Source organism: Momordica charantia (assembly GCF_013281855.1).
Source record: "Momordica charantia cultivar OHB3-1 chromosome 7 unlocalized genomic scaffold, Mcharantia_2.0 BLBB01000007.1, whole genome shotgun sequence".
Taxonomy (NCBI): domain Eukaryota; kingdom Viridiplantae; phylum Streptophyta; class Magnoliopsida; order Cucurbitales; family Cucurbitaceae; genus Momordica; species Momordica charantia.
In genome coordinates this window covers 13,286,488-13,358,576 of record NW_028275165.1, presented here as the reverse complement: position 1 = coordinate 13,358,576, position 72,089 = coordinate 13,286,488, and the positions used below count along the sequence as shown (strand labels likewise).

Sequence of the window (72,089 nt, the reverse complement as noted above, 5' to 3'; positions counted from 1 at the left end):
AAAAATAACAACAAAATAATTATAAAATATATATTATTAATCATAGTTAGGAGGGGAAGACAATTTTTTTTTTATAGAAAAAGAGTTGAAGGGAGAGGTGTTTATGCTATTGTAAAAGTTGTTGAATGTTGCATTAATTATTAAACTTCCAAAACTTTTTAGATTATATTATTAATTATAATCAAAGATAATTATTAATTAATTTGATATAATTTAACAATAAAAATTAATTTACGTATTTCTAGTTTGAAATAAAATATCAACATTTTATCCAACTTTAATAAATGGTGAAAACATTTATAACATAATTTAACTAAAAATAAAATTTTAAATTTTAAAAGCATGCATAAAAATTTTAAGTAATAACATAAATTTAAGATTAATTATAAAATCATATTAAGAATAATAGTCCGTAAGGAAGAAGAAAATCGATGTTCACATAATCAAATAGAAAAATTACCTGTCACGAATGTTTGAGATTGCTAAACAATAGTCACTATGGTGTTCAACTACATTCAATTTAGAAACATACAAATATATAAAATAAAATAAATTTAGAGAGAAAGAAGAGTCCTTCTATAGCTATAGAAAATAAAATAGTAACAAAGTACAAAAAAAAAAAAATTAAAAAACCAAAGAGTGAAAAAAAAAATTTTAAAGATCCCAAAACTTTTAATATTCAAAATTTAAATATAATTCAATATTATAATTATGTAACTGGTTTATGTAAGTTGAAAAGTCAAAAACTTTTCATATTATATTTTATGATTTAAATTAAATATGAAATCTTAAAAATATCTTATAATATTTAAAATTAAATAATCAATCATACCAATGGTCTTATTTTTATCTAAAGAATCAGCACATTTATAATATAAATGAAATTGTGGGTAAATGAGTTGGTTGAATTGATATAGATAACTACTCAATATCTTGGTTTAAACAAGAAATCTATAATCAATTCCACTTTTCTTAGGGTACGCTCCACAATATCTTGAAAATTTGCGTTATACGTCACATAAAATAAAAATATAATAATAATACTAATATAGAATAGCAAAACAGTCAAAGTGAGCATAGCTCAGCCATAATTGACAATTTTCTAAAAACATGATGATATAACAATTGAAAATAGAAAAAAAAAAAGATGAAATTTGATTATAGAATTGAAGAAAAGAATGATGAACGATATTTGACTCAAATCTAAAAAATGACATTAGCAAACGTAGAATTATCTATATATAGTAAAATGTGAGAAAACCAAAAGTCCATAATATGAAAGGTCACATAATTCATATTTAAATTATAAGTTAAAAAATAATGTGCATAAGATGTACATTACAACTATAGGTTATATGCGAGAAATGCTTTAGAATATGATTCTATTTTGATAATAAATAATTAAATGTTAATTATTTATTTAGTGAATATATATATTTAATTAATTATTAATTATATTAATAATTAATTAATTAATATTAATTAATAAGATTAATTAATTAAATATATATTAATTATTATTAATTAATAATAGTATTTTATTTAATAATATTATTTTATTAATAATAAAACACTTCCCTGCATTTTTGCAAGGGGTGAGAAGTTGCTTTAAGGAACTCCGAGCATTCCTCTTGTGATATCTCAAACTCTCTCTTTTCTCCAATCCCCGTTGTTCCAAACCGATCGCTCCCACAAGCGTATTCTCATACCCAGAAGGATAGTAAGGAAGTTCTATTGGTGGTGTTCGGGTTAATCCATTGAAGAATCATTTTTCAAAGGTAAGGGAAACGTTATTTTCCCCTCTATATCATCATTTTCAATTATGTGGTTTTGTTCTTCAAAATTCAAGAACTCGATCCGTTTTCCGCTGCGGGATTTACATCCCATCAATTGGTATCATTATCCGTTTCATAAAACTATTGAAGGTTCACAAAGATTTATTTCATTTTATTTTTAAATGTCCCATATTTATTAATCCACATTTTAGAAATAAAATATGAATTAATTACTATGAATGACATAAATCTTATTAAAAATATTGAAATTTGTTTTTAGGAGAAATTTCATGTATTTAAGAAATTTAATAAATTCCAAAAAGAGAACGCTACTCAATCTCCCTTTTATTTTTTAGTAAAATTGTGAGTAGTTTTTGAAACTCATTTTAATTGTTTTGAAAACCAGTTTAAATTTATTAAAATTCATTTTAAAAGGAAAATTTCATGTATTTATGGAATTTATTAAAAAAAAATCATAAAGAGAACACTACTTTATTCCAAAAAAACTTTCATGATTTCTGAGTGTTTTAGAAAAATTCCCAAAGTGAACACTATTAGTTCTCAAATCTAGGTTTTTATTTGTGAAAACAAAAAAGGATTTTTTTTTTAATTTTATAAAACCAACTTGGTGAAGAAATTCGCGTATTTATGACATTTGAAAAGAGGGAAAAAAAAAAGAACATTGCGACAATCTCAAAATTTAGAAACATTTAAAATTGTCTTTTGTTTTTGCGTAAGCAAAATGACTTTTTGGAGTTTTTACAAACTAATTTAGTTATGAATTAAATGTTCCAAATTTTGAAAGCATTTTGAAAATGCATGAGATTTCATTGGGTTTAAAACAAGCTGCAGCACAATATGAAAAATATAAGCATGGCCCAAAATTAGATAATCACAAGGTTTAAAATCCATAAAAAGTCTTGATGTTGATTCAAATTATCTACAGATTATTCAAATTACAAAAATTAATGCATATCTCTACACTCAAATTTCAAATAGAACAGTCATGAAAAAAGAATAAGCAAATCAATTAAACAAATTTCACCTTTATTCCAATATCAAATTTATGGAATCGATTTAGCAATCACAATAAATCTGGAACCAAAATTAACAAAATAAAGCTAAACAGAATAGACATGGAAGGAGAAAAAAAACTACTAAGGAGACATTAGAACATCCATGAAATTCATTACCATAAAATAAATGAAAGTCTCCTGCTAAAATCATGACACACATTTTGTAAATTGAAGGATCAAGAAAACTTCAATCCTTTCGTGAAAATTCCACCGAGATTTTCGAGGAGAAATAACGTTGCAATTTCACTCAATGAATTTGCAGAGATATAGCTAAACAAACTTAAAAGGAAGAATTAGATTAACAAAATTTCGTAAGATTTCAATCCCTCTTCTCTATCCTTTTATTTTTCAAGAAAATCCAACCTTTATATAGGCGATATAGAACTTAAAATTTAGGGAAAAAGGAAATGGAGATAACGTGCAAGGAAGGGAAAGAGGAAAAAGAGGAGTAGAGCAAACGTGGGAGAGACAAATAAAAAAATAAAAAATAAAAAACATCCTTACCTTCCGTGAAGCGAAGAAGATTAGGGATGAGAAAATGGGGATGTTGAGTAATCATGAGAAAATGGTGGGAGAGTGGCTGAAGAAAAGGGTTGAGGTTGGAGAGATATGGAGAGAGAAACGAAGAGAGATAAAAGAACTTAGAGGAGTAGTTGGGAGAAAAAAAATAAAAAATAAAAAAATGGATTTTGTTAAAAAAAGGAAACAAAAATTGGATTTTGTTAAACAAGAACTTCGAATGGAACAAAAAACAAACAAACAAGCAAATCGGTTACTTTATTAATTTTGCTATTTGGATTTTGTTATTAAATAGAATAATCAAAAAGAAACATCGGAAAAAAAAGAAATAAAATAAACAAACATGAAATGAAAAATAAGCCGGACAAAATATGGTATCTAGATCAATTTATACATATAAAAAAATGTGATGAAATAAAAATCACTTTAACTTATCGAATTGATAATAAAAAATATGATGAAATAAAAATCACTTTAACTTATAGAATTGATAATAAAAAAAGGACATTGTTTTTAAAGTATTTAATTCTTTTTTTCTTTTATATAAAAAAAGTTCTTATTTCTACTTTCTAAAACATAGATGTTTTAAAAACAAAAATTTTATCAAGTAGTATAAAACTGAACTTCTTTATCTACGTTCCAAGTTTGATCTCATAAATTATATAAATGTAATTTCAGGTTTACTTATATTTTCCAGTTTTAATTCTACGTCTAAGTTATATAATATTACAATTTGACTTTTCAATTATATTTTTAATTTCACAGTGACATTCTTAAAATAATTATTTAGTAGAATTCTACTTATATCTCCAGTTCTTTCATTCCATTACTCTTCAAAATTATATTTTGCGTAATTCTATCACTCACAATAATTACAAAATTATATTTCGCTTAATTCTATCCCTCCTTACAATAATTACAAAATTATATTTTGCTTAACTCTATCCATCCTCAAAATAATTACAAAAATATGACGTATTTTTATAACTTATTCATGATTTTCACTTTCAAAGTAAGAAAAAAAATACTTTATATACTTTTGCTTATTTGTAAACTGATTTTAACTTACATTATAGTTCAAATTTCTTTATAATTTATATAATTTTAATTTCCAAGTTATATAATTTCATGTTTGATATCTATCTTTCAATTTTATCAATTAATTACACCAAAATGATATATTATATTTTATAGAATTGAATTTCTTTACTTAAATTCTAATCTATAATTTTACTTTTAAGTTTATAAAATAATTATTAACATATATCTATATATCAAATTTAATTATAAGATTTACCTTCCAAATTTAAATTATCTATTTTATATAATTAAATGTGTTTAGTTACATTCTAATTAATAATTTTGAGGAGTGACACTGTTTCGTGGTTAATTGGTGGTGATTTAAATTAGATTCTTATTCCATCTGAAAAATTTGGTGGTCGGTGAAATTTTACAGTGCTCTTTGGGAATTTCGGGCGGCCATGGATGAGTGCAGTCTGATGGACTTAGGATTTTGGGGATCGATTTACTTGGGTGAACTGAAGAGATGAAGGCGAGACCATTTTTGAGCGGTTAGACCGATGCTTCTGTAATACTGCATGGCATGCACTTCTCAGTTTAATTCAGTTCTGCATCTTGATTATCATTTTTCTGATCATCGACCGGTGGAAATTATGTTCGGGCAGTCACCGATCTTGGGCCAGCATCGTGTCGCTAGAATCCCATGGTTTGAGGATCTGTGGTTGACTCATGCGGATTGTGCTTCTGTAGTAACTAATGGCTGTTCTTATTCTATGAATAATTATCATCCACGAACTATTGCCCAAAAAGCCCATAGATGTTTGGAGGCTCTCTTCAATTGGCGTAAAACGAAGGTGGGCGGGTACCAACGACGGATTCACGAGGCTTCTTCAAAGGTGCAAGTCGCTATTCAGAACCTCTCTGGGGGTGGGGGTGTGGTTACTGCAGAAACGTCCCTCGAGGCTAAGAGAAAATTTACTGGAAACAACGATCTCGTGAATGTCGGCTTAAATGGGGTGACAAAAAAACAAAATGGTTCCACAGTCGAGCTTCTTATTGAAGGTGACTTAATGCCATGGAGGGACTAGAGGATGAGTTCGGTAATTGGGTGCAACACTCGGAGGGCATCGTCGACATTATCTCAAGGTACTTCTTTGATATATACTCAACTTCGCGTCCATATGTACAAGATATTACTAATGTTATAAATGAGAAATTGACATAAATGGCCCACTGAAAAAAACTATTTGCTCAAATGGCCCACAATTGAAAAATTGTTTTCAATGGACCACCATATTAAAATAATGAATCTAAAAAATGTTGGAATTACGTTTATACCCTCAATTAAAAAACAATCGTTGAACTCTCGTTTCCCTCTCTTCATCTTTCTCGTGCGTTTCAACTTCTTCCCCTTCTTCCTCTCTTGATCTTTCTCGCTCGAACCACTGAAGTTATTCAAGTCACTTCTTCTTCCTTCTTCCTCTCTTAATCTTTCTGGTGTATTTCTTCCTATTCATTTCGCCCGTTTTTCTGTTATCGTGCGTGCTTTTCAACGCCTCACGGATTGTTCCCGTTGAACGCCTTCGCCTGCGCCTCGCCCGCGAAACCAAAGTTAGGATCTCATCTCACTAAACTTACACTTAATAGCCATGGGTCATGTTTAATTTCGGTGTGGAGTTCTTCTTTGACGTTGTGGGTTTAGGGTTTTAGTTTGAACAATTATGTGAAATATTTATGTCTTTCGGCCGAATTAGATAGAAATTGTCGTGTGTTTTGAGAACCTCTTGAATTGGGTATATGGCTTTCTGCGGTTTCGGGCGAGATTGATAAGTTTTTAGAAAGTATTTAGAATTCGTTGGAAAGTACAGGCAAATTGGGGATCTGGGGTTAATTTCTTGGTGTAATTTCTCGGGGTATCCTGGGCGAGATTCAACGAGAAAAAGAGCATCGAAGAATCTCGTTCGAGGTACCACGAGAAATGAAGGTTGGGGTGCTTTGCGTCTGTTAAATTTCTCGGGGTTCTCGAGATATTATACAGCTTCACATTTCTGTCGGCTGTTTTCACGTTTTATCTCGCGCGCCAAGTGTGATATGTTATTTCTCGGTGGTATCTCGCCCTAGATTGGCACGAGAAATTGAACATAAATTACGCTCGAGGTACAACGAGAAAGCACCCGAGAGAATTGTGAAGCTATATAATTTCTCGGGGCGAGATCTCGACCTAGAATTCTTCCAGAATTTTAACAGAACATTGCCTGACCTTTTTTTTTTCCTTTGTCATTTTAAATTTGCATATGTTTTGTATGGCTATGATATTGAATTGTTTTTTTACTTATATTCAGGTTTAAAGTATGGAATTGAGACAGAAAATTGACCCTGCAATCTATGCATCTGCAAACGTGTCCTGTTTATCGCATCTAGCGAAAACAGTGACTGCTATTAAGGGAAAATTGGCCCCTAGACAGCTAGCCATGTTTAGAAAAACCATATTCGGTCATTTGCTAGACGTCGACCTCGTTTTTAACGGGCCATTGGTACACAATATATTACTTAGGGAGGTTGAAGATAGTACAGTGGACAGTATTAGTTTCAACCTGTTTGGGAGGAAGGTGTCGTTTGGACGGAGGGAGTTTGACCTTATTAGTGGCCTTAAGTATGACAGGAGCCTAGTTAGGAAAGATACTCATGTTCATAGACTTAGGCCCTGTACTTTAACGATAGGTCTGACCTTGTCTTGAGTGATTTAGAAGACCTATATGAAGCCGCCCAGTTTCAGGATGACTTCGATGCGGTTAAGGTATCCATTGTTTACATGGTCGAAATGGTCTTGCTAGGGAGGGAGAGAACTGTGAAGTTCGACCAGACGCTGTTAGGAATAGTGGATGATTGGGAGGTCTGCTGCAACTACGACTGAGAAGACGATAGGTAGTCTTCGTCGTGGCCCAACCAAGATGGCAAAGGATGGAGGGTTGAGGAAATCATATAGCCTGTATGGTTTCCCCTGGGTGTTCAAGGTATGAACATAAATACATTTCCAATATTTATGGATCGTTTTCATCGGTTATGGTTTATAATGTGACTATCTTTTTTAAATAGGTGTGGGCGTACGAGGTGATATCTTCCCTATCTAGCGGGGTCGCAAATAAAGTTTTCGAGGATGCAGTGCCACGTATCCTCCGGTGGAGGTGTGGCCATTCGACTGCATGGCATGTGCTCGACTGGGAGATTTTTCGGTCTAGTACGGATCCCTCCTGAGCAGGTCACCAAGTTCCACAATTGGATGAGTAGCCCTACCACGAAGCATGCGAAGAGGAAATCGTGCTATGTTAAGAAGGACAAGACGTGGTTTTGTGACCTTTTAACGTTGGACAAGTGGCTGACCAGCGAGGTACGGAATCAAAACTATACTACTAATTTATAGCGTTGTTTTCATGTGTGTAACAATATTGGTACGCACAGGTAATCGATTCGTTGGTCATGTTCACACGAAACAAGCTGGAGTAGCGTCCCGACTTGTGCTCTAGGAGGTTCACGACTGGTGACATATTGCTTGCAGTATGCTTTTATGTAGTATTATAAGTTTTGCGTAGTATTATAGGTTTTGACCATGATCTAATCATGTTCTATTATCAACTGTAGAACTTCTTCCGCCGGACCGATGGTATATACCAGAGATTGATCGCCCCCAATGCCGTTCCAGCAATAGTGTCGGCCGAATATGACTGGGAGAGTCGATACAAAACGATCATGAGCTATGTCGACGGCACTCACACAGACTATGGGACACGGTGGCTGGACCTCGACGCTGTATACTTGCCGTACAACATCGGTGGAAATCATTGGATCACGGTTTGCATCGACATGCAAGAGGGTGAGATCATCGTATGGGATTCTATGATGTCAATCACAACACCGGCTACTCTGGAGGAGGAGTTGAAGCCGATGAGCGTCATTCTCCCAGCATTGATGTGCAGAGCCGGAGTTAGGGTTTTGAGGCCTACCATACCCACTGTACCATGGCGCATCCGTCGAGTAACCGGGGCTCCACAGCAGACTGGTTCAGGTGATTGTGGTATTTTTTGTGTTAAGTTTTTTGAGTACGATGTAATGGGTTCCAATCTTGCGACTCTAACTCAAGAGAGGATCCCATTTTTTTGTGAGAAACTCGCCATTGAAGTATGGGCGAACCGGTGTATTTTTTGACCTACATTAATTTTATAAATCGATGCAATAGTTTGTTCATAATTAAAATTACAAACGAAAAAAAAATTATACAAAAGCTAGCGGTGCAAATGTGCAAGTTCATAGGTGAAAACAAACATATTCTAAAAAATAAATATCACCTACCTTGTTGATGTATAAAAATATCACTTTCAGATGGAAAAGTCAGAGGTAATTTGCAGGTACGTAGTTCTTTTTGTTCTCTCAGAGCTGAGTACAAGATGAACTGATGAAAATTAAAGTCCTTCGTGGGAATATTTGTTAAATATGCGAGTTAGGTGTTTTCCTTAATTGAAAAACTTCAATTTTCGATCAAGACAGATGCATTTCACGGACGTGAAATTAATGTAGGTTAACAAATTCTCTACATTTCTCGCCCGTGAAATTTTCGATCTCGCTCGAGAATTCAGTCGTTTTTTCAGGGGTAGTTGGGTACATTTACTTCCACTGACGCGTCAGAAAAAGTACTAATTGGTTATTAGAAACATTTTTTTAGGGGTGAGTCATTGAGCAAAAAGTTTTTCTGCAATTCGCCGGCTTTTTCAAGTCTTCGATCTGGATATTACGGAAAGTCTGGCTGTGAACGAGGGATTATCGCTGGCTTTTGATGCAGGTTTCTTTCCGATTCAACTCGAGACCGATTTGCTTCGGGTGTTCCAACTATTGTGCAGAGAGCTTGAGGATGAGTATCAGGTCTTACCTTGTTGATTTTCGGTTTGTTCATCGTGAGGGTAACTCTGTCGCACACCAACTTGCACAGCTGGCAAAGGGTTGCGATCTGTCGACTGTTTGGATGGAAAGCTGCCCTTCTGAAGTTTCTGATTATCTGGCATTTGATATTTCTGTTTTGTTGCTTTAGTTTTGCGTTTTTAGTTGTATTGAAAAAATCATTTTTTTAAACTTTATTTATTGGTTTTACCTTAAAATTGTATTTTATATATATAACTCAGGTGTAAAAGTTGAATTCATAAAAAGATAAAAATATTTATTTTATATGGAGAATCATTTACCTTCGACAAATTTAATTAATTCAATTTTGTATTTCTATTTACATATTCTTCAAGATGGTAGGCTAGAGTGATGAGGAAAACTAAGTTTTCTGTAGTATTTGTTGGTCGTAAATCCATATATCTATTATGAATACCATAGAGAAGTCAATGAATTTAGTGAGCAGTTCACGAGTCGTCCTATGTGACTTTTGAGGAAGTATAGTACACATATAGGAAAAATATAAATTGGTGACAAGTGGTTAGTTGCCTACGATTAGCCTAAACATATTAGATGCAACATGCCTTCCATGGAAAGTACTCATATAGGAAGACCTCATAGTATTATATTCACCTACTAATAGGGTTCGTTGTTGGGATGATCATAATGTTTATAGGAATTAATTTAGTAGTATGTAGAGTGATTAGTCACGTTGTACGTAACAATGCATGAGAGTAAACAACAAATGACATACTCGTGACTATATTTTGTCTTTCAGGACGTATACTAGTCCAATTAATTATCATGAGAATCAACGAACTGATTGCCATATTGACCGTCATTGGCACCACCCAACGTCAGTTATTGCTAATATTAGAATAGTTAAGTAATGACCACCAAATGATAGAAAACCAGTCACCTTATCTTAGGCATCAAATTAGGCAATTGAATTTCTTTTGACTCATACATGACGATGATACATCTTGCCATGAGAGTACGAGGATGGATAGAAGATGTTTTACCATACTTTGTACCATGCTTGAATAATAGGTGGTTTGGTACTGACCCAATATGTTTATATAGAGGATATGGTAGCTATTTTTTTGCATATCTTAGCTCACGATGTTAAGAACCGAGTAGTTCGTAAACAATTTGCAAGATCTAGTGAGACAATTTCTAGGCATTTCAACAAGGTCCTTAACGCGGTTTTGTAACTCTATACTGTTCTGTTGAAAAAACCTGAGCCAATCACAAACTCATGTACAGATGAAAAATGGAAATGGTTTGAGATATAACTTATATATCAATAGTTTAGGCTAAAACGTGTTACAATGATCAAATTTAGTTACGATGTCTTGTCTTGCAACATAATTGTTTGGGCGCATTAGATGACATGTATATCAAGGTCAATGTAAGTGTTGTAGATTGCCCACGATATAGGACGAGAAAGGGTGATATTGCAACAAATGTGGTTGCTGTGTGTGCCCTAAATGGAGAATTCATATTCGTCATGTCAGGATGGGAAGGGTCTGCTGCTGATTCCAGAGTGCTTCGCGATGCAATGTCACGCCCTAATGGGTTGAAAGTTCCCAAGGGTAACAAAATTAGTATTTGGTCATATTCATTTGGATACAATGCACATAAAGTTGGAGATTAAAAAAATGCTAAATTATACGGGATATTATTATCTATGTGATGCTGGGTACCCTAATGCCGAGGAATTCCTAGCGCTGTATAGAGGAGAATGATACCATCTAGTCGAATGGCATGGAGGAGGGAACGCACCGACAAGTCCTAGAGAGTTTTTTTTTTAACATGAAGCATTCTTCTACAAGGAATGTTATTGAAAGGGCGTTCAGTGTGTTAAAAGGGAGATGGGCAATTCTTCGAGGAAAATCCATCTACCTTGTTCAAGTCCAATGTCGAACAATAACGACATGTTGCCTTATTCACAACCTTATTATTAGAGAGATGAGTTCAGATACAACAATGGAAAAATTGGGGGAGGTACACTCAGAATCAAATGACACTGATGAAGATAATATAACTTTCATTGAAAGTTCAAACCAATGGACTCAATGGAGGGATGATTTGGCTCACCGAATGTTTGCTGAATGGGAAAATTCATGATGAGTGAAGTTTTTAATTTATGTTATTTTTGGTATTGAATACCACCTGTAATTTATTTGTCGCTTATCATTATATTTATGTTGTTGTTATTATCGTATTATTGGAACAAATTCAACGAAATGGGTTGCATTAGTTTTTGGACATCCTATCTCATTTACTTGTTACAACATTTACTGGCAATTGGAATTACATCTTAAACTAACATTGTTTCGATATACGTATGTGTGTAGAGAAATTACAGGTGAAGATAAATTAAGAAAACACACTTGGACAAAGGTTGAGGACATGAAATTGATGGAGTGCCTTATAATGTTAGTTCAAGGAGGTGGATGGAGATCAGATAATGACACATTCAGGCCTCAATATTTACAACAACTAGATAGAATGATGAAGGAGAAAATACCTGGATATACTATTAGAGAAAAATTGAAGAGACAGTACAACGCAATTGCAGAGATGTGCCCATCATGTAGTGGGTTTGGGTGGAATGAAGAACAAAGTGTATTGAGGTAGAGAAGGAAGTATTTGATGACTGGATTAAGGTATGAATATTTTCTTCTAAGAGTTATTAGACATAAGTGTATAGTATATTTTATTTAATTTGCAGTCTCATCGCAATGTAAAAGGACTTCCTAACAAGCCACTCCCACACTACGATGACTTAGCAGTTGTTTTTGGTAAGGACAGAGCGAGGGGGACAAATTCAGAGTGTCCGGTAGACATGGCATCGAGTGCTACAGCAGCTGTTGCCGAAGATGTGCATTTCAAAGCTCAAGATTTCTACATCTCAGACCCACCAATATTCAACACCATAGAGGACACGATGGAGGAGGTCTTGCCAAATATGCCTATAAGTAAACCAACTGTTGCAGGAACGTCATCAAGGGGAAGCAAGAGGAAATGAAGTGGTTATAAATAAAAATAGTAGATGTGGTCCGAACAAATATGACCATGCAAACAACCCATTTGGAGAAGATTGCAACGTGGCCAGATAAAAAGGAAGGGAAAAAAAGTTCGACGCGAGATAGTACATGACCAGCTGAAACAAATACCAGACTTGGAGGCTAATGATTATGTCCTACTTATCGATATTTTAATGATTGATGCTAAGAAGTAGAAGTCCATCAATTTCCTTGAGGTCCCAATGAAGATGTTTTACATGCATTGCTGGGAAAGAGCGAATAATGTCCCCCTACAACGACCCCCTTGCAACAACCTTGTTTTAAATATATATTTTGGTGGGTAGTATGTCTTTTTCTCCCTTGAATTATGGATTAACCCTTTGTTGGCAATTGAAGTTTGTTGTAAAGGATTACTTTTTGAATTCATAGTTTGTTGTAAAGGATTACTTTTGAATTCATATGTTCATAACCTTTTCAAATTATTATGCTTAATGTAAGTTTCTATTCATATACATATGCCTTATTTTGTCTAATTTAATCAAAATAGGTATTTAAATAAAATTTTGAAATATAAATACATCTCCAAAAATTAATGTCTCAATTTTAGAGTTAATGAGAATAAATATCTATTCGTTCAAATTAAAATTTATTAGAATCTAACAAGAATTGTACCGTACAACACGAGTTTTGTACGAGTTTATAACTCCTGGTTAAAGAATTCCAAACTTAACAAATTTGTACCCAAAAACAGACTTCATAATTCATTAAATAACTTTACACCCCAAACACAGACTTAACTCCAGACTACTTAATAATTATTCCCTAAATTAAACAAGTCAAGACTTAATAACTTCACTCCTTGCCCACACACCCCCTTAAATATTGTTCAGTGTTTATCAATTACCATCAATCTTTTGTTAACCTCATTAAATTTTTGATGTGCAAGGGGGAGAAATAGGGAAGAGATTTTATTTTTATTTTTTTAAATTGACAAATTTTTGTTGGATGGGTGCTAAATCATAAACACATCTAAATGTTAATCTAATAAGTTACCGAAAACCCAATGACCTGCTTCCCCAAGAGAGAAGTTTCTGAACGATAAAGTTCATAATGAAGAGTCAAGTGATCATCAATGTTGAAGAAGAAAAATGTAACTTATATAACAATAACAAATAGTGGATGCAAAAAAGAAAAAGGAGACACATGACCTAATTTTGGGAACAAGCCCAACATGTGGTTATGCAATTCCACCTTCATAAAGAACCACAGAAGCAGAGGAGCTGAACCAGTCAACTGGTGGCAGCAATCAACTGGACCTCACTATTCGCCGCTCGTCATCAGCCCATCATCTGCGAAACCCTTGGTTAGATTCTTGGTTTTTTTAAGAGAAATAAACTTTTCATTGATATAGTAAAAAAGAATTAAGTAAAGAACGCTGTGGCGGAAGATTATTGCCAAAAAGAATTAAGTAAAGAACGCTGTGGCCGAAGATTATTGCCGCAAACTTGGGAACTAAGTATTTTGACCTAAAACTGAATGACATATCTCTACTATCAACTAAAGGACCTTGGAAATTCATCCAGAAGCAGGGACACTCATTTTCTCAAACGTTTGCTGCAAAGTTGGAAATGGCAAAACTACTCGTGTTTGGACAGACTGCTGCATTGGTCAAAGATCTTTGATGAGAGACTATCCTTTACTTTCGCCCTAGTGTTACAAGGCTAAAACACCAAGCCACATGGAAGAATGTTTCGGTTGCTGACTTTTGGAATGGCCAAACCTAGGGAGCATCGATATGGATACAAGACACGGATATAGACACGGTGACATGCTATTTTCTGAAAATATAGGATACAGCCACAACAAGGACCCGTTTATTAGATATACAATTTTTTTAGGTATACATATTTTTTTATACCAAAACGAAATTCAAAGTCTTTCCGGAGGCTCCGGTGGAGGCCTGGCAACACCTGACTCGCTGACAACCAATGTTGACCTGCCTACCCTAATCCTCGACAAAAGGGAAAGATAAAGCTACTCACACCCTTGCTCCCTTTGACCCGCCTCCCAAAGCTATGGTACAGAAGCTTTCTTCTATACATGATAAGGAAAGCACGTGACTGTCAGGGATAAAACCCAATCCTTCACTCTCCTCCAAAGAAGGAAACCTAGTCCCTTACAAAGCAGCCCTACCACTGATGGCCTAGACGAAGTTGACTATTTCTCTAGCCTGCTTCCCGATGACAGCCCTATTCTGGCTATCTGCAACAGCCCCACCACCCTCATAATCCCCACCGTTCTTTTTGGTGATTTACCCATAACCGAGGCAGCTCCTACTAACATATCTACCCCTGTACAACACGATTCTCTTCCCAATGCTCCCCCCATTATCAACCCTCCTTCCCACCCCTCTCTTTCCCCATTGGCGGCCGACAAAACAGTACCGTCCCCCCCGTTGGCCAACTCAGCCAGCCCGGAATTTGCCGACAAAGAGCTGGCTAAAACCTTTTTTTCCCCAACCACATACAACGCTACCTAGCCAACTACCTATAGGAGTCGGGTTTATGCATCATGGCCATTCCACGGAAACAAAGACTAAAAAGCCAAACAAGAACCAAAAACCAAAATCTGGCTTACGAGAGCTCAAAAACTTAACTTCCTCCATTAACTATGAGAAACAAAAACTTAACTTCCTCCATTAACTATGAGAAAAGGAAGCTCCTGAAAGGGGACCATCCCACATTAAATGAAGATCCTCTCATGGAATGTGAGGGGCTTGGGCTCATGGAAGAAGAAGGCGGGCCCTTGTCAAGCAATCTATCTCCTGCATTAATCCTAGTGTGGTGATTCTCCAAGAAGCAAAGCTATCCCAAATCGACACTACCATTATTAAATCCCCTTGGAGCTCTCATGGGATCAATTGGGCGGCTTTAAATGTTGTGGGTTCGGCAGGTGGGATCTTTGTTCTATGGAATGACTCGATCTTCACTTCAAATGAGATCATTGAAGGTAACTTTTCCCTTTCCTTACTTTTTACTAGCTGATGGCTTCTCTTTCTGGATGTCAGGCATCTATGGCCCCTCTACATCTGAGCACCGTTCTCAATTTTGGAATGAGCTAAAAGACCTTTTCTATCTCTGCGATAATTTCTAAATCATTGCAGGAGACTTTAATGTCTCTAGATCGTCTTAGGAAAAATCCAATGGTCGGCCCCCTTACCAAAAGTATGCGGCTTTTCAATTCCTTTATTGATGAATCTGGACTTATGGATATCCCTCTCATCAATGGCAAGCACACTTGGTCCCGGAATAGCTCCCACTCTCTTATTGATCGTTTTCTCTTAACTAAAGGCTGCACTGATAAACTTGGGTTGCCCTTTGCTAAACGTTTAGATAGAACCACATCTGACCATTTCCCTATCCTCTTGGATTTCGGTCAGACAAATTGTGGCCTACTCCTTTCAGATTTTTAGAATACGTGGCTCGCATACAAATCTTTCAAGCCGTTTCTTGAGTCTTGGTGGAACAACAATCCCATCCATAGATGGCCGGGTCATAGATTGATGATGAAGCTCAAATACTTGAAGTTTGCTTTGAAGCTGTGGAACAAGGAGCATTTCGGGTGTATACATTCCCAAAAGGACAAGCTCATCAAAGCCCTGTCCTCTATAGATGAGATGGAAGGCGCTCACATCCCTTGCCCGGCCAAAAATCTAGAGCGAACTACTATCCGAGAGGATCTCCTCTCTCTAGCTGCTAAAGAAGAGATTTACTGGAGGCCGCCAAAAAGCCTCCTTTCTAGGATTCCCATTTGGTGTTGCCCCACACCATTACCGATCACCAATCTGCTTTTGTTGAAGGTAGGCAGATCCTCGACTCTTCAATCATTGCTAATGAACTTATAGATGATTGGAAAGCGAGAAAAGGAGAGGGTGTGGTTATCCAACTTGACCTTGAGAAGACTTTCGACATAGTGGATTGAGACTTTCTGGATATGGTTCTTCATTATAAAGGCTTTGGGGAGAAATGGAGGAAATGGATTCGAGCTTGCATCTCCACCACAAGCTTCTCCATCATCATCAATGAAAAACCTAGGGGCAAACTCACAACCACGAGAGGCTTAAGACAAGGGGACCCATTGTCTCCTTCCCTTTTCATCTTGATCATAGATGTTCTTAGCCGGTTACTCCTCCATGGGGAACAAACAGGCTTCCTCACAGGTTTTGTCTCTAAATGTGGCTTGGTTAATATTAACCATCTTCTTTTTGCAACTGACACCCTTTTATTTGCTAAAAAGGATCCAGCCATCACAAATCTTCACAAATTCATCAAATTCTTCAAAGTAGCCTCAGGTCTCAACATAAACTACACAAAATCCAGCGTGTATGGAGTTTCTATTAACTCGCTTGTCACGGAGCAGATTGCAAAAGAGTGGGGTTAGGCATCTGGGAGCTGGCCTAGCTCTTACCTAGGTCTCCCATTAAATGGGAATCCTAGAAAGGAGGCTTTTTGGCTGCCTATTATTGAAAGAATACAACATAGGCTTAGCAGATGGGGCAATCTCTTTATCTCCGAAGGAGGCAGGCTCACCATCCTACAATCAATCCTCACTAACCTCCCAACCTACTACCTCTCTCTCTTCAAGCTTCATGGTAAGGCAGCCGATCGTATTAGCAAAATCTTTAGAGACTTTTTGTGGGAAGGACTGAGCTTAAATGGTAAACCACATCTCATCAATTGGACCCGTACACAGCTGCCATTAAACGAAGGAGGCCTAGGTGTTGGAAATATCATTCATAAGAACCGCGCCTTATTATCCAAATGGATTTGGAGATTCACAGCTATGGAGGAGGCTCATTGCGGCTAAATACTGTGAATCTCTCTCTGTTATATGGCCACCCATCAAAAACAGTTTGCACAGGGGACCATGGACTGGAATCTACAAACAAACTAGCATCATCAAGACTTATGCTACCTGTAGAGTGGGGAAAAGAAGTCGGCTCAGCTTTTGGCACAATAAATGGCTTTCTCAAGGCTCTTTGGACAGCCTCTTCCCAAGCCTCTATGCCATTTCATCAAACAAGGAGGCCACTATCTCTGATCTATGGTCACAAACCACATCCTCCTGGGAATACAATTTCTGAAAGACATCTCAAAGAGGAGGAGTTTACTGATTGGATGGACCTCTCCCATATCCTTTCTGAAAACAAACCCACCTCCCTTGTTGACCAATGGTTTTGGCCCCTTGAAACCAATAGTACCTTCTCCACAAAATCGACCTACCGTATCCTCACCACAAACACAACCTTATCGACCACTACTCACAAACACAACCTTATCGACCACTACTCTTTTCCCTCGGATTTGGCAAGGGAGATGCCCTAGAAAAGTAAAATTTTTCTGTTGGGAGCTTAGTCATGGGTGATCAACACTCATGATAGGGTCCAAAAAAAAACTTCCATTTTATACCCTTTCCCCAAGCTGCTGCCATTTCTATATGGATGCATCAGAGACACAGGGCCACCTATTTATTCGTCGCATATATGCAAATCATTTTTGGAATTGTCTCCTTTCTACATTTGGATGGAAGACAGAACTACACAACAAACCAAAAATCTTCCTTGATCAACTTTTGGCGGGTCATCCTTTCAAGAAAGGAAAAATGATCTTGTGGATCCAGTTTGTTCGGGCTTTCCTTTGGAGTCTTTGGTTGGAAAGAAACAATAGGGTCTTCAACGACAAAGCGCTCCCTTGATAGGGTTACTACTCTAGCTCTTGGTTGGTGTAAATGTTTCTACCCCCTCAATAGCTACTCTCTAAATGAACTTATTACAAGCTATAAGGCTTTCTTGTAATTGCCCATGTGGCCTTTGGTATATTTCATACCATTAATGAAATATTTGTTTCATATAAAAAAAATCAAGTTTATGCAATTTTATGTTTAAAAAAATAAATTTGATATATTTTACTCTCAAAATTTATTATTTTGTCTTACATTACTATCTATCGATTTCTTATGCTTAAAGAGTGTTCGTTACGTATCTAACAAGTGTCGAATCTATTTTTACTTTGTCCAACAACCAATTAGACAGTAACACACATCTATTAAGCTAACAAGTGTTTGATAAGTGTCAGATTGTCAGAGTGTCCGACATTAAAACATTACCCAAAATGAAGTGTTCATGCTTCTTAGACCAAAACAAAGCTTGGAATATGGACTTTAGAAGAAATCTCAAAGAAGAAGAAATTATAGAATAGGCATCTTTATCAACCCATTTGCCTTCTTTTAATCCATCTCACAGAGGATTCTTGGATATGGAACCTTGAGAAACATGGAACTTTCAGAGTAAAGTCCTTGACACATACAACACAAACAAGATTTGACCTCCCCTACGTCTCATCTCTACAAAGGAATCTGGAAAGCATCTTATCCAAGAAGGGTTAAATTTCTAATATGGGAATTCAGCCCTTCATGCATAAACACGATCGACAAGATGCAAAGAAGATGTTTGGTGGACCATCTCTCCCTATTGGTGCCGCTTATGCAAAACAGATTTGGAGTCTCAATATCACATTTTCAAAGCAGCCTCTTGTCCTCCAAGATTTGGATCAAGGGAATGGATGTCATCAATTCTCCTTCGTCATCCTTTCAAACATGAAAAGGCTACAATCTACATTACGGCTTCACCTCAATAGATCTTTCACTTGGTCCAAAGGGAGAGAAAGAAACATTAGGATTTTTAAGGAGAAAGAAAGCTTTCCACATCACTTGATCGAGTCTATTTCTATTTTGGTATTATTCTGGTGTAAAAATGTTTCACCTTTTAACAACTATAGTTTAACTTCTCTTCTATCCAATTGGAGAAGTTCTTTTTTTTAACGCTATTGGATATGGTTGTCTTTTCTGTAATTCATATCATCAATGAAATTGTTTCCGGTCAAAAAAAAAAAAAAAATTCCATCCAGATGTTCAGTTTTGGCTCTTGGACTCTCAAATGTTCTACTTTAATTTCTCAGGTTGCACATATTCTGTTTCAGTCCCTGAACTTTGTATCGATAAATTTTAGTCCTCCCTTTATTTTATCATTAATCATTTAAGAATAATCTAAGTTTGTTTGAAAACCAACTCTAGTCTACTATAAGTAGCTTCAAACAATTACTCATATAGATATCCATTGTTCAGGTAAATGAAAAAAAAAAAAAAAGAGTGCATATGTCAAGTTTTTTTCTAAACAGTTTGTGGAAAGGACACATGGTTTTTCTTTCCTTCTTTTTGCAGAGTCTAGGAACCAACTTCAAAAGCAAAATACAACAGCCATAAAGTTAGGAACCAAAATAGGATTTAAACCTAAATTCAACCATGGTAAAGATTATGAGACAAAATAGGACTTAAACCTTAATTCAACCATGGATAAGGATTATGAGACAGTGAAAATAACCTTCAAGAAATCTCCGAAGATCCCTTGCAAGGGATTTCTGCGCCGTACTCCATAGAACTTCTCTCCAATCTCATCAAGAAACTGAAGCAAAATATTTTCAAAGTTAAAATCCAATTATTTAACTCCCACTAAATTTCTCCAGAACTTCATTTAAAAAAAAAATTTCGAGATGTGAGATTATTGCACATTTCAACAATTGATGATTTATCAAAGGTTTGGGCAAGTAACAGGAGTTGCACCTCATTCAGGGCAGGTTCTCTCTCTATACTTGGCTTGTAATTTGCCCTCAGCATATTGAAAAGTGGCAAAGCATCTCTCTGCAACCTGCAAATGCAGATTTTGAGTTCTGCCCAAAAATCATAAATCCTCCTAGAAGCATCTACCAGAAACTGCAATACTGGGAACAGAACCAGAAAATACAAGATTTGAAAATTTGACCAGCTATTGAGACTGAATCAGTCTAGGAGTTCTTGGAGTCGTTTTCTAATTGAAACACTCTTTATATTAACATGTTTGGAAAAAGAAAACAAAAGTGCTTCTGCCTCCTTCCAGAGAAACGGGGCTTTAAGTATTTTCGAAAATTACAAAGAAACTTTTTAATTTGTAGCATCTATTAAAATTTTTACATTATTGACAAAACACTCCCAAACTACCAAAGTTTTAATTTGCCTTCACTACTTGATGGCGCTTTAGCCATTTCCCATTCGAGTGGTTCAAGCAATGGAAAGACGATATCAAATTAAAAAAAAAAAGAGAGAGAGAGAGAGAGAGAAATAAAGAAACACCTAGTCTTCACTCAATAAATTGATTTTATTACCATCATTCTTCACAATTCATAAATTACGTTTGCTCAAGTAGATATATTGTTGCCTAGTTTATTCAAAACAAAGTAAATGGACCTTACGTTAGCAAAAGATACATGATGAACTCCATCAATTCTGAATCAGGAAACTCAAGTCCCTCACTTTCTTCTCTCTTCTTTAACTCATCGATGATGTGATTAGCATCCCTTAGATTACCAAGAGACAAGTACCTACACAAAAAACAAACGTATTCCACTCAGTTTAGAACCATAAAAATCTAAAATAATTTTCCATATGGATTCATTAACAGTGACGAAGTGAATATACTCGTACAAGTATTAAACTTCAAATATTTCTGAAAGAAGAAAAAAAGACTTCCTTTCATTATCTTTTGATATGTTTTGGATCCCCTCTTCTATACCATAATAGTTTAGGAAGGTATAAACTCTATTTTTGACCTTTGTTGCAAGTTGGAGGCCCTAGAGGGCATTAAATTTTAAAACTACGTGGTTAGTAGTACCCTCAATATTATATCTATAGACAATAGGGGATTCGAAGTTATCCATCTCCCCTGATGGTGGCCCTCTGCAAGAAGGATGCTGAAACACAAAGCTACATTCTTCTCAATATCCCATACGCTGGAGATTTCTGGGCATACATCCTCTCCATCTTTAATTGGAATATGGTGCTACCAATGGATTTAAAATACCAGTGCTACTACGCACTCACGGGTCATCCCCTCAAGAATGTTAAAAAATTTATGTGGATCCACTTTATTAAAGAATTTCTCCATACGAGAAAAATAATGGAGAACAACCTCTCGTACAATTAAGCTCATGAAGTAATGTTTAGGCTTGATTAAGCCTTCCACAATACTGAGTTTTCTAAGAATTCTTTTTGGGATAATCCACAAAGCCTAAATACGCCTCACCTGTGTTCAAAAGCCTCCAAGTTCCACAGATAAAGATGGATTTTCATAACTTTTTATCCAGTCTCTATAAGGCATATAAGGCATGCAGCTGGTTAGGAGTATTAGTTGACATTCCTACACTCAAAAGAATGTTCAAATTCATCAACGCTCTCCAACCTTTCTGAACAATGAGAAGGCAATCTTGGTCTGCATTTTCACGTCATAAAATGGCCTTGTAAGGGTGGAAAGGGTTAAAGGCATGCTAGGGGACTAAGGAATTTGCAAAGCTTCTTTAAATTTGTTCCAGTCATTGTGAAATAAGTGCCTCCAAACAACTAACATACAAGCAAAAAAGAGGACATTGGAATTAAAGAGGATTAAGGCTTAGTGGTGTCAGAGAGGGTTAGTGAAGGAGAGTTGACATTAATGGCAGTTAGATAAAAGCAAAGAACCGTCTAGAAGCACATACTGAAGGCTTCGGGAGGGGAAGAATGGAGGAGAGAGGGGTGTTCCATAACTTTCTGGATAATGACACAAGCAGCTTGGAGAAAGAAGACTAACCAATCCTATTCTCTCAAGCAGGGATAAGAGGGCAATTTAAGCAGCCTGAGTCTTCATGCCTGACAAACTTCAGCAAGACGGCAAGAGTTACTCGCTTGTTAGTAGTCCTTCAACCTAGAAGATAAACTTTAATTTTTCAAAGACAATGGAATGGACACAATTCCCATGGATGGAGATGAAGTGAATTTTTTTTTTTTTTATAAGAATTTTATCTTTATCGAAATCAACTATTCTTACTCTGAGTGCTTCCTCTATGATTTTTGTCAAACTCTATGGAGGACCTCCATTCAAGCTTTGTAGGAAGGGTTTCATAGTTCCAAGCAGAAGGGAACAGTGTTTAGAGGATAGGAGGATGGAGTGGGAGGGGCCATTGGGGAAGATGAAAATTAGCACGATTGAGAACCATTCTCAAGCCCACGAGAATACCCATGGATTTACATGTAAAGAACCAATGCCATCCACCATTTTCAGAAAGAGCGCAAAAAAAATCTCTACAACTTTCAAATAAGGATGCACAAAGATAAATAACATCCTGAACTCTCTTCAAATATTTCTCCAAGTGTCTATTTCTCACGAAACAAATCCCTCCAAAAATATAATTCTAGCCGGCCAAAGAAAAGAGAGAAAAATATGCATGAGGACCATCACCCATGGGCTCCTTGGTAATGCTTTATTGTTTTGCTAAGTCCATAATATCCTAAAACATTGAAAAAGATAAATGATTTGGCAATACACCAATATATCAATGGCCTACATCCTCAACCACTTTTGGGGAAACTACACACTATTTGACACTTTAGAGGCAACCTCTCAAGACAACAAAACTATATACATTGATTCATGAAACAGTAATTTAAGTAGCATAAATTATTGCCACAAGTGAAATCATTCTGTTCTAAAGCCATTGATATTGTAGAAACAACAACCTAACCCTTAGAACGCAAAAATTTCAATTCTTCACTCAATACACCCATATTAATGAAAGTAAAAACAATCCTTCTTACAATTTTATATAGATCTTCAAATGGCTATACCCGCTCTCTCCGTTCTCTCTCTTCCTCCCTACCATTCTTCTGAAAGATGTCTCACCTGACCTCCTCGCCAGGCTCCCGTTTTCTCCATCATGGCTTCACGGAGACTAACCACTAAGATTGAAAACAAATCTTTCGCTTGCACTTTCGACCCAAGGTGTAAGGGGAGAGTCGTCCAGATTGAAGAACAACATCTACAAAGGAGGTTTACTATTTCTTTCGAAGAGGTGATTATAGTATGGGTGACAGATATGGTCACAGACCTTCTCCTTTCACCCCAAACTCAAAAATTCTTCCGGAAAACACCTTGTGAGAATGGTTTTGTTTGGATTCTAAAAACCACAAACAAGCGTGGGAGCTTCATCGAGTTAACCAAGGTGCAAAACTCAGGTGGGAAGACAAACATTGTAGTTCCGGCCGGCGAGGACTACAAAGGTTGGAATTCTTTTAAGCAACTTCTTCTAGACTTCCTTAATGGTTTTGAATCATCAGGTTCTGCAAAGAACTATACCAGAACATCGGTGGACAAATCCTATGCAGCTGCTCTAAAGAGCTCTTCGCCTACACGTAAGAAAGTAGAGGTACAAATTCAGAAAAAAGAAATTAGGCCGGTAGATAGGAACCAGACTCTTGTTATCACCAGGAGAGACTTCCACGACGACTGGGGGAATATTCTAACTACGCTAGAGAGTCAACTTCAGAAAAAGCTTATTCTCAATGCTTTCCAACTGGATAAGGCTATCCTTAAATGCCCAGACGAAGATTTAGCTCGGCTCCTTAGCATGAATAGAGGCTGGGTTACATTCGGCGCTTTCACTTTGAAAGTGGAAAAATGGAATAAAGAAAGACACGGATTTAACACTGTGGTTCCTTTTTATGGAGGATGGCTGAAGCTCAGAAACGTTCCGTTGCGCTTATGGAGCGAGGATCTTTTCCGCAAGATAGGTGACATCTTCAGAGGTTTTATTGATTTTGCAGACGAGAACGCGGCGAGAATAGAATGTATGGACATAGCTATTAGAGTTATAGGAAACTACTGCGGTTTCATTCCGGCGGGGATCAAGATTCAAGACACATACACCACTTTCATAGCTCAAGTGGCGACCTTCGAGGATGTGAAGCTGTTTATTGGTAAAGAAGCTAAAGTCCACAAAAGTTTTTCGCCGGAAGCAGCTTCACGTTTCCATGGAGGTTCGGAGGGAAGGACAGATCTTTGTCCAGTGGATCTTTGGAGGATAGAGGACGGCTTCTTTTACCCAACAGTCAAAGCTTTTTCCCGTTTAGAGTTTGATACGGCAGCTCTGAGACAAACAAGGACAACCACAGGCATTTCCCTAACGGCGACAGCTCCTGTAACCTCGAGTCACCCTTTGACAGGGACAAATGAAGGGAGAGAGTTTAAAATGGCAAGACGTCAAATGGGCCCCATTGAAGAGTACAGAATTTCAGAACCCACTTCAGGAAATGTTGAAACCTACACGCAAAAGACAAAAGTCCCTGTCGTAAAAGGGGGCTTCTTAAAAAGAGCAAATTTACAAATGACACAAACCTTGCTCAAAACCCTAGAAAAGTCGTTTTTAGAAAAGGACAAAAAGACTCCAAATTTCAAAAAACGGGTAGTTTTTACTACAGAAGAAGAAAGACAGGAAAAAAGAAAGAAGGAAAGAGAAAAAGAAATTGCAGAAAATGAGAAGAAAAAAGGAATACAGTTAGAGGTCTCTTCAGAATCCTCATGGTCCAGTGAGGATTTCCCACGGCCAGAAAGTCCTTTGTTAGAGAATCCTTCCTCAGAGATTCCAGAGGGCTACCAAAGCTGTTTTGATCATTTGGCAGAAGAAGAGACTCATATTATTTTTGAAGAACAGGGAACAGAAATCGTGATAGCCGAGATGGAGCCTCTAGATTGCCAAATACTAGAGTTGAGGGAAGGAGAAAATACAGTGGATCAAGAGTACCCTCCTCCAAAAGTCTTCTCTTTTACAAAAGATATGGTGATGGAGTTATGGGAAAACAATCTTTGTATCAGACCGATTCCTAAAAAAGGCAAACCAGGAGGAAAGACAAATCCCTCAGAGAGTAGAGAGGTTAGGAATCTGCTTGCTACAGGGAGAATGAAGCCAAGATAATAAACAGGGTTTAGAAGTTGGGCCATCTGTTTCTAAATGAAGTTCATCTCCTGGAATGTGAGAGGCTTAGGCGCAACCTCTAAACGCGCCTTAGTTAAGGCCCTTATTTTTAAATCTGACTTGGATTTGATTTGCTCGCAGGAGACAAAGAAAAGCTCTATCGATCGGAGCTTCGTTAGATCTCTTTGGAGTTCCAGACATGTGGGCTGGATTTCCCTAGATGCAGATAACACAGCGGGGGGTATTCTAGTCTTGTGGAATGAACAGAAGATTAAAATCTCAAATCTGTTTATGGGCTCTTTCTCTATCACTTTACAGTTTAGTCTTTTCGATGGCAAGGAGGGCTGGTTTACAGGGGTCTACGGCCCTTCTTCTTCTTCTAGAGGTAGACTGGAGGGAGCTAGACAGTCTTCAAAATAGATGTCAAAGTGCTTGGTGTATAGGAGGAGATTTTAATGTGGCCAGATGGCTTTCTGAAAAACAGAGCACGAATAAGGGGCGTATAACTCGGAGTATGAAAGAGTTCAATGCTCTCATTGAAGCCATGAACCTGGCTGATCCTCCCTTGGACAATGGTTCTTTTACTTGGTCGAACATGAGGGATTCACCAACTCTTTCCAGGTTAGACAGATTCCTTGTCTCTAAAGAATGGCTGATTATTTTTGAAGATCAACGAGCGTCTGGGCTTTTCTGCACAACATCAGACCACTTCCCTATTCAGCTTGCATCTGAGACAATTAAATGGGGTCCTATCCCTTTTCGCTTTGAAAACGCCTGGCTCGATTCTCCTCAATTGCTTCCCATGGTAGACAATTGGTGGAAGGGTTGCCCTCTGAGGGGCTGGCCTGGTTATGGCTTCATGGAGAAACTCAAAGGCCTTAAGGGATTCCTCATCAGATGGAACAAGGAGGTCTTCGGACACATTGGGATTCAAAAGACAGAGGTGGTGAGAACTATCAATGATCTAGACAAGAAAGAAGAATTACAGTCTCTTACAGCGGAGGAAACTGAAAAAAGGAATAAAATGAAGGCCCAGCTTACCGATCTTGTAATAAACGAACAGCGGCTAAGGAGAAAGGGAAATTAAGATGGCTTGAGGAAGGGGACGAAAATTCCCACTTTTTTCACCGGTGGACTTCACACAAGAAGAACCGCAATTGTATTAGAGAAATAATCTCTGATCAAGGTGTCTCGCTTACCTCAGGGGAAGACATAGAGAAAGAAATCCTTAATTATTTTGAGGCGTTATACACTACTACAACAGCTAGATGCTATATGATTGAGAATCTGGATTGGTCCCCTTTACATGAAGATCATAGACAGCAGCTCGAGGCTCCCTTTACAGTAGCAGAAATCAAAAAGGCAGTGACAGATTTGGGAACGCTCAAGTCTTTGGGGCCAGACGGGATGAGTAATGTGTTCATGAAAAAAGCTTGGAACACTTTCAAGACAGATTTGGAGAGAATGTTCCAGGACTTTTTTGAGAAGGGGGTAGTCAACAGAAGAACAAATGAAACTTATATTTGTCTTATCCCAAAAAAGAATCATCCTACTTCAGTCAAAGATTTTCGTCCCATGAGCTTGGTCACATCTCTTTACAAAATCATAGCAAAAGTTCTAGCTAGTAGGTTAAAAAATGTGCTCCCCCACATAATCCATGACGCTCAGGCAGCTTTTGTAGAAGGGCGTCAGATTCTCGATGCTATTCTAGTGGCTTCTGAAGTCGTAAGCTACTGGAGGAAGGAAAAAAGAAAGGTCTCCTTTTAAAACTGGACTTTGAGAAGGCCTACGATAAAGTGGACTGGTCCTTCTTAGATGCCGCCCTACATGCTAAAGGTTTCGGCATGAGATGGAGACAGTGGATACATGGGTGCCTTTATTCTACAAACTTTTCAGTTATCATAAACGGATGTCCAAAAGGAAAGATTTTGGCCAAAAGAGGGCTTCGACAAGGAGATCCCCTCTCTCCCTTCCTCTTCACCATTGTGGGTGACGCTCTAAGCCGCCTGATTCACTTTTGTAATGAGAGGCAAATTCTTAGAGGTTTTTCTATAGACTCAAATGCCATAGAAGTAACCCACCTTCAGTATGCTGACGATGTCTTAATCTTCAGCCCTTTATGGCTTTATCACAGAAGAATATGGAAAAATGGTGGGGAGTTATCCAAATTTTCCTTCACATGTCGGCCTTTCGTTAAATATAGCAAAATCGGCAGTGATTGGGGTGAATTGCAGCGAATCAGAAGTTAACCACTGGGCCGAATCAGAAGTTAACCACTGGGCAAACACCCTTGGATGCAAAACAGAATCGTTTCCCTTTACTTATTTGGGTTTTCCTCTTGGAGGTAATCATAGGATTTACAACTTCTGGGAATCAGTGGTGGAAAAAATGCACAAAAGATTGGAAAAATGGAACTCTATGATCTTGTCAAAAGGGGGACGCCTTACTCTTACACAAGCAGTCCTGAATAGTATCCCTACGTTTTTTTTTTTTATTCTGAGAGCACCAAAATCTGTGATTAAAGCTATGGAAAAACTTATGCGGGACTTTATTTGGAATGGAGGTCATTATAGACTGATTGGGAATCTTGTAAAATGGTCTTGGGCAGCGTTACCTTCACAAAGGGCAGGACTGGGAGTCGGTTCTTTAGCTCACAAGAACAAAGCCCTTTTAATGAAATGGTTATGGCGGTTTGCAAACGAAAAAAATAGTTTTTGGAGAAATGTTATCGCTGCTATTTACGGGAAGAGCCTCTTGGATGGTCCAAGTCTTCAAATAACTCTTCAATAGGCCGTCCTTGGATTGATGTACAAAAGTTTTCCCCAGATTTTGGCAGATTCATCTCTTTCAAAGTGAATTTGGTGGCGGCGGTAAGATTTTGGGAAGACACTTCGATAGACTCTTGTCCATTGTCTGTCTCTTTCCCTGACTTATATGCTATTTCAAATAAGAAAGAGTTCACTGTAGCAAACTGCTGGAATACAGAATCCTTGACTTGGGATTTAGGGTTGAGAAGGAATCTGTTTGAAAGAGAGCTTGACAGATGGGCGGTTTTCATCGAAAAACTTGAAGGTATGGAGGTAGGCCATGGTAATGATTCTTTATGCTCTACAGACAGAAAAGGGGATTTCAGGGTGAAGTCGGCTTTTGAGGCCCTTACCACCCCCTCTGCGAAACTAAAGGCAGCCACAACTTCTTTTATCTGGAATTTCAATATCCCTAAAACAGTGAAGGTGTTCCTTTGGACTCTTTATTATAGAGGAACGAACACAGCAGAAAAAGTCCAAAGGAAACTTCCTCATTGGAATCTCCCACCTTCAGTTTGTAGCATGTGCTTTAGAAGTGCAGAAACGGAGGACCATCGTTTTATACATTGTACTTTTGCAACATCGGCTTGGAATTTTTTGGCTTCACACCTAAATTTGGCTCTCTGCTTCCCTAAGAAGATAGATGACTTCATTGAGGAAGGTTTTGGTGGTTTGCTGCTCAAAGGAAAATCTTACATTCTATGGAATTGTGGTGCTAGAGCTCTCCTTTGGCTCTTTGGAAGGAACGGAACTACAGACTTTTTGAAGAGAAAGAGGTTTCTCTAGAGGTTTTTTGTGAGAATATTAAACACACTGCTTCTTGGTGGGCTTCGATCCACAAGAAGGTTTTTTGTAACTACGGTTTTCTTTTGACTCTCCAGAGTTGGAATACTTTGTTTGTATAGGTTCTTTGGAGGGGTCTCCTCGACCCTCTGCCTCTAGGTTGTTTGCCTTTTTTTTTTTTTTTGGGCTCCACGTCTTGATGAATGAATTCTCTTTGTTTATTATCAAAAAAAAATATATATTAATGAAAGTAAAACATATGGAGCTGAGTCACTTGACAATTGCAGGGTTTGCAACTTCAATTTTAATATAATGCAGGCTATTAACTCACGTCGAATTGATGATAAAAAAAAAATTCTATAGTTGCAATAACTGCAAAGACACCAAATGCTTGACTTTTTAAAAGTGACACGTGATTCTAAAAAGTGGTTCCTTAGTCTTACACTAAAACTATTAGCAACTAGATCCCCTAAAGGCAAAATTTCCATCATTTTCAATAGATTTACTGTGTCAATATTTGTCCATTTCATTAACCCGTTATCTCCCCATATACATTAATCCATGAAAATTTCCTTGAATCTAGAGTTCTCAATTGGTGGCAAGTAAAAATAACTTTTTGATAGTCTTACATCAAAACTGCCCGTGCTATAGCCATGTCATCTTCACCTGGATAACACTGCAGGGTGGAAAAAAACATTGGATCAAATTATGAAAGGAAATAGAACAAGAAGACAGATAACAGAATGATCAGCAAGACAGAATAAAACGGCCCATGAGTATAACAAACAAAACATATAATTTAGAATATTATTACTTACATGAAAATAGCAAATACTAGGAAACCTGCACTCCCTCTACTTAAAATCAAGATTTTAAATATTTGTCAATGTCAATATTTCTATTATACCATAAAAATATCAACGAAATTAAAAAATATTAACAAAATATCATTAATACGAACATAAGTATTAATAATAATTTTTTAAAACTTACTTAAAAAGTATGAAATGCTTGTTAATTTAAATATTGGGTTATGAATATTTTAGTATGATTTTTCTAGAAATATCCATCGATATTGATATTTCAATAAAATGAGCCTCAATATTTTTGTCAACCTTCAAAACTTGAATCCTTTCTTACCATATTAGCAAATAAGGAATCACTTCAAATTATCTTTGAAGAACATATATTAATAGCTGTACGTTAGCTAATAAGTATCTCTCACAAGGTGTAAGACCACAAGACACGTGAAAAGAACAAGAGATATGCTTAAGGAACATAAGAATTTCTGAAGCAATTAAAATAATCCATGACTTAAAACCTTGATTCAACCATGGCAATTGGCAAGTATGAAGACTTAATGAAGATTGCATACTAATCCTCGAAATATGAGAGATAAAGAAAAGCTCTGATAACCTTGCCCATAAAGTTCACTAATATAGAAGCAAACTCCTTGGGGTTATTTCCTCGAACAAAGTGATATGATACTTTGGCCATGTCCTGCAACAAGTAGAATACTGAAGATACTATTAAACCAGTCAAAGTGGACAAGCAACAGTTTCATCATCCATGTTCAACGCTTCAACAACCATATCAAAGAGTTGAAATGGCATGCAAATGCATCTCGCTGCCTTGTCAGCAAATATATTATAGCAACAGTACAGGTCATTGCCGAATTACATACTCCAATAAAGAAAACTCTACCTTGCCGGGCTACAAAGCAAACTATCCAAATGGTTTAAGAGCCTAGCTCAAAAATCAAACAACAACCCTTCTCAAAATGCTACATCTTATTTCTATTAACAAGTCAGATATGTCAACTCTAAAAAGTATAGACATCATAGACATTAGACATTGAATTAACTGCCACTATTCTATCTCCAAAGGGACTGAAGTAACATTAGACCTGTCAATTGCATTTAAAATGAACTCATCATACACACAAAGCACACAAGTTCTTGGAAACAAAGAACAAGTACAAACAAGGACTTAAAGACTTCTCCGGTCAAACCTACCACTTCTGGTGATTCAGAATATATATATGTAGCAAGCATCACATGAATTTCTGGAGATCCATTCCTGTGCGATCCAAACTCCATAGACCACCTGATAATTTAAGGATTTGTTCAAAGCACATATCTTCTTTAGTACACAAGGATTAGACAGTAAAAATCTAACTTGATATGTAAGAAAGAATGTATCACATAATTCAAACAGCTGCACCTTATAATAAGATGCTCATTTTTGTTTTGTTTTTTTATTCCCAATGTAGAAATAACTAAGTACTGGGAAGGGGACAATGTCTCACTTTAGAGCTGCTTTCAGAAAGGAGGAACATCCTTCTACACGTGTTTTTGCCGCACCAAGTGCTTCCGAAAGTTGTTGCACATCATCATCTTCCCCCAACTGTAGAGGTAATGGAATCTGAGGAAAATTTTTATAAATTTTCCTAACACGATCTAAAACAATGTTTGTCATAATCATGAAAAGATGAGCATTAGAACTTCATACACACATCAGTTGACAAAAAAAGGTAGTAAGAAATAAAAAATAAAAAATAAAAATTTCTTGCACATAGTTAACTAAATTAATCCTCAAATAGACTTGTCTTAGAAAGAGCTAAGGAACATATGACAAAGTTACCAAAAAGAATCTAAAATTTTTTTTTAACAAGAAACAAACTTTTATGAAAAGGAAGAAATTTTTCAAGGATACAAACTCCCAACGGGAGCATAGAAATAAAGGAAAAAATAGTCAAATAAAGAACAAAAATCCAAAAGATACAATACAATAAAACATCGATGAACAAAGCAACTATAAGCTCAAAGAAAACATGCGCCAAAAGAATCATGAACACTCCTTTCAAACTTGAATTATGAGGCTCATTCTCAGAAGAACATCTTGGCGACAGACTAATAAAAAAGAGGATGAACAAAATCTGCAAATAACCTTTAAAAGGCTTGACCACATCAGCCGACTAATTAAGAGATCCATCAAAAGACCGATAAATGAAGACTTGGAAAGAGCATAGGCCTTTAAAATACGACTTAAGGGCAATTAGAAACACAAAAGAAGTCCTCAGAGACTGAAACAAGAACAATCAAATTCTCAAAACCTTCGTCCAACCCAGCAAAGATGGAAAGCTCAGAAAAACTACTTTGATCTGCAAAGCCAACATAAAAACAACTCCTGGAAGCATCCTTGACCCTCCGTGAGAACCAAAACTAGAAAGATTGCCAAATAATAGAGGAAGAACAGAACTTTAAAATGACCCTTTTGGATTCCAAAAAACCAAGCTTTGAACAAGATTAAAACTTCGAAGCAACTTTTAGACTCTCATCAATGATTGGAACTAGAGTTATGCCAAATTCTTCAAAATATTGAAAAAGGCTTTGATTATTGGAACAAGAATTGTTGGAAAACAGGAAAAGGAAAGCAATGAAGCCGCTCTCCCAGGAGGGTTTAAAGAGTCTTGATCTTCCCCAAAAAGATTATTAAAATCTTCTGTAAAAGAATGCTCGGAGAAATCTTCATGATCAACCTCTTGATCTTCTGGAAATCTGGGAGGATCCTGACAACTTATACTAATATTGCATCCTTCCTCATCATCAGATGAATCACATACATTCTTATTCTTAATCAATTTCTAATTTTTTGAGTTAATGATATCGAGGCTAAGGGCTGAAATTTCTTTAACTTTCCTTTTATTTTTCTCCGCAATATGTTATTTGTCCTCAGTAAAAGAATCCAATAATTTTTTTTGCATGATCGGATCCTTTTTTTTTTATAAGAAACAAAGAGAATGCATTCAAATCAAAAGAGCCCAAAAAGGCGAGAACAACCTAATGGCGGAGGGTAGAGAGAACCCTCCCCAAAGAGAACTATACAATCGCATTCTTCCAATCCTGTGAAATCAAAAAAAGACTGTAGTTTCCAAAAGCCTTCTTGTGGATTGTGGCCCACCAAGAAGCTGTATGCTTTGTATTCACACAAAAAGAATCTAAAGGGACAGATTTGTCCTCAAAAAGTCTACAATTTCTCTCTTTCCAAAGATGCCAAAGGAGAGCCCTCGCTGCACACTGCCATAGGATCGCAACTTTGCCTTTGAGCGCCACCCCACCAAATCCTTCCGCTATGAAGTCATCTATATGTTTAGGAAGACGGAAGGAGAAATCCAAAAGCGAAGCCATATAGTTCCAAGCCCGAGTGGCAAAAAAACAGTGGATGAAAATATGATCCACCGAATCTGAATTTCTTAGGCAGAGACCACAAACCGAAGGGGAGAGCGTCCAATGGGGGAGCTTTCTTTGTATTCTCTCAGCTGTGTTTGTGCTCCTATAAAAGAGAGTCCATAGGAAAATTTTCACCTTTTTTGGAACCCTAAAATTCCATATCATAGAAGCTGTGGTCGTGTTCAATTTAGGGGAGGGAGCCGTCAAAGCTATAAAAGCTGATTTCACTGTAAAACGACCTTTACTATCAGCCTTCCACCATAAACGATCCCTGCCTTGGCCCGGAACCATACCTCCTAATTTGTCAGTGAAAGAAGCACATCTATCGATCTCCCTATCAAAAAGATTCCTTCTCAACCCGATATCCCAAGTTGAAGACTCGGTAACCCAGCAAGCTGCCACATAATGGTTCTTTTTAGTGGAAAGGCCGTACAAATCAGGGAACAAAGAAGGAAGGGGAGGAGGAACAATCCATCTATCCTCCCAAAATCTCACTGAGTCCCCCCTTGAAACTTTAAAAAAAGTGAGCTTTGTGAAGGCCTCTAGGTTGTTCTGTATATCTATCCAAGGTCTTCCAATAGAAGACCCTTGCAAAGGCAAAGGCGTCCAACCATGTGAATCCTCCCCATAAATGGAAGCTATCACCTTCCTCCAAAAACTATTTTTTTCCATTGCAAAGCGCCAAAGCCATTTCATAAGGAGAGCTTTATTCCTTAATCCAAGGGAACCAATACCGAGACCCCCCTGTTTGTGAGGCAAGGCAGTCCATGACCATTTCACAAGATTTCCAATTGGTCTAAATCTTCCACCATTCCAAATGAAGTCTCGCATGAGTTTCTCCATGGTCGAGATCACCGACATAGGAGCTTTTAGGATTGAAAAAAATAGGTCAGGATGCTGTTCAGAACTGCTTGTGCTAGAGTTAATCGACCCCCCTTTGATAGCAACAAAGATCTCCATTTTTCTAGTCTCTTATGCATTTTGTCCACCACGGCTTCCCAATAGATTGGCATTCTATGATTTCCTCCGAGAGGAAAACCAAGATAGGAGAAGGGAAAGAATTCTGCCTTACACCCAAAAACAGAGGCCCAGAAATTCACATCTGCCTCACTGCAATTAATCCCTATCACTGCAGTTTTAGCAACATTCAATGAAAGCCCCGTCATAGTAAGGAAAATTTGAATCAGACCCCACCAATTTTCCATCATCTTAGGAGAATAAAGGCTAAAAATCAGTACATCATCTGCATACTGAAGGTGTGTTACCTCTATAGAATTTTGGCCTACAGCAAAACCTTTTAGGATGTTCCTTTCGTAGCAAAAATGAACTAGCCTACTGAAGGCATCTCCCACTATGGTGAAAAGAAAGGGAGAGAGAGGATCTCCCTGTCTAAGACCCCTCTTTGCCAAAATCTTCCCTCTAGGTCTTCCGTTTACAATAACTGAGAAGTTTGTGGTCGAGAGACAACCCCAAATCCACATCCGCCATCTGACACCAAAGCCTTTCACCTGAAGCGCTGCATCTAAGAAAGACCAATCGACCTTATCATAAGCCTTCTCAAAATCAAGTTTTAAGAGGTAGCCCTGTTTTTTCTCCTTTTTTCCAGTAGCTAACTGATTCAGAAGCTACTAAAATAGCATCAAGAATCTGTCGCCCTTCTACAAAAGCCGCCTGAGCATCGTGAATGATGAGGGGGAGGACCTTCTTGAGTCTGCTTGAGAGCACTTTAGCTATAATTTTATAAAGAGAAGTAACCAAGCTTATGGGTCTAAAGTCTTTTACTGAGGAGGGTTGAGTTTTTTTGGGTATTAGGCAAATATATGTTTCATTTGTCCTTTTGTTGATAATTCCTTTCTCAAAAAAATCGTGGAATGTTTCAAGATCGGATCCTTGGAGACCAAATCTCTCTCTTCATTAACCCCTTTATCCAAAACCAAGATTTCCCCCTATTTGAATTTAGAATACCGCAATCCACGGATAATTTTGATTTGAATTTTCATCTCGAGTATGAAAAGGGTAAAGGGGGAATATAATCTCAAATCGAAATGCAAATACTGAATAACAAACACTAAAAAAGCAATGGAAAAATGATAGGATCCCATTTGTAAGAAAATAATACTATAGCTATATTGCAATACCAAAGAGAAATTACAATAACAATAGTCTTTCAAGAGGGTTATCCATCTCCCAAGTCTCAGGCCAATTTCCAAAATTCCAACTTTCAAACCTCTAACTCAATCTATGTATAACCATCCACTCCAACCAACTTCCTATGTAGTTACAACTATGCCACTAGAAACCCAATAACATCCCCGATACATACTTACTAATACCCTAAGAAAAAAGATATGGCCAAGTATGTCAAAGTTTTTTTTCTTTGGGTGGATGAGGGGGAGTGGATGGAACTCACCAAGAGTATCATCATCATAAGGAAATTGGCCTTTAACAAGTGTCTCCACGAATAACACAGCAAGCTCTGCTCCGCAAGTAACCTGAAAAGTAGTAACCCTTAGCCATTTACAACTAGTATGATTAAAAATCTGAACTTCATTTTTCTCCATTCTCAACAGTAAAGGTAACCTTTCTTCTGACACAAATCCTAAAAAAACATTACATTTAACAGAGCAAACACATTAACTTATCAGCTGGAAAGCACAGACACGCCATTTAAAGTATACTTTTTTATTTTCAAGGGGTGGCGGGAACTACGAGACAAATTTAGGAGTAGCATGGGATGCATTCTAGTAAAAAAAAAAAGAGGGAAGAACACATTAGATTAATAATTTCTGCAGACATTCTAATAAAAAAATCCCCACAAAAATAAATAAACAAAACAAAGAGAAAAAAGAGGAACATAAGTGAACCAAGATCTCAGATCTCATAAAGACAACCACAACAAAGACCTACAAAGAGAACCTAGGGCTAGTAAGATGGTAGAAACACTAGGTCATTGTAGGTTGCACCAGGGGAACGAAAACGATCTATCCTAGAAATAATTTTGTGCCAAGCAGATTCGAGGACTTAATAGCGAAAATTATTCAATGTGGCCATCACATTTCTTTTGCCCCCTCAAAACCCTTGGATGCATTGTAGAACCATAACTTTTAATAAAACAGTCAGCCGCATCATATCATCTTCCTGAATAATTTCTCCTCGGCGAGAAAAAGAGAGAGAAGAAGTCTTTAGATACTCGGTGTTTGTAGCAAGGAAATAGTAGACTGGAAGACCATGCGTACAAGGATTTTCACAAAGAATAAAGAGTTCAGATTCTGTGAGGTATCTCCTCACCATTTCATATTTCATAATCAAAGAAAACAGCCCTCGGGCATTACAGAAGCAACCCACCAATTCGAGAGGGTGGGGAAACTCTCTTTAACCTATCCTTCCTTGCTTTGAGGCACAAAATAACCAGCATATCCTCCCTAACAAACACGGCAGACCTATATCTTCCTCTACGTGGTCCCCTCCTGTACTAACCAGACAAACATTCTCTCTCCTGGCCATCATTGCCATATCCCTTTCTACCCCTTCTAGAATAAGTGTTAACAATGGAGGCTCTTACATCTTCCTCCCAGTCAGCAACACCTTGTCTTCGAGGTGGAATTCTGGAAATTGCTTGCGAATTTCTTGAACGGACTCCCACATGACTTCTTCAGCGAAGTTATTCCAACTGAGTAACAACTCTTGTTACCCAATGTCTCTGTTCAGGCGTATGGTGTACACTTCTTCTGGTTCAACAATCCACTACTTCTTCTGGTTCAACAATCCACTCAATTCCATCAGTGAATTGAGGTGAAATGTGTTGTCTGGCCTAAGCATTCCCCACAACTTCCTTAAGTTGGGATACATGAAACACGGGGTGGATGGTTGCATCTGCAAGCAAATCAAGTTTGTAGGCAAACTTCCCAATACGTTGAACAATAGTGTAAGGACCAAAGAACTGCGGTGTTAGTTTCTCATTCCTTCTTTTTGCCAGAGATTTCTATCTATAGGATCGAAGCTTCAGAAAAACCTTATCTCCTGCCTCAAATGCCTCAAATTCCACATCCCTATGATGGTTATTTGGTTGTTTCTTCAATCTGTTCTGGGCTTGATTCAACTAGTCCTTGAGGATCTCTAATGTCGAGTCGCACTTTGCCGGTTGTTGATTAAGACTTGCATTAGACGTCTTTTGACTGCCATATAAGTTTAATGGGGGTGGTAATCGTTTGTAGACTGCCTGGAATAGCGTGATACCTATCGAGCTATGATATGTGATTCTACCAATACTTCGTCCAAGACAATGTTTTAAAAGGCTTTTGATGCTTACGCCTTGAGGCAAGGCTTTAACTTTTAGCCTCGAGACTTACACCTTCTTTGAACCATAAGAGGCTTACACCTCTTCGAAGTTGAACTGAGGCTTAAATTCTTTACGCCTCATGTAATGATTAGAATAATATTATTAATTTGCGCAATTCTTACAAATTATAAAGGTTTCTCTGCGTATGGAATGCAGTGTAGGGGTGGTAACAATTCAATCTATTATTACTTTTACTACCTAGACTTTAAAAACATTGGAGACAAATTTTATAGAATAATTGAATCCTATTAGTTACAATATTAGTGATATTGTAAGCATACAGTTTCTTGGTGGGCTTTGAAGAGAAAGAGGCCTCTTTTTAATCTTTTAGTGTTAATATTAAGCATACAGCTTCTTGGTGGGCTTCGATCCATAAGAAGGTTTTTTTGTAACTATGGTTTTCTGTTGATCGTGATCCTACAAAGTTGGAATTCCTTGATTGTTTAGTCCCCTTGGGGAGGGTCTTCTCAACCCTCCACCTCTAGGCTGTTCTTTTGCCTATTTTGTTGGGCTCCTTTTGATATGGAATACAATCTTTATGTTTCTTATCAAAAAAAAAAAAAACAAGTTACAATATTAGTGATATTGAGAATGTTCTTTTAGAATTTTTATTTAAGTGGCAATTAGCAGGTGAATTTTTTATACTTTTACGTTTAGCAATACTTGATCATACAAATTCTAGATTTGTGTAATATTTTTAATTAAAATTGAGGCTTACGCCCCATACCAACTCAAGGCCGCCTTTAGCCTTTTAAAACATTGGTCCAAGATAACCACTATCCCCATTGCTTCAATGTTTCACTGCAAAAAACAGCGTAGGTAGGTCTCTAAACACCTATTTACAATCTCAGATTGCCCATCCATTTGAAATCTCAGATTGCCCATCCATTTGATGATGGTAAGCTGTACTTCGCTGAAGCTTGGTACCCTGCATCCATAATAGCTCTAACCATAAGTGGCTTATAAAAATCCTATCTCTAAGCACGGGAAGCCATGTAGTCTTACTATCTCATGCACAAATGTTCTAGCAACTGTCTTGGCTGAAAAGAACTACCACAAAGATAGTAGCATTCCGCAAGACCTTTGTAACCCCTCTGCGAAGTCCATGGTTATATCTTTCCAAACATATGTTTGGAATTGGTAGGGGTTGCAATAGTCCTATAGGAGATGCTGGCACTGATTTGTTCTTTGACAGATACAACATTCTTCAACATACTTCTTAGTGTCAATTTTTGTGCTAGGCCAATATAACTCCCCTATCAACTGCTTGTAGGTTCGTAGAAAGCCCGAATGTTCGCCCAGAACAGAGTCATGATACATATGCAGTACAACTGGTATGAGAGCAGATGATTTGGACATAACTAAGCAGTTTTTATACTTCAACATACCATGCTAGATGCTAAATTTTGGTACACTTTTGGGGAAGAATATTACATCATCAGATAATTTTTTTTCCTTTTCATATTCAAAGTTTTTATTAAAACGACCAGCTGAGAAACCAAGGATCCATCCTTAGTTTTTGTAGCTCTCTAGGGCTTGAGATCCTTTTCCCTTTTTTTAGGTAATTAGTCCTATTATTTCTTGCAACTCCGTTGCTATTTCTTTCCCCTTCCTGTTACATATTATCAATGAAATTTGGTTTCTTACCAATGTATATATTGTCCTCAATGTTATCTTGTGTAGTGTCTTATTGTTTGGGATATGGTACATCACTCTCTATCACTATGTCATGTCCCATGTCTATATCCATGTTTCTTAATATTTAAACATAATATATTAACAAGTCACAGAAGTACCATATACTATCTACACTTTCACCGATTCTCCAGAGTTGTGGACTTCAAGTATGGTTCAATGAAATGAAATTGAAATTTCAAGGCCCAAGAAATAACGTCATTAAAAATGTTAAAACAGCGATCTACTGTGCAACAAATGCTAAACAAACATCCAATCCAGTAATTACATACGCAGAAAAGATGCAACTAGCTTTGACCTGCTTAAGTTTCAATTGGGTGCATGCCCCAGATTGAAGAATATCCAAGGCTTCTGAGTACTTTTCTGCAGCTAAATATCTGTAATGAGGCAAACAAATGTTCATGAACTTGCAATTTGATTGACTTTAGAACTTAAAGATTCAGTTGGACAACCTATAGAACAAATCGTGTTCAATTGATTGACTAAACCAACCCCCCCCCCCCCCAATTTCGTATAATCATTTGGGTGAAGATAATGGTTTTAACAGTAATTGAAAAAATTAAGTCCATAAATACTTGTGATTGGTAGAAATTTGCAGTCAAGGGTTTTACAGTTTAACTAGAAGCAGTGCAGCAAAGGTATTAAGTGTATTGGTTGCATAATCATTTGGAAATATTCTTCTTTTAACGATCAAAAGCAAATGAAGAAGGTATTGCTGTACCTTGCACCGACAGTTTTGTACATCTGTTGAGCTCCGTAGTAATCACCCTCTTCAATAACTTCTTCTATTTTATAAATATGCTGTATTTAACAGTTTCAGAGAGTTAATGCAGTCTAAAAAAATTCCCTCAATTCCACGAAAGAAAAAAACTTGAAAACATTAGCCCAAAAGATTTAATTGAATATCAAGGTGGGAGCAGTTAAAAGCAGCTATAAAGCAAGAAAAAGAAAAAGCACACAATGTACAGTTTTAAATAAGTAGAGTATCAAAGAGTAATCAAAATGACTCGAATAGAAGGTTACTGCCCAATGAACTAAAAGCATGGTCTCTTCCACTATTACATTTTTCTTTGCGTAAATTTCAAACTCCAAATAACATAATCCACGGAACAACTTTCATTCTTTTGATCCAAACACGACATCTTCAACAATTTGTGTGTCACTCTTTCTCTCTTTTTCCAGTCAGAAATTGATAGTAATCGTGAATACAAATGTCATGTAATTTATCTATTTCAGTTAAAACAAATCCTACGAAATAGTAACAAAATGAAACGCTGTAACTGAAATTCAGTCTTAAAATTCTTATCGCCCCTACATTTTCCCGCTCAGGGCTCAAATTCAATCTGAACCAGCCTTAAAATGAACAAAAATGGGGGAAAAGATCTCGAATAACAAATTTCAAACATTCGTCAATACCTCTTGAACCGGAGGCAGTACAATCCGCCTGGATCTCGCACGCGACATGGTCTTCTGCAACGGGTGCGCCATATTGAATTAATCAATAAGAACCCCAGAAAAAGGATTGTTTATTCTATGCGCCCTCAACCTCCCAATCGAACAAGAAAGAAGAAGAAGAAGAAGAACCGAAGGATTTTTGTGTTCGATCGAGAACTGAACTGTAATCGAAAAAATGAAGGTTTGTGTTGATTGGAAGCTTTTTTTCCTTTTATCAAAATTACTTTCAGGAAAATTGCACTTCCAATCCCTACGCCAAAAAGGTTTTCCAAAACGCACAATTTAAGTTTGCTAAATAGTTTTCTCCACCGCTATCATAATAATTCTCATTTTTATCTTGAAACTTTGAAGACTTTTTCATTTTTATCCATAAATTTTAAAAATTTATATTTTAGTCATTTAGTTTTCTAAATTTATCTACTTATTCTTATTCCCTTGAAGTCGAGGATTAAAATCCTCGTAACCTCAATTTAGCATCCTCGAATCCTCATGCTTGCTTTTTTTTTTTTCTTTTCTACTATTTCTTTGTCAAAATTTTAAATATCAACGTCAATAGAAATATTAATTAGATTTCATTGAAAAAATTGATATTCTTAGAAGATCAAATAAACCAGTAAAATTAAATTGAAATATAAATGAGTGTCTTTCTAAAAAAATATAATAAAAAAATAAAATGAAATGAGTGTTTCATCAATATCAATAGAAATATGGACATCCTCATACAAATTTAATATTTTTTTTTTGCTATTATTTTACCATATAATGTTCTTCTATACAATGTTGGTCCTTAAATTTTCGAGATGTCTTACCAAATATTCTTCTGGTTCAAATTATGTGACTCTAATACATGTCCATGCTAGCGTGTTAGTATACATTCTTGAAGTTATATCATTCCTTTGTTAAAAAGTAAAATTTAGATAAAGACCAAAATTAATATTTTTTTAAAGTTTAGGAACTAAAATCAATATTTTGAAAGCTTTTTAATCAAAATAAATTTGGAGACCAAAATGAAAAAAAAAAAGAGAATCCTAAAAATTAAAAACAAAATGAGATTTAAGCAAATAATCATTTTTATTTTTTGTTAATTTATAATATTAAATATCATTTTCTAAATTTTTGGATTGGTTATGGTTTGGTCATTGACATTTTAAAATGTTAATTTTAATCCTTAAATTGTCAAGAATAACATAGTCATTTTGATTATGTCGTAATTATGCCTTCATTTTTCACCTTACCTAATATTCATTTTAGTCGACCTATATATCCTCAATACATACCTATTTAAAAGTTGAGCAATAAAATTGGTCAATATTTGATAATATTAACGTGACAAAAAATATTCTTTTAGATTTTATTTATCCTAACAATATAAATAATTTTTTTTCCTTCTCTCGAAATGATGAAGAGTATTCACGAATTAAGTCGAAAGACTTTAAACTCAAACCAATTGTTTGGAGGGTAGAATTTTTCAAGTAAACAAGGAAAATTCATGCATGTAGTCTGTATTTGAGCATAAATTGAAAAATGATCAAACTTTGTAGATATTGCAAATATGGCATAGTGTATTATTTCAAGGTTGTTTCAACCTGCAATTTAACCATTTTGCCCTTAATGTCATTTTTAAAACGAATTTGTAACATCTTTAATATAACAAAAAAAAAAATCGAAAGTTAAATTTTACATTTGATTTTCAGATACCATTTTTTTTATTAGTTTGAATTATTTTCATTTTCTAGGTTTTTTTTTTCGAGATTTTTTCTCACGAGCAAAAACTATTCCCATTTTGTTCTTTTAAGTTTTAGAATTTAAATGGAAGTTCATGTAAGCTAGTTTATTTCCAAATTTTAATCCATATTATTGTTTTTTTTTTCTCATGGTATTTTAGGGAAATGGACCCATATAACCAAAAAAAAATTAGATTTTGTTCAAATGACCCAAAATAAAAAATTTTACTTTTTTGACATTAGAGAAATTTTTTTGACACATTAGAGTATGTTAAAAGACGAAATTGCCCCTAATTTATATGGAAAAGTTCAAACTTTTGGAGTTGAATTGTTGAAAAATCTCAACCTATATCGCAGTCAACTTGATCGAGTTTTTAAATATTTTTTTACCAACCCCAATAAATTCCTCACCAACTTTTTGTACTATCATTAATTTCATTCCATAGATTTTGTACTTCTCTTTAATATGCCTGAGAATAAAATCTTCTTAAAGCATAGAAAATCTTCACTTCTTCCACGTGTAACCCTTGAAAGAAATCTATTTTTGCAACATGTAGATTCTTTGAACGGCGAAAATCATATTTTGAAGGTGGATTACATTTCATTTTGTCATCTTCATCATTTTGAATTAAGGATGTTAGTTTTTGATTTATTCAGAGTATGAGTTTTATTTTTGAAGTTCAAAGGCATTGTAAACTATGTCGATAGCATATATTTGAATATTTTACTTCAGTTTTGTTTAAATCTCGGGTGAGTTGCATATGAACGATTGAGAAACTCGAGGGAGTTGCTTAGGAAACGCAGTCGAGTTTTGTAAATTTTAAGTATCCCGGTCGGATTTTGTAGATCCTAGTCAAGAAATTTTTCCAAATTGAGTTGAATATGAAACTCGAGGGAGTTGCTTAGGAAACCTAGTCAAGTTTTGTAAATTTTTAGAACCCCAGTTAGGTTTTTGTAAATCTCAATCGAGAAATTTTTCCAAAGTGTGAATTAATTATCTGTTTTTTGTTTAATCTCTTTGCAAAATGCGTCGCCTATTTGTAATCTAGGATGATTAGTGGAATGAGGTAGGAACTATGTATGAAGGTGGGGTTATGAGAGGTTTAGACGTTGATGAAACGATAGCATATGCCGACTGTAAGGATTTTCTCTACCTTAAAAGATAAGAGACTTTATGAAGTTAGGGGGTGGGGGGACGCTCGAGCCCCCTGTAGGCCCAACGTACATTCGCCCTGGTTCAAAATGCAACTGAATTTTATGAATAAAAATAAGTGATAAAGTCGTGATTTAGGGTTGCAATTATCAAACTTCTTTATAAAACATAACCTCTTTACTTCATGCCTTAGTTTTGATTAAAAATAATTTCTATTAATTTAAATTAAATAAAAACAACGTACAATGAGTTCTAGCTTGATCTTCTTCTCTTTCGAGCTTGAAGAGATTTCAGACTTGCTAAAAAATATTCAAGAAAATGAATATATGAAGAACAAATGAAAGAGCTTGAATTAAAAGAAGAACAACACTAGAGTTTTCGAAAATACAAGAGAATAACAAAGGGAAAAATAACTAAATGAATTTAAGACTGAAACTAGATGTTAAAGCTCTTCAAGAGATCCGGAATGAATGGGAATTGATGTTAAAGTGCTGGGGGAGGCTCTCCTTATATAGGGCTTCAAGTTGGTTTGAACTCTCCACCAAAATAAGAGGAAATGCTTGATATCCATCCAACAACTCAATTTCGACTTGGACTAGGCTTATTTTGTTCCAATAAATCATATGTGAGATGACTCTCGTGTCCCTCATAAGTGAAATGTGTGTTTTGGACAAACTGGAAAAATGTGTCAGGTGCATTGTTTCTGCAACATAGAAATTCTGTGAGTTTTTGCCAAGTTTGACCATGTTTACTTCACTTCTTTCTCAAAACACCCTACATTGTAAATTACCCAGAAATATTATTCTTATATTCTATTTTAAGAATATGTAAACACTTTTAATTAAATTTGAAGGAAAAATGTTCGTTTTTATGGTCAAATATGCCTCGACAGTCACGTTTCCGCAACAAAAGGTCAAACCTAACAATGACCTAGTAAATGAGTTGTACAGGCTTACTAGAATTGATTCAAATCAGTTTAACATTCTTATACAATGTATATATAACTTTGAATTGCAATACGAAGTACCTTAGTACTTCATTTTTTTATGATACTAGCCCAAGATTATAGTTGAATGACCCTCCAGACCCTTCTCAAGTGTTGTTGTATGTATCCGTCGTATTGAAAGAAACACATGGTAGTGGGAGCAAATGAGGAAATATACTCTTTTATTCAAAAACCAAAATATCGTCTTCATTTCCATAGTTTCAAGGTAGAATGTTCCATCTTGTGGCCCTTCAATTTTTAATCATGCCCCTTTACAGGGTGTTTCTGCCCCTTCCTTTGTCCCACAAATACCTCCTTGACCCACAACATTGTCCCATGCAACCAAGGCGATGACGAACAACCATATTATGGTGAATTATACGAGAATAAGGTTGATTATGAGACATAATGAGATTGAGTATGAGTTTTGTGAAGATGACACTTAGGATGGGGCAGAGGACGATGATGATCAAGCAAAATCTGAATATGAGGGTGAATATGGTTATGACAATGAGAACAAGGATGAAATTACTGATCAACCTAAGAATGGAGTTGAACCTGTCTATGAGGTTGATTCAGTAAGTGCAAATGCACCTTGTCAAATAGTTCAGAGATTAGGCAATTCTTCAGTACAGAATAATACAACTATAGATGTGGCAGATTATGTCGATGAAATTGCTGTTGGGGGTACTTGTTGGGGGTATTTTCCATTCAAAGGTAGAACTACACTTCAAACTATCCGTGTTGGCAATGAAGCTAAATTTTGAATTTCGTGTAAAAAAATCTACCAAGACTTTGTACACTGTCGGATATAATAAAGCAAGTTGCAAATGGGGGTTGTGTGTGAATATGATCCAAGGTTGTGACTCATTCATCATTTCGAAGTATACTGATGTCCAAAAATGCACACGTGAAACCACGACCATAGACAAGCTGGAAGTTGGGTGGTTAGTTAGTTATTTAAGTTGAATTTTGAGGATGTAAGTCGTCGATACATACCGAAAGATATTATTAATGATGTGCGGAAGTACTACGGTGTCAATATCAAGTATGAAAATACATGGCGTACGAAAGATGTAGCATTGAATCTTTTGATGGGATCACCAAAAGATTTCTACACTCTTTTACGCAAATATGGAGAGGCTTTGAAGGCTGTGAACGCCGATACTGTTTTTGAAATGGAACTGCAGTAAGACAAGTATTTCAAATACGCGTTCATGACCCTCTGTTTTTGTATTAGAGGGTTCTCTAGTTGTATCAACCTAGTGCCTGTGATAAATGGTACATAGCTGAAGGGGAAATACAAAGGAGTTAGCCTTATTACATCTTCTGTGAACGGTAATAATCAAATCTATCCTATTGCGTTTGGAATTATCGATAAAGAAAGTGATGAATCATGGACTTAGTTTTTAGAGATGTTGAAACGTTGTATAGGAGAGGTTGATGAGCTATTTTTTGTATCCGACTGACACATTTCCATTACGAAATCAGTTAGGGAGGTGTTTTCTAAAAGATCACTTGTCAATGAACAAAAAGAACAAATTTAGGAGTGATGACATGCATGCAATGTTCATTCTGGCAGCAAAGGCATTCTGCAAATCAGATTTTAGGGACCATTTTTCACAACTTGCAAGATTTCCAGATGTTCAAAGGTACTTATAAGAAATCGGTTTTGAGAAATGGACACATGCATTTCAATCGAAATTGATGTACGACCAAATGGCATCTAATGTTGTCGAGTCTATGAATGCAGTCCTTGTCCATGCACATTCTTTGCCAGTCAATATACTTCTTAAACATGTGTGGGCTCTCGTTCAGCGATGGTTATACGAAAGGAAAACATATGCATCTAGTTGAGAAACTATTCTTACTGACTATGCTAAGACGAAGATGCAGACCGCGAAGAACCTTTCTCGAACACACTCCATCACACCTATTGATCTCCACAGTTGGAAGTGTACGATAAAATAAAAATGATGCGTGTGAATTTAAATGCTAGGACCTATGGATGTAAAGAGTTTAACTACTATGAGCTTCCATGTTCGCATGTCATTGCTGCAGCAACGCATCATCAGAACGTAAAGAGGTATACTTTATGCTCGCCCCCATACAACCTTCAAACCCTAATTAACGTGTATGATGAACCTATTTACCCTCTCGGTGTTGAGGAGGATTGGGTTTTACCTGATAACTTCATCCATTTCAGAGTCAAGCTGCCAAAAATAGTTCTGCGAGTTGGAGACGACAGATCATACGAATACCTTTCGTTGGAGAGACTCGTCAAATTTACAAAGGCAGTAGTTGTGGGAACAATAGACATAATATGAAAACGTATCGACAACCACTTAGATAAATATGGAGAACTAGATATGAATTTTTTTACCAATGGGTTGTAAACATATATTTAGTTGTAGTTCAAAACACCTACAAATGTTTAGAAAATTTTTTTAATGTTCGGGAACAAATATTCATGTTGTAGAAAAAATCTCGAAGAATATTAGGAAGAACACAATCAGGATTTAGCTTGTGTATCGTGGCTTCATGTTCTAGAAAATATCCCGAGGGAGATTGGGAAGAACTCGATCAGGATTTATAGCTTGTGTACTGTGCCTTCATGTTCAGGAAAATATCCCCAGAGAGATCCCTAATATCTCGAATGGGATTTTGGTCACGAGCAGGATTGAATAACATAAATTAATCAAATAATCTCAGTGAGTGATCGACAGGATTGAATAACCTAACTTATTACAAATACTAGTCAAAATACAAAAAAGTTCAAAACATATTAAAGTTTAATACAAAAAAGTTCAATAACGTAAAGTAGTAAAAATACTGACTTGTTCGCTCATACTTGAATTGCAAACTGCTTCTTAAATATTGACATCCTATCATGAGTTAGAATTCTCATATCAGAATCTGTTACATTATGTTCAAAAAATTTAATACAAAAAATACCACAATCCTCATCTCTCTTATTGGGGTGCTGACACCACCCTCTGAATGTGCAATGGCATAACTGGTAGACTCGGTCTAACACACGTAATCCCGCACTTCAACAGTAATGTCGATACAACAGTCCGCATTGGCTTCAACTTCTCATCTAACTCGCCGTCCGACACCAATGACTTAAGAGAATCCCACACGTCAATTCTTCTACCTCAAGATCAACGCAAATCATTATCCAATGATTTCCACAAATTTTCACGGGTATATAGACAACATCCCCATCTTTCCATACATGTTCATAATTTGTGTGTGTTCCATCGACATAACTCAGTTTGGACTTTGTTTTGCCCTCCCAATCATACTTTAACTTTGATGGCACATAATTGTGTGAGGCGAGTTCTGCATATGGACCGTTTGTTATTTGTATGAAATCCTATAGACATATGGAATTGGGTTACAAACTATTGATTGTGAGACGAAATATGTATAACGTTGTCTACATACCGTAAAGAGTATGTCAGCGGTGGAAAACTTCCAACAACATAAGTCGGTCTGCTACACGAGCTTCTTGCTCGTGAACATCACTAGAGAATTGATAACATGTACATATATATGTATATAAATATATATGATAGACATAATGCAGTCAAATAGTGAATGATAATTAAGGTTCAAGAATGTCATACGTCACTATTTAACCATTTATAGGGAGTCAATAAGTCCACAAACCATGTTTTCTCATGAACAACGTATACAGTGGTTCGTGCCTCACACTTTGGATCGTCCGTCCATGTCTGAAACTTGGCGTCAATTTCAGAGGGAATCTCCCATATAGGGTCATAGACTAGGACCTTCCTCTTCTTCCCGCCAACCTTTACTTTAGATGACTGATAGAATTTCCACAACTTTTGCCTCTTTTGCGACCCATGACGAACAACCTTCGAAGCTTTTGACGTATGACAAACATCTTGGTGAGTTTGGTAGCTGAAAGTATAAAAAACGAATCAGATATTAGAAATGTTCTAAACGATAGAGGATAAATTAGACATGTACCTACGTGTACGGTACCACCGATTCTACTTGCGAGTCAACATGAACCGTCATCGCAACGCTAGCCTCCTCGATTAGTGGGTCCTAAAAGAATCTGGGGATAAGTACATGCTAACATGAACCTTGGCATATTAGAAATATACATACCTTTGAAGACCGATTCCACTTACGTGTCAACATCAACCGTCATCGCAACGCTAGCCTCCTCGATCAGTGGGTCGTGAAAGAATCTGGGTGATAAGTACATGCTAACATGAACCTTGGCATATTAGAAATATATATACCTTTGAAGACACGGTCTCAACGGTGACCGTGTTAAGAAGCGGGTTCTGATCATCGGTAGGTGTTGCAAGAACCTCCTTTGGAGCCATGACCTTAGCGGTAGCTGGTCTAGATCACTATTTTAAAAATCGAGCGATAAGTCGACATGTCGACCTATCGACCCCTTCGATATATAACTTGGGGGAAAAATCGTTTTCCTCTCATATCGACGACATGTGGTTAACTCCTCGAAATATCACATGTCGTCATGTTCTCTTCGAAAACAGCAACCGTTGGGCATCAAATTTGTCCTTCTTCGTTTATTCGTTTCTCCTTCATCGAATTGATCGGTCATTCAGAAGGTCGAATTCGTCCTCCTTATTTTCTCCGTCATCGGATTGATACAACCAGATGAAACAAACATACCGCTTTGAAAGTGTTATACTTGATATAATTTGCCTTGTACATTGTCTCTAGAATATTATGAAACAACTAAATGAGAGCTTGACGTAAAAACAAACAATGATCTTGTTGCGCCTCTGCTTAATAGCTCGAGGGTAAGTGCAAATGCACACTGTCACAAGTAATAATATGGAAATACTCCAAGTTCGTCTCCACAAGGACTAGGTTTCTTTTAAAAAATGAATTTGTAAACCGCTTGAATGAGCAATCAGGTTTGGAATAAAAATTGGTGAATTTGTTAGGAAACACAATTTAAAAACACAAGTAAAAATAGATTTAAAAAGTCAACCCAAAAAGATGAATTATACTAACCAAATTTGTCTGTAATTATGCTCAATTTATGCAAACAGGTTCAGCTCCTATTCCATACCGCTTTTGGTTTGTTTAGAAGCATAGGCTAGGGTTTACATATGTCTATGAAACCCTAGAACCCTAAATTAATCAAACTCCAACTTACGTTTAACGGGTAAGAGAGCCTATGTCTAAGATATTGTTTTAGTTCTTATTTCTAAGTAACTTCTCGTTTTACCTTGATGAAATTCGTTTGACTCTAACTTTTCAGAATTAAATTCAAACTAGTGTGATTTAAACAAGTGGCCAACAAGAAAATCAACTGGATGAATTATATCAATCAAGATAAGTAAAAGGAGCATAATACGCTATGTTCACTGATAGATGAATTTATAATGATAAGAACTAAAACATTTGTAGGAGGGTTGAAGAAATAATTTAGCTATTCATTGTAGTAAAAGAAATGAAATAACAAGTGAAGATAACAAAATAATGCATTTTCATTGAAGTTGGAAAGAAAGTACAAAATTAGAACAAATAGAATTGCAATAAAATAAACAAATAATAATTGCAGAAAAATTAATTGAAGAACAAGACTTAAATGCTAGAAGAAAAACTAGAAAACTAAAGTTGATAACAATTTTAGAAAGGAAGAACTAAAGCATGAAAATGAGGTGTATTTGAGATGATCCTTGGGAGCTTCAATCTATAGGCTTGGGGGAAGTAACAAGTTGAGGAATCCATGGGAAGTTGGAACCAATTATGGTTGTAGAGATTTAAGGAAGTGTGACCAAATCTTGGACCAATTACTTGGTCAAAAGTTGTTATGCACGATTTGATAATCTGGGCAACGAATGTGGCTGAAACATTGTGAAGCTAGATTTTTCAAAGTAATGTACGCTGACACATTCCTCTAGTAAGATGGAAATTCTGGGAGTGCGATGCGCCTGACGCATTCAGATCATCAATCTTCAATTTTTCCTTACAAAGTAAACATATTTACATCAATTAGCCTTCATTTATCTATAACTAAATGCCCAAGACCTTAATCACAAAATATGCACATTTTTTCCTAAATTATATGCATGAACATACATTTTTAATCATAAATAACTCTAAACTAAGCATGCAAACCTATTCTTTTTAGCCTTTAATCAAGGCTTATTGTTGGGACTTTCTCTATCTTTAAAAGATTAGGGACACGTACAAGCGTACACGGTCACAAGTAATACTTGAGAGTAATTCCAAGGCCGAATCCTTAGGGACTTGTGCTTTTCAAAATTGTTTCAAGAAGTGAATAGTTCAAAGATGCAATTGTGGTTTATGAAGAAAATGGTGACATAAGTTGTTGTTTGGGGTTTCAAATATCAAGCAATTTAATAAAACACAACCTCTTTGCTTCCTACCTTAACTTTGATGGAAAATATGGAAGATACACACTTTAGGAAAATGCACCAGCTACTATTTGGCTAATCTTGGGAATATGAGTTCCACTATTTCACGAACTGCTTTTGGTTGATGCAGATGCTAGGGTAACCTACAATCATATTTCTATGTGTGATTACATTCATAGAAAATAATTATCAACTAATTTGCATTTATGGATCAGAAAGTCTGTGTCTATGACCGTGTTTTATGTGCTTATGTTTTAGTGCATAAATCAAATCCTCAGTGGCCACATGGAAAAAAGATGTAAAGAGATTTTTTTAGAAATCCACCCAAGAATGCGCCATAAGAAAAGAACACTTTTTAGGTGCGTAAAAATTTTTTTAGCACGAAAGGACAACGATCCTCTTAAAAGATCTAAAAAGGGTTAAGCAGAAAGAAGCCAAAAATGATTTTATCCTAAAAACAATATGGCAAATTAGTCATTGTTTGAACTAAGTAATTAAAAATAAAGCTCATGCATATTCCTATTAATCATTATCGACATAAGAAAAGAACATGAACCTACTCAAAGATGGTAAATCCAAGACTTTTCATGCTTAAAATTAATTAGACAATCGTTGCATTCACTTGAAGATTCACAAAAACAAAAAGTCTGGCAATAGATTTTATTATTTTCATGCATGTCAGTGCTAATTAAGAGCAACAAATAACAATATTCATGATTTGACAGCATACTTCCAAAAGACAAAATCAACCAACTACCTAAGTCCTAACATGTGCAACTAGAAATTTATTAACAGAAACAGGACATGCATTAAATTAAATAATACTAGAGGTCAGAAAAACTCCTTGAATCATTTCTTCATCATTTGTAAATGCACCACGTGGTTGAAGATGGTGGAAAGTAGACGTGGAAGTATTCTCGGTGAAGTTGGATTTCGTTCCTCATGCAACTTGGAACGCCGGCGACCAGTGGGATACGATGATGGTGATGAATCGATGCTTGGGTCGTGTGGGGATGAAGTTTCCATGGTAGAAAATTGAAGAAGAAGGTGATGGGGAGGGGGGGGGGGGAGCGGGAAGAAGATAATAGAAAAAAGGATAATTTATAGTAGGCGTCCCTATTTGTCACCCGATATTAAAAAACGACTAAATCATCGACTAAATCATCTTTGTTAATTAAAAATGTCTATTTGTATTCTTCTAACTGTTTTACAAGTTTGATTTTGACACTTTTACCTTTTCCATTTGGTTATTAGTTTTAAAATCAAAATATCATAACTTCTATTATCTCTCCCAGATTCTATCTCTTATTGATTCTAGTTTTTTTTTTCAACCACTATTATTATAAAGTTGGATATATATGTGGAAAAGAATTAAGAAGATATGAGATGATCAGAGAGGGAATCTATCGGAGCCGAGTTGACAAAGGCAGAGGATGCAAACAAATTGATGGAATGCGGGTGGGAGAGGGAGGCCTATATGTTCTGTTTCTACAGTTTGTGTAACTTTTTGGTTTGAGGTAGAGTGCTTTATATTATTGTATTAATTGTTCACAAAAATATACCTTATTTATTCACACTATTTGTATTTCTTCAGTTGATCTTGTTCATCATATTTGTTCATCTCTCCTTTGTATATTAATTGTTAATAAAAATACACCTCTCTTCACCGTATTTGTTGTATTTCTATTTATAATTACATTTTGTTTATTAATGTTTATTATATATTCTTTTTTTCCTTAGATTTGTTTGTATCATTCTCACTAAAATTGGTTGGAAAAATATTTGAATTATCCTATAAAAATGGTTAGGTAGGATTCTCCTATAAAATAGAAAAAATAACAAATTCATTTTAAAATTATTTTAGAAGAGACTAATTTCGTACCTAAAACATTAGTACAGATATTCGTTAGCCATTATTCAAAAGTGAAAGTTGTTTTGTCATCTTTTGAAATTGCCTATTTTAAATGGCTATATCTGTTGTTACCCAGAAAAATCCAAGGCCCTAGGTCAAAGTTGGGTTACAAATTTTTGGCCTAATTGCCTTGTTTTTTTGGGTTAACAAGAAATATAGCCATTTAAAATAAGCTGTTTCAAAAAATGGCCAAACAACTTTCAGTTTTGAAAAATGTCCAACGTAAAAATAGGAAATTCTCTACTAATTTTTTTGGTACGAAATTACCCTTCCATGATTTTTAAATAAATATATCATTTATCATTTTTTATAGGAGAATCATACCTATATATATATTTTTTCTAATGAATCATTCAAATATTTTGAGAATCTTAGCTGTATTTTTTAATTCAAATATTTTTACAAGAGAATTTTACTAACAAACCTAAAAGGAAAAAATTTTAATTAAATTAAAATCTAAAACAAAATTTAAACAAAAAAAATTCATTTTAGAAATAGAAATACCAAATTTTAAACTAGAAAATCATTTTAGAAAAAGAAATACCAATACAAAGATGTAAAAATACAGTAACAAACATGATGAACAAATACAGTAACAAGTAGATGAAGAAATACGGTGAACAGATGAACAAATATGGTGAACAAATGAACAAATATGGTAAACAGATGAACAAATACGATTAATAGATCAACAAATACCTGAACATTAAAATGAACATATACTGTGAAAAATAAGGTGAACCCATAATGTTAATTTTTGTGACACAATTAATACAAAAGTATAAAAAAAAAATCTACCTTTGAACTCATACCGCTGACCTCTCTCTTCTTTGCCCTCAGCCACTCCCCACCCTACTTATAGCTTTGTCACCCGCCTTGTTGCTCCATCGTTGCAAAAAATATAAACAAAAATCCTACCTTTAAACTCATACGGTTGGCCTCTCTCCCTTACCCTCCGCCACTCCCCACTCCACTTACAGCTTTCTCACCCGCCTTGTTGCTCCATTGTTGTATCTCTTGCTCAATTTCATCAATTCCCCGCCCCACCTACACCTATATCACCCACCATGCTGCTCCATCGTTATCTCCTTTGCTCAGTTTCGTCTATTCCCCGTCTTGTTGTCACCATTGCTCAATTCCCGTCCATTCCTGTTGTCTCTCTCGCAATACCCCTTGTCTCACTTTATGTGCTATCCTCTTTGAGTTATGTTATGTTATATTCAAATATTTAAAAACTGAAATAGATGGTTTCTAAAATCTAGGAGAGAAAATGTAGGAAAAGAGAGATAAAATAACAGGAAACAACTTTGATAATGTAAGAGAGAGTAAAATTTTGATTTTGAAAATAATAATTAAATAGAAAGGGTAAGATGGTCAAACTCAAACCTGTAAAACAGTTGGAAAAATTGGATTAGGAAAATTAAGAAAACAAAAACAAAACCCAAATTTCCCTTATTTAACAAACTGTTTAAAAATTGCAAGCCCAATTAACTTATTGAAAGACAAAACCCAAAATGCTCTTTTAACAGAATTATTTTACAAAGAATTTTTTTTTAAAAAAAGATTTTCTATTTTAGAAAAGAAAAAAATACTTCCTCCTTTAAGTTAAATAAACCATATCGAGGTCCTTGCTCTCTATCAAATTGATCTCCAAAATAAAGCTTAACTCTTTGACCGTTAACTTTAAAAATATTACTTGTGTTGTCTTCTAAATCGATCACCCCATGAGGATATACCTTTACAATTTTGAATAGCCCGGACCAATGAGACTTTAACTTATCGGGAAACAGTCGAAGTCTAGAGTTAAATAACAAAACCTTCTCACCTACTTGGAAATGTTTGGGCCTTATTTGCCGATCATGTCACTGTTTTGTTTTTTTCTGGTACATTTTGCCATTTTTGTACGAAAATTGCCTAAATTCTTCTAACTCATTTAATTGCAACTTTCACTCTTCAGCTTACTTATTTTCTTGGGAACTTCAATCCTGTACTAAGAGAATTAAATTATTAAAACGTTCAATAAAAGCTTAAAAGGAAAAAAAAAATAATGAAACTAATGTAGAAACTTTCCTCCTATTAATTTTATTTTTAAAGAACGTTGGAGGCTTTCAACTTTCACTAATTTTCTCAATCTCATTCGACCTTCCTTCTTCTAATGTCATGTCGCACTTTCTCTTCTTCAAAGCACAATATGCTTGAAGGCCCAACTTGAGGGGGATGTGACTTACTTGATTGAATTTGTTTTTTAAAAGTGGAATTTTGGTAGTCGCTTCTGCATGAAATTCATCATCTGAACCTACCTCATATTCTCCTATTTCTTCCTCTATTTTGTCCTTGAAATGTTTGGTCAGCTCTCCCTTCTTTATATCTTGATTTGTATCCAAAGAATGTCGATGGAAAGGAAAAAGTGGTCCAATATTGAGAGGTGATGGGTTTAGGTCCTTTGCAACCTTATGCTCAATTACCTCTACTAGTTGCTCTTGTTAAACTTCCTTATTCTTCCCTACCTCGTTCATCACATTAAGGGCTAGTGGGTCATCGTTGTCCACTAGGAGCTCCGTTTCATCATATTCGAGCTCGCTTCATACGACTCATTGCCTCACTTTGTTCCCTTTCTTGCTTTGGGGTCTCCACATCGTTAGGAGAGGCTATTGGAGGACTATTCCTCAACTCATCAGCCAATTTCTCTATTCCAATCTGCAAGTTGCATACTGTTGCATCATTTCTCGCCATAAAATCTATCATCGTCTCTTCAAGGCTAGAAATTTCCAACGATTGTATTTGCTTTGGCATCCATGGTTGATTGTACTCCTGCTGAGGCTGTGTCGGGAATTTTGGTGGGAATGCATGCTCATATGGATAGCTACTTTCAAGTTGATGCTCTCACCACAAGAAATTCGATTGATCCCTCCAATCTTGGTTTAGCATTTAATCAAGACTTATCAGATCCATAGACCATTAGCGGTAGGGATGCAGGTCTACCGTGGCGGAATGCTCGGCAAAAATAGAGGCAAGAACCTTGGAGAGGAAGGAGTTGAGTTGATAGATGGAGTTAAAATTGAGGAAGGAGTCATGGAACGGTTGATCATTTGAAATTTTAGCGGTAGTGAAGAGGGGGAGAAGGGGACAGATAGAGGGGGGGGGGGGAGGGCGGAGAGGGATAGGTGGAGTGGAATGGATTATTTGATTAGATGTGAAAAAAAAAGAAAAAGAAATTAAAATTCAATTTCCCTTTCCACTATTTGATTTGAATAAAAAATCAAATTCAAAATCGACTTTGACTAAAAAAAGATTCGGATTCGGATTTGAAATTTAAATTCAATTAATATCAATTTTAATCTTACCATGTTGGAGAAAAATTAGTAAGCTAGATTTATTTTCCTACAATATTATAAGTCTTTTAGTATGGGTTGAAGATTCGAATTCACGACAGAATTAGTTGAAGCAAATTATATCAACTATCTAATTTATATTCTCCAAATTGTTGTACTAAAAAAACTATTTTATCTATATTGCATGAATAAATAATTTATGTTTTTTTATAATATATAACAAATACATGTTAATGTTAACTTTATAAATTACATTTAATTTACGTAACTAATAGGATGTTATTTAGCATAATAAAATTATAGTTTTGATATTTCATATCTAGTTCAACTCTTTTTTTTTTTTCTTAAATAGCTACTTAAACTATGTATCTAAATACTAGATTTAATTAGTTAATAAGACATAATTTATCAACATTAAACTTTACTAACTCATGGACTTATTCATTTGGTTGAAAAAGATCAATTGTAGCCTTATTAAGCTAGTATTAAAATTATATTTACTAATTCCATCAATTTCCATCGATCTTCGTTATTTTGTTTCGGCGTTTTTCTCGCAACAACATTTCTATAAATATATTACTTATATATTTAGATATGATAGTTAAAAGTGATCAATTATAGGTTAATTAAGCTATAATTAAAGTCTTATTTACTAATTCATAAAATTTACATCAATATCCATAATTTTCATGATTTTTCCCGAAATATCCGTCGAACATCTACATGTCCGTGAAATCGGGACCTCCATATTTCTATTGACATCAACATTTCGAACCTTGGTCTAGATGTCACCGTTGAAGCACTAGGGTCCCAAACCTTTTTTGGTGTCACAACGATATCGTTTTGAAAGAATTTGTCTTTAAATTACCCGTTTATCAACCTTTTAAATAAGAAGAGCTAAAACTGCACTGTTATTACCTCAAGCCTCAGCTCTATCTCCTGTTTACTAGGTTTCGATTGCGTAGATTCCTGTTGCACATCTGATTGTGTTTTTTAAGATCGTTTGGATCAATGGGCACACACACGTGCAATAACACATATTATAACTTCAATGTCGCTTAAGTTGTAATGATAAGTAAGCGTATAGTGAAATGTTTTCATTACTTGCGTTGTATCCATACCTTACAAAGTCGTCGCAAGTACTTCCTTATCGCCTTTAGTTCGCCTTCCATCTCATCTAAATGGCTATCGATCCTCGAAAGTTGTCGATGAAGTCCCTCCAATGTTATTCCAACCTGCCTAGGTGCCTCATCATCCATAGGAACCTCTAGATGCACTCTTTTGCAGCCCTTTTTGTCCACCCTCATCATCAACAGGTATATCCCCATGCTGAACCCCTTTATAAGCCTCATCCAACCCCTCGTCTGCTATTGGTCTGTTGATCACTCTTTTCATATAACTTTTCTCTTCCTCTTAAACGTGTAGCTCTAAAGTAACCCTTGCCTGCATATATTAACATTTTAAACTTTATCCATAAATTAACTTCTGACATAAAAAAAGATTCACATATGGTTGAAGATCGGAATATATCCATCTCAAGAACGTTATATGCAGTTTAATGTGAGCACGACCATCTGATAATGCGTGAGACTGTGTTGCTATTGACAAGATTGACAACACGTTCTGTTTATGCAAGAATTTGCACAACGTCAATCTAGCTCGAACTCGGTCCTTGTTCCAACCCGAGATGTTAAGGGAAAACTTGCACAAGAGGGCAAAATCTCCGACGCTCAAGTCAGTAAGCAGCTCGGACTCAATATTAAGTTCGAGGAGAAATTCAATACCTGATGGTGACAGGTGGCCCCCTCTCTACCAAGTTCGATATCGATCTGGTAGAGAAATTCGATAACTTGGACGTGTCGGGTTTGAGCAGATCAAACTCGAACACATTCCTGGAAATGACAGGTTAATTCCTTAATAGGAAATGGCAAGACTTTCATCTTGGAAGGTTCCGAGATGGAACTTCAGAAGTTTGTTCCTTCGAATCTTCTGTCAGCGGCGAATCTCCGTCCTCCACGTGGCAATAGGATTTTTCATCCCCAAACATTGGCCCCCTCTACCAGGTTCGATCTCGATCTGGCAGAAAAGTTCTCTTGTAAAAAGAACCAATCCACGTGGTGACTTCCGACGCCGTCATAATAATTATTACTGTTGGAAAACTTGAAAACGGAACCGTAATCCGACACGCACTCGAGTACCTCTGACGTTTAAACTTCTTCTGATATGGGTCGTCTAATTTTGGACACGTGTGTAGTGGGGATTAAATCTTGGGTTACTATAAATACCCCTGAATCTTGATCTCTACTTTTTACGCTTTCTGAAATCTTGAAGTTCGACCTCATTAGATCGAAATCTTTAGGTCAGTCTTGTTCCTTCACTTTTGTTTCATTTTCTGTCTTTTTTATTTTCGAAGTCATGTCGACATCTTCTAGTTTCTCAAGCCCAAATAATAGTAGTTCATCTAGTGGCGCAGCTCGGAATCAGGACCCTTCGCCTGAGAGGGCCGATTCCGTAGAGGAGTTTGCGAGTAGGTTAGACTCCGAATAGAAGAGGAGATAGATAACTTTAGGTTCTCAGAAGATGATGGGGATGATAACGATACTTCAACCTCGGGGCAAGATTTAGAATTCCCTTCCCAGATCTCTGAGAACTACCTTGGCCCCCTTCGTAGGAGATATAGCATACCAGATGATATCATACTTAGGCTTCCCAAGGAAGGGAGCGAGCTGACAATCCTCCGGAGGGCTGTGTTAAAGATGTTCGAGTATGGCTTTCGCTTACCCGTTCATCCTCTGGTGTAGGAGTTCCTAGCTCGAACTGGATTGGCTCCTGCTCAAGTGGCCCCCAACAGATGGGGAGTCATCTTTAGTTTAGCCGTTTTGTTTTGGCTAAGGTGTAGGGAGGTAGACGATCTGGACCTCCTCGGAGTCGACCAGCTTCTGGCTTGCTTCGAGGTTAAGCGAATCTCTAGGAAGCTAGGGAGGTATTATCTATGTAATAGGAAGGGCGCGAGAGGCATTTTCAAGGGTCCGACCTCCATAAAGAAATGGGTTGGGAAGTGGTTCTTCGCCTTCGGTGCATGGCTGACCGGAACGAATCCGACCTGCCTTTCTTCGGCGTCCTTGTAGGTTTGAGAATTTAAATAAGGAGTAGAGTCCTTACTCGCTTCTAGTTATTTCCTTTCTTTTTTTAACTCATAACTTTGATGTTTTCAGTTGCTATAAGGCCAATTCCTTAACTTTCCGAGCCAACCTTCAACGTTTTGAAGTTTTTCGAAGGTAGGTTCAAGAGCAGCAAGCAGATCAGCACACTCATAACAGACAAGCTTCTCCTCCCCTCGGGATTGCTTGACTACAATCTCCTTCCCTCCCCACCTGAAGCTTAGAGACCAAACTCAGAACTAGGTTGGTGTACCTTTGGTGTAGTTTTGCACTTATCATTCGGGTGCTTTCCTTTGCTTTTCTTCGATACTTATCCCTTGTACGTTTTCTTTGCAGCCATGGTTTGTGGCTTCTCCCAAGATGTTAGGTGCAAGCGCCCACGCGCTGGGCACGCTTCCAAGAGTAAGGAGGCACCAAGCCCTGCTGTCGTTGACCCTCCCACCGAGGTCGAGGTGGTTGAGGTCAGACACGAAGCAGCTTCAACGCAGGAGGCGATTGCAGTTGGAGCCCCTCAAGATCAATAGATCCTTGAGGTCTCTCCCTTTAGGGAGATTCGGAGGAAGGCCTCCCCTAAGAAGTCCAAGAAGAAGAAGCGCAAGGCTCACCACTCCGAGGACGAGGTAAGAGAGGTACGAGCTGAGCAGTGGGTAAGTCCATTCGGAGACTTGGTAGATGACCCCGAGGCTAGGATGGGCGGCACCTCGGACATCGATATGAGGTTCAAGGGAGAACACAATAGGGATATCGAGCGCCAGCCTCGACCGCTGCTGGAGGAGGGCGTCCAAGTTTGTTAGCGCCCCGGGGTTGGCTATTCAACGAATGTTGGATTATTCAGCCGAGGTAAGATCTTATGTTATTTTAACTTTGCACAATCTTCCCAGGGTTAACCTTTGCTTGTTTTTTGGCTTTTTTTTCCAGACTCATGCTGTCATCTACCAAGCCGCTCTTATGATGAAGGCCGAGCTGGAGGGGCGCTACCTTCTCACTATGAAGGAGCGGGAGGCCTCATCGGCTGCCTTGGAGGCTGCTGCTGCTTTGGAGGGAGAGCTCAAAGAGGCTTGTGCGGAGGCTCAAGCATGGAAATCCACCTCTGAAGCTGACAAGGCCGAGCTCAAAAGTGCCCAAGCGGAGGCTGCTCGGCACCTGGAGAACCTGAAGGGCGCGCACGTTGTGGCCAAGTGCCTTGAGCAGGAGAAGTTCGCGCTGATGAAGCAGAACAACGACCTCGAACACCTGCCAGACGACCTGGAGGGCAAGATAAAGGCTCGCGATGCTGAGGTGGCAGAATTGAGGGGTAAACTCGAGCTCGAAGAGTCCAAGCTCAACAAGGGCGATGATAGACTCTCAGGAGACTGGGATGATAGACTCTCAGGAGGTCGACATCCTTGGGTCCCAGGGCAAGCTCGGATCGCACCTCGGAAGCAGCTTTGTTGTTTTTGTCTTTATCTTTTCATCTCTTGTACTTGGCCACAAGGTCTATACACCTCGGTCAAAACTTTATTTATTAATATCAAGTCACATTTTGAACTATATCTTGAGTCTGTCATTCCGCATTCCGAATTCGCCTGTTTGTACTTCGTACTCGCAAGTCTTTAAGGGCTCTAAATTTTCTAAGTCTCAATTCACATCTTTCCTCGAAACTCGTAAATTCTAAAGTTTTGAATTTTCTAAGTCTTAATTCACATCTCACCTCGAACTCGTAAGTTCTAAAGGTTCGAATTTTCTGTCTTAATTCACATCTCCCTCGAACTCGTAAGCTCTAAAGGTTTGAATTTTCCAAGTCTTAATTCACATCTCACCTCGAACTCGTAAGTGCTAAAGGTTCAAATTTTCCAAGTCTTAGTTCACATCTCACCTTGAACTCGTAAGTTCTAAATGTTCGAATTTTCTAAGTCTTAATGCACATTTGGCCCCCATTTAATTTCACATCGAACTCACGCCCTTAGGAAACATGAAATAAAATAACACAGAGTCTAATACTGGTACTATTCCTTGAAAATTTTACAAGTCCGATCCATTTTCGAACCATTTTGACATTTCAACGGTAATATCTCTTCAAATGCTCTACTTTCCATGGGTGCAAGAGTAACTTTCCTTCGAGATCGGCAAGCATATACGTCCTAGGTCGGACTATGCCCTTGACTTCGAATGGCCCCTCCCAACTTGGTTCCAACGTCTCAACATGCTTCTGCACTCTACGAACGACTAGGTGTCCGACCTGGAAGCTCCTAGGTCGGACTCTAGAGTTGTAGTGCATTGCCATTCGATTTTGGTACTCTACCAAACGCAGTTGGGCTGCTTCCCTCTTCTCGTCGAGGAGGTCGAAGTTGAGGAGTAGCTCTTCCTCGTTCCTAACATGCTCGTAGTAGTCTATTCTCTCAGTTGGCATCCCAATTTCTACAGGCACTACGGCCTCGGAACCAAAGGCGATGGCGAAGGGGGTTTCGTCAGTAGACTCTCGATGCATAGTTCGGTAGGACCAGAGCACTTCAGGTAGCTTTTCGGCCCACCGTCCTTTCCTTGCGTCCAGCTGTAGCTTAAGGCCGCACTTTATGATTTTGTTGACTGCCTCTACTATCCCATTGGCTTTAGGGTGAGTTGGGGACGAGCAGAGGTGATTAATCCTGAGCTTGCGGCAAAAGTCTTTGAACTTAGCGTTGTCAAACTGCTTGCCATTATTCATCATAATAGCGTTGGGTATGCCGAAGTGGCAAACCACGTTTGTCCAAATAAAGGTCGTGACTCTGGTCTCCGTGATTGTCGAGAGTGTCTCGGCCTCGGCCCACTTGGTGAAGTAATCCACGGCTACAACAGTATACTTAGTCTGCCCCTTGCCCAATGGGAAGGGTCCAATCAGGTCAACTCCCCATTGTGCAAAGGGCCATGGAGCTGAGATCGGAGTCAGCAGCTCAAGAGGTTGGTGGATGAAGTTCACAAAGCGCTGGCAATTGTCACACGCTTTCACGAACTCTTTTGTATCTTGATCAATCGTAGGCTAGTAGTAACCCTGACGAATGACCTTGGCCGATAAGGATCTGGCCCCCGAGTGACTGCCACAGACCCCTTAATGTACTTCCTTGAGAACATAATTCCCATCTTTCTTGGAAATGCACTTAAGGAGGGGTAAGGAGTGAAGGGATGTGAATCCCGGAGCGGAAACGGATTTTCGTTGCTGATTTTCGGGATACAAAACCGAAATTGAAAGAAGGAAAAAACAGAGAAAATTTTACCTTTGAAGAACGTTTCTTCAACCAGTTTTCCTCGAACACCACCACTATTTCTTCCTCGCTATCCTCTTCGGTCTCGGGATCGTGCTTGTGGTAGCACCTTGATCGAAGAGAGGGAGAGATTGAGAGAATTTTTTTGATTGAGAGAGCCTCACTTTGGGAAATCTTTGTTGTTCTGTTTTGCAGAACTTTTCTGCAAATTTTCCCCAGAAAACCAGTGACGTGAGGAGTTACCCCACGTCACTTAACTCCCCACTGCCCTGCAATAATGCAGGGGAGTTAATAATTAATATTAATACATCAAATTAATAATTAATTAATAATTAATTAATTAAATGTAATATTAAATAATTATTAATCAAATTAATAATTAATTAATATTAATAATTAATTAATTAAATGTAATATTAAATAATTAACAATTAATCATTTAACATTTAATTAAATATCTCATATTTAATTAAACCATATTCTCTCTTGTATAACCTATAGATTTAATGTACATCTTATGTGCATTAATTTTTAACCTATAGTTTTAATATGAATCATATTCATAGTAATTTTATTTGAATCTCATTCAAATAATTTCTCTCATAATATATAGTTTTAATTTAGAATTAACTATATATTATATTGTATCAATATACATATAATCCCTTAAGTAATTTGAACAATTCAAATTCTTCCAAAAATTTGATCCTAGTTTTACCCGTTATGAGCTAGCAAGGGGACCTAATGGACCTACAGATCCGAAGCTCCAATGATGCAAGATTAATCGGTCAAACTCATTGACCGAGTTAATTTAGATTCGTTAACTACGGGTCATTCCACTAAAGACCCGCAGTTGCACTATTCTCACTGCATAATGTTTTCGTGTCCATGGATATACGACCATTAATGACGAGTCAATCCTTCACGAGTGTTCGTAACTCAAGTTGGGCCAAATTACCGTTTTACCCCTGAGTTACATCTTACTCCTTAAACACCACTGCTCCTCTAATGAACAACCCGGTTATGGTCCAACCAATAACCGGAAGTCCCTCTCAGCCAATGAGAGGGTGGGGCCCCTTGTTCAAGTCTCGGAGTCAACATTTAAGGGAACACTCACCTACTCCCCTAAAGTCGGGGAGGAGTGAATTCCATCTTGTGAAGTTATGTTCCCAGCTCCCCACTCGGTCTCGTCCCCAAAATGGTAGGAATGTTGAGTCGGCGACTCGAGCCACTCTCACCCATACAGATCAAAGGACGAGCCCTCACGGGCAGGAGTCCATAACTCACTCAGGATTGAGAATGAGTGTCTGGTCATCCTAAGAAATAGCAACCTATGAGTTAACGGTGTTACATCTAAAGATTGCCTATTTCGTGGTCCGGTCTTATACAAACTCATTGTATAGGATACCCCCACTCGCATGTCTCCACACGAACGACCTGGATCGAGTCGTCTGTAACCTTTACAGAGTGGGCCGTATCCATAGTGTTGCCAAGATAAGGTACCCAACCTTATCCATATACTATAGACCCTTTAGGTTATTCACGGGACATTATCCATTCATATATCAGGGGTATATCAAATATATACCCCGTATATCAATTATATACCCAGTATATATACTGTCCCGATTACATCAAAAATAACCTTGGATGTTTAGTTTATTGGATTTTGGACAATGCAAAGCTATGATTCAACAACAAATTTATTGAATAAAACTTTATTAAATAGACATTTGTTTTTACAAAATACAAACTACGAGTTTAGGGCAACAACACCCAACAAGTAGAACTCGCGCCGGTACATTGTTCCATCTCGGAGCAAGTACTGAGCTACTTTCCTTGTCATCTTTTTGGCTTCCTTCAGGTCTGTTGGGATATTGCCTTCTAAAAAGTCCCTGATCGGATCCATCTATGATGGAGGCTGGGAGTCAACTTCCATGATATCTGGCTCCAAAATGGAAGGGTTGTCCAAGATTTCCACCGGGATCGATCTCGCTAGGTCGATCTCATAGGCAGATGCTAATTTTGCCAGGCATCGGCATTGGAGTTTTGTGACCTCGGAATCTGGCTGATTTTGTAAGCTTTAAAATGGGCGAGGTGTGACCTGACCTTTCCCAGGTATTTCTCCATCCGAGAGTCTTTTGTCTGATACTCTTCTTTGATCTGATTCACTATCAGCTGAGAATCACTGAAAATTTTAAGGTGGCTAGTTTCAAGTCCTCTTGCCATGCGCAGTCCGGCCAACAAGGCTTCGAACTCGACCTTATTGTTTGAGGTACGGAAGTTGAAGCGAATGGCGTACTCAAAACGCATGCCATCCGGGACGAGGAGAAGCACACCTGCGCTGTATCCTTTCTCATTTGAAGACCCGTCCACGTACATTGTCCATGGCTGGTCGGATGTGGAGGTTTGAGCCGGTGGGGGAGTGAGCTCAGCTATGAAGTCTGCGACGACCTGCCCCTTCATAGCCGTTCGGGGTTCGAATTGAATATCATACTCGCTCAGTTCCACGATCCATTTCATCAGTCAGTCAGACGTTTTCGGCTTATGAAAGACTTGCTTCAAAGGCAAGTTTGTGAGCACAGTCACAATGTGGGCTTGGAAGTACTGCTTCAGTCTTCAAATCGAGGTGACCAAGGCGAGGGACAGTTTCTCCATTTGGGGGTACCTGGTCTCGACCTCGGTCATGGCCTTACTTGTGTAGTAAATAAGACTTTCCCGCACTCCGTCTTGTTTAACTAGGGCCGAACTGACTGCGTTATCGGACACGGCCAAATATAAGCGTAGTTTGTCTCCAGGCATGGGCTTTGCAAGCAATGGTGCCAAGCAAAGATAACTCTTGAGTTCTTTGAAGGCAGTCTCGCACTCAGCTGTCCACTCGAATGGCCCCTTCGTTCTTAACACTTTGAAGAAGGGGATGCACTTGTCGGTGGATCTGGAGATAAACCTGTTGAGGGCAGCAATCCTACCATTAAGACATTGCAACTGCTTGAGAGTTCTTGGGGCTTGCATTTCGAGCATGGCTCCTATCTTCTTCAGGGTGGCCTCTATTCCTCGGTTATTCACCAAAAACCCATGAAACTTGCCAGATGAAACTCCGAAGGTGCACTTGGCAGGATTTAACTTCATCTAGTATTTTTGGAGGACCTCGAAAGTTTCGGTTAGGTCGGCCAGGTGCGACCTGGACTGCTTGCGCTTGACAAGCATGTCGTCTACGTAGACTTCCATGTTGCGTCCGATCTGGTTGGCGAACATCTTGTTCATCATCCTTTGATAAGTCGCCCCTACGTTCTTTAGGCCGAAGGGCATGACCTTATAGCAGTATAGGCCTTGATCGATTATAAAAGAGGTGTGGACTTGATCTGACTCTGCATCTTTATCTGGTTGTATCCAGTGTAGGCATCCATGAAGGTGAGCAGCTCGTGCCCGGCCGTAGCGTCTAAGAGCTGGTCAATCCTCGGCAGTGGGAAACAATCTTTTGGGCAAGTTTTGTTACGATTGGTGAAATCTACGTACATTCTCCACTTTCCATTGGATTTTTTTAACTAAGACCACGTTAAAGAGCCACTTGAGATACATAATTTCTTTAATGTATTCAGCTTTTAAAAGTTTGTTTACTTCTTCAACAATTACATCACTCCTCTCTCTATTTACAGGTATTCTCTTTTGCTTGACAGGTCGGAATGATGGGTCAATGTTGAGACGATGAACCATAATCTTTGGATCTATACTCGACATGTCTTCATGAGACCATGCGAACACGTCCGAGTTCGCCTTGAGGAAGGAGATGAGCTCCTCTCTATCTGCGACCCCCAACTTTGTGCCTATGCTCACTTGCTTCTTTGGGATGAACAAAGGGACAAACTCCAACTCTTCCGTAGGCGCAGCCACTTCTCGCTGGCTAGTCTTGAGCAGCTCGTCCTTGGAAGGTTGAACTGTTGGATTTAGAAGATTTGTTAGTTCTTTCAGGGCGCAAACTGCTTATCCCTTGAGTGCAGAGGTATACCACTCGCGGGATGTTTTCTACTCCCCTTGGATCATGCCGACCCCATTGATTATAGAGTACTTCATGACTTGGTGCAGAGTCGATGGGATGTTACGAAGTGAGTGAATTATAGGTCGTTCGAAGATGGCATTGTAGGCCGACCTTCCATCTATCACCACGAACTCGGCCATCTGGGTGACTTGAGTGTCACCTTGACCAATTGTAATGGGAAGATCAATGCATCCCTTCGGAGTGACAGATTCTCTTGCGAATCCAACTAAAGGTGTTGGACTTTTCTTCAACTGTGCCCTGGTCTATCCCAACGCTAAATAAGTGGTGAGAGATAAGATGTTGGCTGAGACACCCCCATCGACCAACACCCTTCTGACCTGTAGATGGTCGATCAAAGGTGAGATCACCAGGGCATTGTTGTGGGGCAAATGCACCCCCTCAATATCGGAGTCGAAGAAAGAGATATGACAGGTCGGCTTCTGCTCCTGAATAATGTAGACTTCGGGTCGAGCTTCCCTGGCTAGCTCCTTCCTTTTATTTCCGGAGTGGCCCCCACTCGGACCTCCGAAGATGGTATTAATGACCGCAGGTCGGTTATCCCTTCTAGATGCATCCTTGAACACTTTCTTTCTTCTAGGCGCAATACCTGTCCTTACTGCGCTTCTCAGGGTCTCTTCTAAGCTTCTCAGGTCGCTTGAGGAGCTTTTCCAAGTCGTTCTCCCCGATATTGATAAGAATCTCAAGATTGGAATGGTGGTTGGGGTATACCTCTCATAAGGCCCCCTTCGGTTGGAGTCCGAGTTGGATCTCCTGTAATCAGATCGGCCCTGGGAGGGCTGGAAAGGCAACCTTTTGTCCTTGGACTTAGAATCAGAGCTACCTTTATCTTGGCCACCTGACTTTCTCTTGTCGGATCTCTTGTCCATCCGACGTAGCTTTGTTCTGAGCAACTCCTGCCCCTCTATGACCTTCTTGGCCTTTTGCAAGACCTCAACGAAGGTTGACGGTGCTTCTTCACCTAGTTTAACCGTCAGAGTCTTGTCGGCCAGGCCAGTAAGGAAGTAGCACATGGCCGAGTCGTCAGAGCAATGCACGACTTTAAGCTGCTCCTCTTGGAAGCGGGTCACATATTCTCTCAAAGTCTCGCCTTTTTTCTGTCGGATGGTGGCAAGGTGAGTGGCAGTTTTCCTGTCATAATGTCGAGAAGAGAATTGGCTAATGAACTCCTTCCTCAGCTGATTGTAGGTCGAGATCGACCTGGCCGGTAGCCTTCTGTATCAGAGTCGAGCACTCCCCGTGAAAGCGATCTGAAAGGCTTGGCACTTGATGGCGTCAGACACCGCTTGGAAGACCATAAGGCCTTCAAAGACCTCCACATAGTCCTTTGGGTCCTTAGACTCGTCGTAGGGCTTCATGGCAGGCGTTTTAAACTTTGGAGGGATTGGGGCCTCCAAGACGTCCGAGGTGAATGGTGATTCACCCATCTCGCCATCCTCAAAGAAACTTTCCTTCTTCTCAGACTTCGCCTTGAGTGCCTCAACCTGTTCGTCGAATCTATACTTCATCAGGTCGAACTCTTCTCTCGTAATCACGGCCTCTGGTGTCAATGGCTTATTCGAATCTATGCTTCATCAGGTTGAACTCTTCCCTCGTAATCACGGCCTTCGGTGTCAATGGCTTATACTTCGACTGGGCCTTGAGGTTGGAGTTTGAGTATTTGTGAAAACAGGATGGAGGGATCCCTGGGCCCCGTGAGGCATTCCTCTTTTTATCAACAAGGTGCTTTTCAAAGTCGTGATCCCTTAAACTATAGTCAATCCCACCATTGTTGGCGACGAGCTCATAGTCATCGGGGTGGATGGGGAGATCTTGGTCATCTCCATCTTCTAGTAGGTCGTCTGCGCCGCCGGTTTGCCCTTATCATTTCATTATATGTCTCTTTCATGGTGCGCACTCGGTTGCGCATATCATCTAACTCCCGCTAGAGGGTAGCGAGAACCTCAGTGTCTGTAGCTAGCGCGACCCTTCGAGAAACCTTTTTCGAGGTCCCACCTCAACCTCGGTTGGTCTTGCTGGGCCTCTGGTGTGCTGGGGGCAGGACGGTGTTGGCGTTGAAGATGGACCTTCGAGGTGGCTCCACCTCTTGCCTTGCCCTAGCCTGGTCTTCAGTTAATTTGGCGTCAACTTCACGTTGAGCACCATTGTTTGTAATCAAAGCCCTCTGTTCAGCGGTGTTGGCATAATCTGCTGGGTGAACCATCTCGGATCGAATTGCTTGGTTGTTGGGACGACTTGCAATGTCCTTCCCCATAGACCGCGCCAAATGTTTATACAATAATTTGCACAACGTCAATCTAGCTCGAACCCGATCCTTGCTCTGTCCCGAAACGCTAAGGGAAGACCTGCACAAGAGGGCAAAATCTTCGATGCTCAAGTCAGTAAGCAGCTCGGACTCAATATTAAGTTCGAGGAGAAATTCGATACTTAATGGTGAAATGAAGCCCTCTATTTATAGGTGTAGGTTCCGATAGGGGTTGCGACAAGCGGTTAGGTTACCTTGGTCGGATTAGAGGTCGAACGTGTCGTGTTCGAGCAGATCGAACTTGGACACATTCTTAGAAATGACAGGTTAATTCCTTAATAGGAAATGGCAAGACTTTCATCTCGGAAGGTTCCGAGATGGAGCTCCACAAGTTTGTTCCTTCGAATCTTTTGTTAGCAGCGAATCTTCGTCCTCCACGTGGCAATGAGATTTTTCATCCCCAAACACGTTCGCTCAATGAAGATATGCATTCATACGCCCAAACCTATATCAATAAATGAATAATATAACTATAAATAATTTTAATGTTACAATATGAAACTTAATTAACATGTGAATACATACCTGGAATGCATAGGGAAAACTATAAAGACTATAACTTGGCTCTGACTCTCCCTCTTTCCCATTTTTCTTGATGTATAAGCCATGATGCAAACTTTTCTTGGTCTTGTCAAATATATTTGTGCTCCAATCATAGTTGCAACATGCATCCCAGTCATCAACTACCCCAAACAGGCTCGTGTCCACCAATTGCTTTTTCTCTCTCCCCAAAAGTGCCAACTCTATGAAGTATAGACTATGGTGACCTTGACTGCATCATTGTCATTTTGAAACTAAGCCTTTTCATACATGTCCTCAAACTCGCTTACCAAGATGCCCACTTTATCCTTAAAATAAAGCGTCTTTAGCCGTGCATAGTGCCTATGTTTCTTAACAATCCTCCTTCTATACTTTAGTTCAGTTATGAGGTAAAACTCCTTACGACCGAACCTGCATTTATTCCCGAATAGATTTACACTAACTGCATTCAGTTTGCTGTCCTCAACCTCCCTCAACAAAAGATGGTGAACTAGTGGACCGTTAAATGTGATATGCACATCTAGGAAGTGGCCGAAACAGGTTTTCCTAAACTTACTAAGTTGACGAGAACTAAGCTTCTTCTTAAGAAGTTTGACTGTTGTCCCTATGCAGGACAGAGAAGGAAACTGGGCATTGTAATACCTATCAGGGGCATCTTTGATACCATCTCTATATCATACAAATAAATTAAATATATTGACTCAGAGATAATGAAATAGATAAACATAGGATGACAATAGTACATGTTATAAGTTCATCAAGTTCAACATACAATAAATAGAGAAAACTCGATCAAGTGGAACATACTGACAAATAACTCAAGCTAAATAATGGGTGAGTTTGAGACATAGTTTTTGGATGAAACAAAGGCTGAATTTGAAGAATTTGGAAAATTTCTCGAGGCATCTCAAAGGAGTTTGTGCTCGGGATTTTTAAGAAATTTTGAACAATTGCAACATTTTCTCGAGTTATCTCGAGGGAGTTCGTGACCAAGATTTTTTCCAATGAGCTTTATTACTTTAGCAAACTTCCTCGAGTCGGAGTTGTAAAGCTTCTCTATTCTCATTTAGTAAGTCCAGGTTCAACAGGAGAGCTTCATCATTCAAAGGATGCTCGTATTACTCGATCCTCTCTGTTGGAACCCCAATCTCCCCCGTAACTATAGCCTCTAATCTGAAAGCTAATGCTAATGGAGTTTCTCTAGTGGAGCCTCTTGAAGTCGTACGATACAACCATAATACTTCTGGCAATTCTTTTGCTCATCTCCCCCTCCAAGCTTCAAACCACGTATAATTATTTTTTGTAAACAACTTGGTTTTTTGGAATTTTTGAAAAATTAATTTTGATGAGGAATTTTATATATTTATTGGATTTAACAAAAATTCATAAATAGAATACTAAACTTGAAAGTTAAATATTTATTATCTCCCATTTATTTTGAAATTTTAAATATTGCAATTTATTTTCTATTTTTATTTTAGCATTATATGCTAGACACAAGAAATTTCATTGGATGTACGAAAAAAATATATGTATATATATATACTATTCTAAATTGCATAATATCATGATTTATTTCGGGATAATTTTAAAAATAATGTAATTTTAAAACAAATTACAAAAATAATGTAGATTTAGAAGTAATAACAAAAATGCAATTTAAATTAAAAAAAATTACATCTATTGACAAAAGTAGCTTAGGTGTTGGTAAATCTCTTACAATGGATGCAATTTAAGAGCCAATAATATCATATGCGAGGTGGATACTAGGGGATGAGTCAGTAGTGGAAATGTACGCGATTCTTAGTGGAAGTCACGCACAATATCTGTGATTTTTATTTTAAATAATTATATATTTATCTATGTAATTTTTTTAATTTTAAAAATAAAATATTATTTATTTTATTAGTATTTTAACTATTTCATATAAGTAAAAGTGTATATTCACATGCATACATACACATCCAACAACAAAAAAATATATTTTATAGAAAAAATGAGAAAAATTATAAGTAAAAATATATCAGTCTAATTTATAGAAAAAAACACCTATATGTAATGACAATATACATATTTAAAAGAAAAATACTTAAAATTTTCAACAACAATTAGATCTATCAGACAATAAATCTATTTTAGGTTCAAAACAATATGGTGGTAGTTGTACAATGTGAAAAAATATAAGTAAAAATATATTAGTACGACAATTTATAGAATAAATACCACCTTTATTATGTCAACATACAAAACGGTATGAGGGAACCTAGACACCCAAGGAGGATTGTATAACACTCAACTACCATGGCCATAGGTGGGTTTGGTAATTATAGGTAAAGAACAAATATATATGAGATGGAAATCACAGCCAATTCATGCATTTCTGTACAGTTGGAAGCCACATCAACTGAAATAGCAGGTAATGACTACGACTTAATTTGGAAATCGCGGCCAAGGGCTGATTTTTTTTCACTAAAATTGTAGTCATCGGCTACGCTTTGCCTAAAATCGCAGTAATTCACTACATTATTTCTTAACGGGAATAACTTGTCTCCTGAGATTCAGGACCACAATGCTCCTTATTATGACATGACCCAATATTAAATGGGATTAGTACATTGATAAGCTATTTACAGACTATAATTACATAAAAATATTGAATTGTATAAAATTTACACTTTTGTCATAAAACAACCACATGGTACCCATCACCCAATTTACTAATATATCCTTTTGTATCTCACCTCAATATTAATTTATTTTTAAAATCTAA

The 72,089-nt window shown here is 37.4% G+C and overlaps 2 protein-coding genes and 1 long non-coding RNA gene across 5 annotated transcripts; 1 reads left to right on the top strand and 2 right to left on the bottom strand.

The window, feature by feature from the left end:
* Nucleotides 1-6,736: 6,736 nt before the first annotated feature.
* Nucleotides 6,737-8,137, top strand: LOC148210404 (uncharacterized). Its single transcript, XR_015792331.1, has 4 exons — nt 6,737-7,404; nt 7,487-7,778; nt 7,850-7,945; nt 8,030-8,137. It is a non-coding gene; the product is annotated as an uncharacterized LOC148210404 (long non-coding RNA).
* A 5,302-nt stretch (nt 8,138-13,439) lies between these two features.
* On the bottom strand, nt 13,440-40,830 carry LOC111023504 (golgi-to-ER traffic-like protein). Of its 3 annotated transcripts, none has more exons than XM_088126397.1 (12): nt 40,493-40,827; nt 39,798-39,877; nt 39,375-39,453; nt 35,453-35,534; nt 31,119-31,269; nt 30,826-30,916; nt 30,227-30,310; nt 29,440-29,486; nt 20,694-20,822; nt 20,029-20,113; nt 19,746-19,870; nt 13,440-13,700 (listed from the first exon to the last, which is right to left on the bottom strand). In XM_088126397.1, exons 1-11 carry the CDS (start codon nt 40,562-40,564, stop codon nt 19,769-19,771), a joined length of 1,002 nt encoding a protein of 333 aa, XP_087982523.1. In that variant the 5' UTR covers nt 40,565-40,827; the 3' UTR covers nt 13,440-13,700; nt 19,746-19,768. The 3 variants fall into 3 exon arrangements, with proteins under 3 accessions (XP_087982523.1, XP_022156655.1, XP_087982524.1); XM_022300963.2 differs by having other exon boundaries at nt 19,790-19,870; nt 40,493-40,824; XM_088126398.1 differs by lacking the exon at nt 30,227-30,310 and having other exon boundaries at nt 40,493-40,830.
* A 23,609-nt stretch (nt 40,831-64,439) lies between these two features.
* Nucleotides 64,440-64,943, bottom strand: LOC148210403 (uncharacterized). Its single transcript, XM_088126310.1, has one exon. It carries the CDS (start codon nt 64,941-64,943, stop codon nt 64,440-64,442), a length of 504 nt encoding a protein of 167 aa, XP_087982436.1.
* Between the last annotated feature and the right edge of the window lie 7,146 nt (nt 64,944-72,089).

Bases quoted from the DNA above. Each gene is read 5' to 3' on its own strand.
- LOC111023504 (XM_088126397.1), bottom strand. From the start codon at position 40,564: ATGGCGCACCCGTTGCAGAAGACCATGTCGCGTGCGAGATCCAGGCGG. The intron at 39,878-40,492 runs GTATTGACGAAT...TGTTAAATACAG, and splicing joins TACTGCCTCCGGTTCAAGAG to CATATTTATAAAATAGAAGA. The intron at 31,270-35,452 runs GTGAGTTCCATC...ACATTGTTTTAG, and splicing joins TTATGATGATGATACTCTTG to ATCGTGTTAGGAAAATTTAT.
- LOC148210403 (XM_088126310.1), bottom strand. From the start codon at position 64,943: ATGAAATGGATCGTGGAACTGAGCGAGTATGATATTCAATTCGAACCC.